This window comes from Neovison vison, chromosome 12 (assembly GCF_020171115.1).
Source record: "Neovison vison isolate M4711 chromosome 12, ASM_NN_V1, whole genome shotgun sequence".
Lineage (NCBI taxonomy): Eukaryota > Metazoa > Chordata > Mammalia > Carnivora > Mustelidae > Neogale > Neogale vison.
In genome coordinates, this window is record NC_058102.1 from 73,717,381 (window position 1) to 73,789,469 (window position 72,089).

The window sequence follows — 72,089 nt, forward strand, 5'->3', positions numbered from 1 at the left end:
GTTGTTAAGAGCGTGATGTCATGCCGGCTGGCAATCAGGGGCTGGGTGTGAAGTAGGGAAGAGAAAGAACTGGATTCAATAAGAAGAAACTAAAAACCACAAGGACAAACCATGATGTTGGGTGACCTGTGGTAGAAGCTGGTGCCCTTCCTCATTGGACTACACCCACACCTGGCCCAGGATTAGGAAAAGCTGAAGGAAGGGACATGGTGTGTGCTTGAGGAACTATGAACTGGCTATTACCATTCACTACTAGTTACGCTAGGACATCAGCAACAACATGCACTTGCTGCCACAATGCCTGACACCCTCTACTGACTTCCAGCATGAAAATAAATGGCAAGTACTTCACTTAAGCCTTCTAAAACACTCCTACTTCTCCTGTGGTCAACTGTAACACAGAATCACACAGGCAAAGAAATTCTGGGAAAGTTAGTTTGAAGTTCGGTAAATTGATGTAGTACAAAGTCATTGCACTCTTTGTATTGTTTGTAATCCTGCTTACTTCAGTCGAAACTGAAAACTTAGAGGAAAAAACAAACCATACCATTCAGATATTTTAAGCCTAGCTCTTTTATTTTGAAACTTGGGGATTTCTAATAATAAAAATTCACTTTCAAGGGACACTGGGGTGGCTCAGTTGGTTAAGTGTCTGCCTTCGGCCTGAAATCAAGTCCTGCATTGGGCTCCTTGCTCCATGGGGAGCCTGCTTCTCCCTATACTTGTTCTGTCTGCTGCTCCACCTGCTTGTGCTCTCTCTCTTTCTCTCTCTCTGACAAAAACATTAAGTCTTTTTTTAAAAAAAATTTAAAAATTCACTTTCTATATTCTATTTGATGAATTTGTAGTTAAGAGAACAAATATCACTCACTTCAGAACATGTAATTTCAAGTGAATCATGTATCGCAGCATATAGAAATTTGTTGGGCAAGGGGCTATCAAACTCTTGTGAAGAACTGGCCTCTGGGAAAGGGTTGGGTCCAAGGAGATCGGAGAGGGTTGTAACAGCATGTCCAGCATGATAGCCTTCTTTGGTCCTCAAATAGTACCCATCTACAGAGGGATTTAATATTTATTTATGTATTTATGTATTTATTTAAAAGATTTTTATTTATTTATTAGAGAGAAAGAGAGTGCGCACTAGTCCAGGGTGGGGGGTGGCAGAGAGAGACAGACTCCCTGCTGAGCATGGAGCCCAATGCGGGACTCAATCCCAGAATCCTGAGTTCATGACCTGCGCTTAATTCAGATACTTAACCAAATGAGTCACCCAGGCGCTTTAGATATGGATCATCTAAAGGAGTTTCACTAAGGAAGGTACCAATTCCCGAATAAACCCATCACAGTTAAGAGGTTTTCCTTCTTTTGAATAAGGAAGAACTGGGATGGGTTCTAGAGTGTCCCTGGAATGGATAAATAGGTACAGGGGAGAGGAGATGATTTTGATGTGGAAGAGCAAGGTTCTCCTCTCATGGAGTTGAAGAATGAATCTCAGACAAAGGAGAGTGAATAAAGCCACAGAAGTTTTTTAAGGATACAGAAAAGCAGCTCTCAGGAGTGAGAGGGGTCCCCACAGGGTTACCACTGAGGACTTTTAGGGATGGTCTTTTATAGAAAGCTAACCAGAGAACTTAAATCCTTTTAACATCTATATCAATAGCACCACTGAGTAAGTACTAGTGATAACACCTTTAGTGGATTACTTCCTTTTTAGGGTCCAGTAATTCTTGTAACAGCTACTTGTGACCAACCAAAACCCCACCTCTGACACCTAGGACAGGATGGTCTGGTTTGTTCTCTTATCTCTGGTTTCCTTTCATCTCCCACATTTTGAATTTTGTGAGCCTGATCCCTGGCCCACCTAGCCCCACCTGTCCCTGACTTAAGCCAATCTAGATGCAGAAAATGCTAGCTATTTTCAGTTAAGAATAAAGTCTGAGCAGCCTCAGGGACCACGAGGTTAAGTACAGTTAATAAGGCTAAGTCACCAGACTGTGGCAGCTGCTGTCATTACACCCAAACAAGGTGGGTGGCCTTTTGCAATGGGGTCAAATAAGGGGACATAATCAATGGGTCTCTGATGTCCATTATGCTATTGTTAAGACCCATAGAGTTTGTCCTGATTTTTTAATATACAAGTAGAAAGAAAGGACTGTGATAATTAGGGAACCCAAGGGTGGCAAGTCTATTCAGGGCAAAGACCCAGGTGCGTAGGAACTAAGGGCCAGCTCTCCCAAAATGGGCCTCTTTGGCATGAAGATTACTTCAAGTTAAAAAGCAAACAAAACCAGTAGATTCAGGAAAAGCTCTTTACCTCCCCCTCAACTGTCTAAAAAGAATTTAGATAGGCAACCTGCTCTGGGAAGAGAGCTAATCAGTACCACATTTGGAGAGGAACCAGGTATGGTAGACAGGGAGGAATCTAGCAAGTCCTCTTTGAGCTGAGTCCTCTATATCTCAGTATTTCTGAGTGATCCAGCAACATTTGTTTACCAAATATTTCCTTTTCTCATCTTCCTGTGAATTGCATGCATCCCTTCCCTCTGAAGTCACAGACCACTAACCCCTTCTCCTTCGTTCAGAACATGTATACCTCATTTTTGCTTGAGCATCTGTGGAATTTCTAGGTCCATGTGGATTCTGTGTACATGCAAAAAAGCAAATTTGATTTTTTTCCTGTTAATCTGTCTCATATCAATTTGATTCTTGGTCTGGCTAAAAAGACATAGGAGGGGACAGGAAATTCCTATTCTCTGACATGTGTCAACTAAAGGTTGTATAAAGGGATAGCCAGTACCAAAAGTTAGGAATGCGATGTCTACAATATCCCAGGAGTCCAAGAACTCCTTGACATTATGCTTTGGTGATTAGCAAGGTAAAGTAATGAAGAGCTTCCACTCTTTGATGGGAAAGAAACTTTCCATTTTGTGCAATAATGTCATGACTAAGATAGCATTTCCTGCCCTTACAGAAACAATGTTTACTGGAGAATGCCAAGTATGAGAAGTCTCCAAATGAGCAGTCTCACTTATGAAAGGGTGGCATCTTAGTGCGGGGGGTGGGGGGGTTCCGTTTGGCTAATTTGGGGAACAGAATGTCAAAGATGGGTGTACACCCAAAGAAAGGGTGTAATAATTCTTGTGGATTGGTAATCATTGTTTGGTCAAAAATGAAGCAGGAGATGAGGTTCTTCTCTTAAGGAGTCAAAGAATGAATCTAGTGAACAAAGGAGGGTGAGCAAAGTGACAAGATTTTCGTAAAGCAAATGTATAGAGGAAGCTCTCAGGAGTGAGAGGGGTCCCAACCAGGGGTGCCAATGGGGACTTTTGCTGGCAGTGTTTTGTTTAAAAACTGACCAGAAAACTTGTAGACTTCCAATTCCCATGACGTCTTTTGTTGAGCAAGGATTTGTGATAACATCTTTGATGGTTAACTTTTCCTTTAAGGCCTGGTCATTTTTTTGGTGTGTGGTCATTTTCTATATTCTGTGGTCACAGTGTAATTATCATCAAACATTTCAACTCTACCCATTGGGGCAGGGTGGTCTGATTTTTCTTTCTGGTTTTTATTTTTATTCTGTCTTGGTGCCTGCATACCTGAATACCCTCAGAGCCTAGTTAGGGCCCTTCTTTCCCTCCCGAAAGTTCCCTCCTTTCCCTATTCATCCTTCCTCTTGGAAGAGGATCCATGATTGCCATTAGGGAGTAAGAATGATGACAGCTCTGACTTCTTCATGCTGGAAAGGGAGGGTATGAGGTTGCGACAGTCAGAGTCTACCCTGGAGTTGGTCAGGAGGTCCACGGTACAACTCTGGGGAGATGTTGAAAGGCATGAGGTGACACAGGCATTGACAAAAACAGAGAGAAAAACACAAACCAATGATTATTTTCACCAGCAAAATAGCATCCCTGAAATAATGATCCCATTCTCCAAGCCAGCTAAATAATCCAGAAGAGAACCTGATTTTGTCCAGTTCAGCTTGAATGTCATATATTGTGAGACTTTATAAGAATTGTCAGTTAAAACAACACATGTGTGGAAACTCTTTACAATCTAAGTGATGCAGAAGTAATAAATAATCAATGGTTGCCTGATTCTCCAGAAGTTTCCCCTAACTTCACTCAGTTCTTGATTCAGGGCATCTAACTCTTGGGACATATCATTCAAGGTTCTAAAGAGTAGGCACACAGTTTGTTTTATCTCATGGTGTAAGATTTTTCCAAGTGCTCGGAGTCCCCCCAGAGAGAGGCAAGCCTGCTGTTTCCCTATCTGATATAAGAGCCACATTATCATCCTAACGGAGGGTGGGGTGGGAGGTGAGATGCAGCAAGTCTTGTTGATAATGTGTCACTGGGTGTGACATGATCAATAATCCTAGTTTGCCTATAGAACACCCCCATAAGAATTGTTCAGAGATGATATAGTCCATACAGGCACAAAACAGATCCCATCCTCTAGGAAGTTATGAGTTACTAGTTGGAGATGGGAAATGTAAGATAAAGTTGTATTGAGTAGAGGCTCATTACTGGCCATGCATCTGCAATTGGTTCTGATTACATGTTTTAGATGTATTGAGGGCCTGAACCACAGGGAAGTATTCCAAACTGAGTGGTAAGACTCTTAGTGAGTTGTAAAACTTTGGCCTGCTTGGCCCCCACACCCACTAGGCTATTGAAAAGCAAGTTTTGTGGGTAGTTACCATCAGCAACACAAAACTGAGATTAATTCATAATATTCAGAGCCATATGTATCCAAAAGTTGGCTAGGGCCAACAGTCTTGTAGGGTCCGGGTTTATCGTAACCATAATGGGAAGATAACTTTTATAGTATCAGGAGATCCTATTTGTATTTTTACATAGGTGTATTCTCCAGCATCTAATAATGTATTGGAGGCCAATTGCATTTGCATAGCTTGTAATGTGCCTACTACTCAATGCAACTTTACTTTACATTTCCCAACCCCAACTGGTAACTTCCACCTACCTACAGGACGGGATCGGTTTTGTCAAGAAGAGTTGAGGGTGATAATAGATAGGGGCTATGGTCATGTGCAAGAAGGTGTGATGAGGGACAACTGTGGGGACAAGAACAGTAACAGGTGTGGAAAATTCTTAGACCGTCTGTGTCTCTAACAACATTCAACGTCACCTGGGATACCACCACTGAGAATGAATTGACCTAACAAAACTGGGCTGAAATTCAGTCTTTAAAAACTAGTTCTCAACAATGGTAGGATTTATTCTCCTTGAGCATGAATCTGAACAGAATAGTAGTTCTTACATTCATCATCTTACATTCAGTCTTCCAAACTCAAGCTCTTAGAATCTGCATTGCTAGGCTATTTTGTTTTTGACTGCTGAACCCTGTGACAACATCTTATCCTCCTTGGTTTTTGTTTTCCAAACTCCCCTTGAATTTTGTTTTCCAGTTGGTAATTCTACTCAGGGGGATCTTTTTGACTGTTCAAATAACACGACACGGAGATCAACTTTACATAAGTTGAGAATTAAATAGTCATTGCTAATGATGGGGAAAGGATAATTTTCTGGGTGTTAATGGAAATTCTTGTAGCCTTAAAAGGAAATAATCTGGCAATACCTGTTATGTTAAAATTACAATTCAGCCCAACAGTCCTCCTCCTGGGAATCCTTCCAATACTTATGGGTTGTTCATAAGTGGCAAAAAATTGGAAACAAAGTGAATTTCATTGGATAAGACACAATTTAACCAATTATTAAAAATGACTTATAACAGGGATGCCTGGGTGGCTCAGTGGGTTAAAGCCTCTGCCTTCGGCTCCGGTCATGATCCCAGGGTCCTGGGATTGAGCCCCACATGGGACTCTCTGCTCAGTGGGGAGCCTGCTTCCCTTCCTCTCTCTCTCCCTGCCTCTCTGCCTACTTGTGATCTCTGTCTCTCAAATACATAAATAAAATCTTTTAAAAAAATGACTTATAACAATTTCTATGACCTGGAAGCCAAATCAGAGAAGTGTGTAACATATACTATTTAATAAAATGGTGACTAATATCTCTCTGTATGGATGTTTATTTATTAATACATGGTTGAGTGAGCATGGAGAAAAGTACTGAAGTACACATGGATGAAGGGGAATTGGTGGTTCATCGCTGTACCCAAACCATGTGTATCATTATTGGGTAAGTCTTGAAATTAGGTTGTGAAAGTCTTTCAAGTGTTTTTCAGGACGGTTTCTGCTGGTCTCATTCCTTTCTATTTACAGGCTCAAGTCTCCAATTATCCTCTTCTTGTCAAATCCAAAGGAAATTTTCCTATTTTCTCTTCCTTGATATTTAACAAATGGCACAATATTTACTCATCTAGCCCATTCTTTTCTTCACCTGTGTAACAACATTCTCTTGGTTTTCCTTCTTTCTTTCTGGCTATTCCTTTGTCTCTTTAAGGTTTATCCTTTTCTCTTACCATTAAACTTTACAGTTTTTTGAGGCTTGGTCCTCATCTCATTTCTCATTTTTCATCTCACATAAGGCAATACCCCTTCATATCCAGAGTTTTAATAAACTCTTAAAAGACTGGAATTTACTTCTCTCTCAGTTAGATAATCTGGCTGTTCCAGGCTGGTGGAGAGTTCTTCTTTACAGATCTTTCAGTATCTATTTTCTTTCCATTTTGTTCCTTAAACCTTGCCTTGGGTAGGGGTTATAACCTGGAGTCCATTATATTATTTCTCTATTACTGCCATAATAAATTACCACAAACTGAGCTACTTAAACAACACCTACTTATTATCTCACAGAGCTTTCAAGCCCATTCAGGTAACTGGCAGAATTTACTTGCTTCGCATGTTTTCCTTGTGGTCCTCCATTCAAGTCAGCAACAGTGAGTTGAGCCTCTCTCATCCTTTCACTCCCAGACTTCCACCTCTGCCACATCTCTCTGGCCTCCTCCTCCATCTTCCTTTTCTGCTTTAAAGGGCTCATATGATTACATTGGGCTGGATCCACCCAGATAATCCAGACTCATTTGCTTATGCTAAGATCAGCTGATTAGTAATCTTAGTTATCTCTGCAAAATCCCCTTTGTATGTAACTAACATAACCATGGAGTAACATCAGGAGGTAAAGATTCCAGGCACCAAAATTCTGCCTACTACACTCATGGATAGAATTTAGTAATACCATGAATTTGGAAGGTGAAGGAGTTTGGGACAGTGGGACAGCTCCCACCCCTCACCCCTACCCACACTTTGGCATTTGGCATATGGGCTATTTTGAGCTGCAGGCAATCGAGACCTTGTGGGCTTAGGAGAAACTTTTGCACCTCACTCTTCTATATAGAAGAATCTAAATTGGAGGGTCTTTCCAAAATAAGGGTTTATTAGCAAAGATAAATTTTATCTGAGTGACCCATCTGAATGGCAGGGCAAACACCTAATTACCAAAAATCTTCTCTTTTCTTACCACCCTGTGAATTACATTCTTTTCCTCTGAAGTTCCAGATCCCTATCTCATTCTCCTTAGTTCAGAATGACACATGTACCTCATTTTGCCTATCTTTGGAATTTCCATGTCTATGTGAATTCCTCATACATATGCTATTAAATTTTATTTTCTCTGTTTCATGTCAATTTGATTCTCAATCCAGCTAGAAGGACCCTTGAAATGGACCTTGCTCCCTTAAAGGAATACTTGTCCCTGATAATGGCAAACCAATTAACTCTATTTTTACTCACGCTTTACTGAAATGTATCATATTCCTTGTCATTCGGTCAAGAAGAGGCTGTGAAGCAATCAAAGTGTTTATTTGGGGTCTTAGGGATTGCAATCTGGAAAACACAGAGTCCACCTAATCCAAAGGATGCTTGAATTGGGAATTTGCAAATTATGAGTGGGAATTCCAGGACTATAAAGGCAAAAAACACAAGTTAACATAATTTGTTTTGGAAGAATTATAATTGGTGGGGCACCTGGGTGACTCTGTGGATTAAAGCCTCTGCCTTCGGCTCAGGTCATGATCCCAGGGTCCTGGGATTGAGCCTCAAATCGGGCTCTCAGCTTGGCGGGGAGCCTGCTTCCCCACCCCCCCACTGCCTGCCTCTTTGCCTACTTGTGATCTCTGTCTCTCAAATAAATAAATAAAATCTTTAAAAAATAAAGAATTATAATTGGTGCTGGCAGACTTTCAACTATCTAATACATGATTGGCTATTTAGCTAACAGGTATTAGGCTATCTTATTTCAGTCCAAAGTAGAAGGATATATCCCAGGAGATGGTCCAGTTGCAACTGACAAAAGTCAAAAATTCATGGTGTTCTGAGAATTGAAAGAGGAGATGTACATAGGCCTTACTTCCTGTAGTGAGTATACATCTTTGATAAATGAATAAATAAAGAAATAAGTAACATGTAGTTTCCAACCAAACGAAAACATTCATAGCAAACAAACAAGCATAGCAAATAAGCCTAGACCAATGTGTGTATAGTGATAAGACTAATGTGTGTGCAGTGATAAAGATTAGCGTAGAGCAATAAGTTGTAAATATTTTGAGTCATGCAGAATATTGCAAAAACGTGTTTACGACGTGCATGTGTGTTTTGATGTATAAGTATGAGAAAAACAAGTGATGTAATGTGTTTACAAAGGAGACCTTAGCACAGTATATAAAGAAGCATCGGGTTGGACTAAGGCGAAGCGAGTTCCCTGTCGGGAGAACATCATTGCCGGTGTTACTGACGGACTCCCCGGCAATTGCCGACCACTCGCTGGTTCTCAGTCGCAACTTCTGCGGTGACCTCTATGTCTAGATTGTGAGGCGACGTCTCCTTCATCGTGACAACATGACCAGCTGCCAAACCGTGACGATTACGTTCCAATAAAGATCAAGTGAGTTACATCTTACAAGTCTCTCTTCATTCTTATAAGCCGCGAACTCCTGGCGGGACGCAGAGGCTTGCTCGCGACATCCTATAAAGGAAGTATAGGTATGCCCTGCTTTTCACTCTTCAAAAGTTCTCCTTATGCCACTTGGCTTTTTAGTGGCATAATGTACTTAGTACATGAGGTACTTATGCCACTAACATTAGTACCTGTTTTCACTAACCCTAAGAAATCTGAAGAGGATTTTTGCTTTCATGGAAAAAAAGGTGGTAAGTGAAAACAGTATTCAACATTTATTTTACTGCGTGGACCCTGAGCAGCCAGAGGGCCACCACCACACTCCATCCTTAGGGAGGACACTGTGTATCTCAGCACTGAGCTGCTGTAGCTTTTAGTTATGTCTGGGAGCATCTGTCCTGTACCCCAATTTATTTTGTGCATCTATTAGCAAGATGTGTCCTAAGGAAAACCTAGAAGGAGTTATTTTTTGGGTCTGGGAATGTTCAAAAATGTTTCCATATCAATTAATGGTCATCGCTTCCTCACTTTACACCATTTTGGCTTAGGAAAGTTTTCATAGGAAATCTCTACTTTTGGATAGCAGGAGAAACCCGCATTCCTGTTACTTCTTCTTTTGGAGGCAGGAAAACTGAGCAGAGACAGGGTAAGTGATTTTCCCAGAGTTGTATGTCTAGTGAATGGCAGAGCTAAGATCCAAACCTTGGGGGCAAAGGAATACTCTGCCCTCCCAAAAGCAAGAACAAACCACCACTACCCTTTGTTATTCTTTACCCTCAGTCGTATTCCCTTATTTACGTCTTCCTATACAAACCCTCATATGAAAAAAAGTCTATTTTCTTTGAGAAGTTTCCTCTGCATTAATGGACACTCTCCCTATTCCAGTGGCCTGGTGGGGGGGGCGGGAATCTCAGCTTCACTTGGTGCGGTTTCTATCACATGTGTTATAAAAAGCTTGCCGACCCCATTCTCTGTATCATTGGTCCGGAGACCAGCAGCAATAGCCTATCCTGGAAACTTACTAGAAATCTACACTTTGAGCCCTACCGAATTGGCAGTTTCCCAGGTAGCGGTCTTTAATCTTTAATCCCTTTGTAACAAGCTCTCTGGACCGTTCTGATGCAAGTGAGAGGCAGAGAACCACTGATGGAGAGGGATTCTCCATCAGACACGTGAACGTGCCTTTGCAAATCTCGCCGCCCAGGCACTGGAAGGCCAGGCTGGCCACTGCCTTGCTCACACGGGTGGCGCTAGGACCCGGGCGGCACCGGCCTCACCGCTGCCCGCCCACGGCCGGGGGCGGGGCCAAGTTGTGCGGGGAGCCGGGACCTAGCTGCTCGACCCGCCCCTGAAGGCGGACCGAGCCGACTTAAACTCAGGGGCCCGGGAGGCCAGAGCGTCCTCCCTGCTTGCCCGCGCTGGGTCGCTCGCCGGTCGGTAAGTGTGGGGCCGGGTAGCCCGCGGCTCCTCCCTCGCCGTGCTCGGCGCTCCGTGGGGCGCTGGGCGCCGGAAGTGTAGGCGCCCGCGGGCTGGGGCCCGGCGTGCGGCGGCGGGAGCTTTTGTTCTGAGGAGGGGACGGGGTAGCGGGATCGCGGACTCTCGGGCGGCTCCGGGCCTTGGCCCGGCGGTTCCCGCGGCCAGCCGTCCGCCCCGCTCGTGACCCTGAGGGCCGCGCGGGACTGGCGGTGGCCAGCCGCGGACGCCGAGCTCGAGCCGGAGGGCGGCGCCTCGTTGGGTGTTTTTAAATTGCCTTACTCCTTGTGGTGGAGGTCGCGGGTGGCGAGAGCGAGTACTCATTTTGTTGAACTACAAAGCGTTAGTTTAGGCAGTGGGTGTGAAAAAAGCTTATGTTTTTCATTATTTCCTGTCCTCGGTGTGGGGAAAAAAATTGTTTTGCATTTACTGTTTTCTCGAGCATTCCTTTCCTCTCCACCTCCATTATGCTGACCCTCCCGAAACAGGATTGCTCGGCTCGTGTATCCAAGTGGCCCGCGAACGCCTCTGTACCGCATATGCTCTCCGTTCTAGCTAGTTCCTGGAGGCATTTTTAAATGCACAAATGCATATCGCTTTTAGGTATTCTCGAGGGATGCGAATGCCCTGAGCGAGTGTCCTTAGGGTCCCGAGTTCAGCAGCACCCTTTAGGGGAATCGTTTCAGTGAAAACATTTAATTTGTAACACTTTAATTTTTTTAAAGATTTTATTTATTTGACAGAGATCACAAGTAGGCAGAGAGAGAGGGGGAAGCAGGCTCCCAACTGAGCAGAGAGCCGGATGTAGGGTTCCATCCCAGGACCCTGAGACCAAAGGCAGAGGCTTAACCCACTGAGCCACCCAGGCGCCCCTATTTGTAACATTTTGAAAAGGCCTATTTTTAAAACAAAGAGCCAGTGATGTGATTCAACTTGAGGTGCATTTGAATAGGTGGGTCACAGGGCTTGTTTGGGGATTTTTCTGTTTAATGTTGGCTGTAAACCGTATGTTTTATTCAGTGTTAACGTGCGCGAATGTTAAGGTTTTACTTTTTTTTTTTTTTCCCCCTCCTGTATAGCGGAGATTCGGATTCTCTTACTGTTCTTACTATTCAGGAAAATTGCAAAGACAAAGTAGTTTTGTTTTAGAATGGTAGCACGGTAGTGAACCTGGAGGACTGCACATCAATTCTGAATTGAACAGTGAATGGTATTTTAGGCCACACCTAGTTTCTATTTCTGTTACTTTGCACACTTAAGAATTTTTGTAAACCTAGTATATTTTTGGTGCAACCTTAAAGGAACCGAGTTTTGCACAGCAGTGTTGTATCAAGTAAACAGATTAACATATACTTTTATTGTAACTTTGAAGTAAATTTCATATACATAAAAATATAAATTTTATATTAAATTATTATTAATTATTAAATGTTTCTTGCTCTTCCTAGGACCAAAGAAGTAAACACTGTGTGAAGGGGGAACACATTTTCAGAGGGAAATGGGAACATACACAATAATACAAGAGTAAGAGTAAGTATGTTCCCTCCAAGTAACCTTTTTTAATTTATCTGTTAGGGAATAAAATTGGTTAAACATTAAATGGTAGGACGCAATGGATTTGATGACAAAACTTGGGGAGAAATGGTATGGTTGACAAAGCACAGAGAATTCAGTTGTTAATCTTTTCAAGATAAGGAAGAATAGATTATGGTGAGGTGATTGGTTCAAGTTACTCAGGTAGAGGTCTACTTAAGATTGCTCTGTTTCTTGATTTTTTAAATTTGGTTTTATTATTTCTGGCAAGGAGTTGGGATAAGGCACCACAGAACGCAACTCTGAGAACCATTCTGTGAGATAGAAAGCTGGAGAGATCATCTCTTAGGCTTCTATACTGTAAACACCCAAGTTGTGTCAGGAAATAATCTGTAGTGATTAAGACTATGGCCTTGTGGGGGCGCCTGGGTGGCTCAGTGGTTTAAGCCCCGCTGCCTTCGGTTCAGGTCATGATCTCAGGGTCCTGGGATCGAGTCCCGCATCGGGCTCTCTGTTTGGCAGGGAGCCTGCTTCCCTCTCAATCTCTCTGCCTGCCTCTCTGCCTACCTGATCTCTGTCAAATAAATAAATAAAATCTTTAAAAAAAAGACTATGGCCTTGTAGTCTATTGCTGAGCTTCAAATCTTGGCTCTAGCATTTATTATCTATACAACCTTGGGAAAATTATTTAACCTTTTGCCTTAGTTTTCTCATCTGTAAAATGGGGATGACAGAGCACCTGCCTCATAGCATTGTTGGGATAGGTTACACGATTTTACTCATACAACACACTTGAAATAGCTGTCAGCTATTAGTGGTAAGTGGTTAATAAATTTTAGCTATTGTTTTGATAAAAGAAAGATATTTTATAGTCCAAGACAACATTATGTCTAATAGGGAATTCAGTCTGCTAATGTAAACTCTTAAGTTTACCAACTCCAAGTCCATTTACCAGCTTTGTGTTGATTAAATCCCTTCATTATAGACCCCGCTGTAGGTCCAGTTTTTGTAGTACCAGACACAGCTCTAGTTTACCTGCAGGCTTAATTTGAAATCAGGAATGCCTCCATTAAATTCTTTATCTAGGCAGATTTGCCCGAAAGCCTTGTTTTTACATGTTAACTCTGTGATATACAGGAATCTCTTCCCGTTTAGATTATCGATGGCTGGCACAAATAGGAGTGCAAATGTTTAGGGAATTGATGTTGCTTTTTATTTATTTATTTTTTTTTAAAAGATTTTATTTATTTATTTGACAGAGAGAGGGATCACAAGTAGGCAGAGAGGCAGGCAGAGGGAGAGAGGAGGAAGCAGGCTCTCTGCTGAGCAGAGAGCCCGATGCGGGACTCGATCCCAGGACCCTGAGATCGTGACCTGAGCCGAAGGCAGTGGCTTAACCCACTGATCCACCCAGGCGCCTGATGTTGCTTTTTAAAAAAGGTGTTTATAGGAGCGCATGGGTGGCTCAATCAGTTAAGCATCCGACTTCTGCTAGGGTCGTAGTCTTGGGGTCCTGGGATTGAGCCCCATGTCCGGCTCTGTCCCGTGTTGGGCTGGGGGAGGGGTCCTCTGTTTTTCCTCCTTCCTCTGCCTGTGCCCTCTCTCAAGTAAATAATAAAATCTTTAAAAAGGTATTTATAAAGGTGAATTTCCAGTTTTTGTGGGTGTATATGGAGGCCTTCTCCACCCTTTTGCACCCCCCCCATGTAAGGCATATTCTGAAACAGACATGGAAAGCATTCAGTTTGAGATAAAGAGACGACAGTTTACCAACTCTGTCTCCAGAAATGCAAGTTAAAATTTACTTTATAATAAGCCTTGTAAAGAAAGAAGTAATCTTGCGGACTTTGAGGAATTCTAAATGCTTTGTTGGGAGGCAGCATTGTAGTGTGTATATTCTTGGGATCTTAAGTGTGCTTGTAAACTGAAGGACAATGTTAGAGGCTGGCCTGTTGAGGTAAATGTCTCAAGTGAGACATTTGCTCATAGTAGTAATGACTGCAAAGATTTAATGACAATCACTAAGATTCTCTTGAGATGTATTAAATTACAAGACTTCTTTGTAAGTAAAATCTTTATAATCTGCTTAAAGTTGCAAAATGTTATATGAAATATTGTGCACCTTAGGTTTTAAGAAACAAAGAAATCATAAGCAAATTATTTTTTTTTAATTCCAAAAGGTAATTTATTGAATTACATCATTAGAAGTTCAAGTAGCTCCATCTTCGACTGGATCTAGCATGTGAATCTAAGGAAAGAAAATTTTTAGGCTTTAGAGACACTCCTGTCTTTGAGCTCTGCTGTCTTCAGCATTGACTTCATTCTCCCTTCATTGAGTGGCTGCAGCATATCCAGGTATATATCCAAATAGCTTCATCTTGGACATGCCTTGTGTATGATTGCTTTACCAGAAGTCTATAATTAATTTCATTGGCTTTCATTGGGTCATGTGCCTGTGTGTGCTGATAACCGGGAAATGCTGTGTTTAGTCTTTACAGTCAGGGATAGAACTCATACATATTCATTAATTCAGTTTGTCCGTTTACAGAGTACAGTGATTTTGGGTGTATTCACATGGTTTGCAACCATTACTGCAGTCAATTTTAGAACAGTTTCTACACACACACCCCCCACCGCAAACAGTTTCCATGCTCATTAATGGTGTCGACTCAGATGATGATGAGGCTGTAAAGCAACCGAAAGAGTTTCTTAGGCATCTTTTGGACTGCAATCTGGGATACACAGATTTGACTGAAATCCAAAGTGTCCTCCCAACAAGTGAGGAGTGCAGGGTTATAGAGGCAGATACCAGGAGGGTATTTTGGAAGAATAATAATGCTTGGTGGTACCAGAGTTTAAACTAACTAGAATACACGATTGACTGGCTAATAGGCATTAACATTCTCTCTGTTTCAGTCCAGAGTGAGAGGATGTGTTACAGGAGGTGGTCTAGTTCCAGTTGACAAAAGTCAAAAATTCATGGTGTGCCAAAAATTGAAATAAGATAAGCACTGGCCCTATTTCCTCAATATCCTTCTGACTCTATTTGGAGTGGCTGTTAGTAATGCTTCTCTGTTTCGGAATGTCGTTTCACAAATCCCTCCCTCCTCACCCCCAACCCTCCCCAACCCAAGTATTCCCAGGCAACTGATAATCTAGTTTCTATGTCTAGGTTTGTGTGTTCTGCACATTTCTTATAGATGAATTAATAATACATGATCTTGGGCGCCTGGGTGGCTCAGTGGGTTAAGCGGCTGCCTTCGGCTCAGGTCATGATCTCAGGGTCCTGGGATTGAGTCCCTCATCGGGCTCTCTGCTCAGCAGGGAGCCTGCTTCCTCCTCTCTTTCTCTTCCTGCCTCTCTGCCTACTTGTGATCTCTCTCTGTCAAATAAATAAATAAAATCTTTTAAAAAAATAATAATAATACGTGATCTTTTGTGACTTTCTCTCACCTCACGTGTTGTTTTCAAGGTTTATCCATGTTGAATCATGTATGTACTTCACTGCTTTTTACTGACAAGTAATAGTCCATTGTATGGGTATGCCACATTTTGTTTATCCTTTCATCAGGTAACAGACACTTGGCTACTGTAAATAGTGCTGCTGTGAGCATTCACGTGCAAGCGTTTGTGTAGACATTTTTAATTCTCTTGGATATACACATAGGAGCAGAATTGCTCCATCATATGATAACTATTTGATCTTTTGAGAAACAGAGTGGGGAGCCTGGGTGGCTCCGTCTTTAAACATCTGCCTTTGGCTCAGGTCGTGGGAACGAGTCAGTCCCACATCGGCTCTCTGCTCAGCAGGAAGCCTGCTTCTCCCTCTCCCACTCCCCCTGCTTGTGTCTCTGTCAAATAAATGAATAAAATCTTAAAAAAAAAAAAAAAGAAAAACTGCCAGAGTGTTCTTCATAGTAGTGGAAGTATTTATATTCTTAACAGCAACGCATAAGAGTTCCAGTGTGTCCACATGGCAAGCACTTTTGTGGTATGGCACTGTTTTTTATTGATTGTTTATGATGTTGAACATCTTTTTATGATCTACTTAGATCTTTGGAAAAATTGTTCAGTATCTTTGTTGACTTAGAATTTGAGTTGTCTTTGTATTGTTGAGTTGTAAGAGTTCTTTATTGAATTCTGTTCCACTGATCATTGTCTATCCTGTTTGGTAGATAGCACATGGTTTTGTTATTGTAGTTTTTTGTTTTTGTTTTGTTTTTTTTTAAGATTTTATTTATTTATCAGAGAGAGAGAGGGAGAGAGAGCGAGCACAGGCAGACAGAATGGCAGGCAGAGGCAGAGGGAGAAGCAGGCTCCCTGCCGAGCAAGGAGCCTGATGTGGGACTCGATCCCAGGACGCTGGGATCATGACCTGAGCCGAAGGCAGCTGCTTAACCAACTGAGCCACCCAGGCGTCCCTTGTTATTGTAGTTTTGAAGTTGGGAAGTGCGAGGGGCACCTGGGTGGCTCAGTACTTTAAGCCTCTGCCTTCAGCTTAGGTCATGATCCTAGGGTTCTGCAGTCGAGCACCACATCAGGCTCTGCTCAGCCAGGAGCCTGCTTCGCACTCTCTCTCTTTCTGCCTGCCATTCTGCCTACTTAACGAGCTCTGTCTGTCAAATAAATAAATAAAATCTTCAAAAAAATTTTTTTTTAAAAAAAGAATATGAGGGCGCCTGGGTGGCTCAGTGGGTTAAGCCGCTGCCTTCGGCTCAGGTCACGATCTCAGGGTCCTGGGATCGAGTCCCGCATCGGGCTCTCTGCTCAACAGAGAGCCTGCTTCCTCCTCTCTCCCTCTGCCTGCCTCTCTGCCTGCTTGTGATCTCTCTCTGTCAAATAAATAAAATTAAAAAAAAATAAAAATAAAAAAAGAATATGAAATTGGGTAGTGTAAATCCTCCAAATTTACTCTTTTCAAAATAAATTTTAGGATCATGTTCTCAACATCTGAAAAGACATCTGGGATTTTGGTAAGGTTTGCACTGAATCTGTAGATGAGTTTGGGGAGTATTACCACCTTAACATTATTAAATCCTTTAATTGATTGAATGTGGGATGGTTTCCTTTTTTTTTTTTTTTAGGTCTTTAATTTCTTTTTTCTTTTTTTTAATAAAACTTTTTTTTAGTAATTTCTACACCAAACATGGGGCTTGAACTCAAAACCCTGTGATTGAGGTGCATGCTCTTCCTGCTGTGCCAGCCAAGTGCCCCAAGTATTTTGTTTGTCTTATCTAGGGTTTTATTTTATTTTTTTCCTCAGAATTATGACACCTTGGGGTACCTGGGTGGCTCAGTTGTTGGGCATCTGCCTTTGGCCTGGGTCGTGATCCCCCCAGGGTCCTGGGATTGAGCCCCACATAAGGCTCCCTGCTCGGTGGGAAGCCTGCGTCTCCCTCTCCCACTCCCCCTGTGTATTCCCTCTCTTACTGTGTCTCCCTCTGTCAAATAAGTAAAATCTTTAAAAAAAAAAAATTATGACACTTTTTTTTTCTTTTCTTTTTAAATAAACTCCACACCCAACATCAGGCTCAAACTTAACCTCTCCAAGATGAAGAGTTTCATGCTCTACTGACCCAGCTAGCCAGGTGCCCATGGTCTTTAATTTCTTGCAGCAATGTTTTGTAGAGTATAAATGTTTCATATTTGTTAAATTTATTCCAAAGTGTATTTTGTTCTTTTTAATGATGTAATGGATTGTTTACAAGAGTAAGTGTTGTTTCCTTTAGAAATGCATTTGGGGGCTGCCTGGGTGGCTCAGTGGGTTAAAGCATCCCCTTCGGCTCAGGTCATGATCCAGCGTCCTGAGATCGAGCCCCGCATCGGGCTCTTGGCTCTGCAGAGAGCCTGCTTCCTCCTCTCTCTGCCTGCCTCCCTGCCTGCTTGTGATCTCTCTCTCTCTCTCTCTGTCAAATAAATAAATAAACAAATCTTTAAAAAAAAAAAAAGAAAGAAAGAAAAGAAATACATTTGGATTTTGTACATTGAGCTTGTACCAGGCATCCTAGTCTTTATTTTTTTAAAGATTTTATTTATTTATTTGACAGGGATCACAAGTAGGCAGAGAGGCAGGCAGAGAGAGAGGAGGAAGCAGGCTCCCTGCCAAGCAGAGAGCCCAGAGCGGGACTCGATCCCAGGACTTCCGAGACCATGACCAGAGCCAAAGGCAGAGACTTAACCCACTGAGCCACCCAGGTGCCCTGCAATTTTACTTCTTCATTTCCAATCAGGTATCCCTTTCTTTCTTTTTATATAACTGCCTTGGTTTTTTGCTTATCCCTCTAGTACAATACTGAACAGAAATAGCAAGAATAGACGTCTCTGTTTTGTTCCTGATCTCTTAGGGGGTAAGCATTCAGTCTTTGTTCATTATGAAGTAAGCTATGGGTTTTTTGTAGATACCTTTCATCAAATCAGAGAAATTCCCTTCTGTTTCTAGTTTGAGTATTTTTATCATGGACATGTGTTAGATTTGAACGTGCATTTAATTTCTGCCCTATTAGATCCTTCTGCATCTGCTGAGATGATCATGTGGTTTTTGTTCTTCATTTTATTGGTTATATAATGTTGATTTTTTTTTTTTTTTTTTTTTTTTTTTTTTTTTTTTAAGTGTCGAACCAATTTTGCATTTTAGGGACAAGTCCCACTTGGTTATGGCATATAATTATTTTTATATGCTACTGTATTTGGTTGCTAGTACTTTGTGGGGATGTTTTTGCATCTGTATTCATAAGAAACTGGTCTGCAATTTCATTGTGATCTCTTTTCTGGTTTTGCCGTTAGGGAATATTAGCCTCATAGCATTAACTTGGAAAGTATTCCCTCCTCTTTTGCATTTTAGGAAAGTTTATAGAGGGCCACCTGGGTGGCTCAGTGGTTTAGCCTCTGCCTGCCTCTCTGCCTACTTGTGATCTCTATCTGTCAAATAAATAAAATCTTTTAAAAAAAAAGTTTATAGAATTGGTTTCTAATATTTAAATTTTTTATATGATTCACTAGAAAGCTGTCTGGAACTAAGCATTTCTTTTTAGGTTATTTTCTGGTTACTAATTCATTCTCTTGATAGGTCTGTTTAGATTTCTTATATCTTCTGGAGTCAGTTTTGCTCAGTGTATCTTTTGGGGTCTTTTTTGGGATTGTGCACTCAGTTCCGCTCTGCGGGGGAAGGTTCCTCTCACATCAACAACAAGCAGTTCTCTGGAGATACAACGTGGGTATTCCGCAAGTCAACCCATTTCTGATACTATATACCTGGAAGTAGCATCAGTTTCTATAGGTTGAGGGTTCTGTCCCACAAGACTGTCCTCACCCCTATGTAAGATACCAGTGCCCAGATTGTCCCTTGTGCTTCTGACCAACCAACAGGCTGCATATTGTAGGTTTTTCTCTGACCCTCCTTGGATTTCCCATACTGGTCACAAGTCCAGATTATTTGTTACCTGTACTTCCAGCTAGCTGGCTCTGTAGATCACAGGTTTCCACAAACTTTTCCCTGGAGTCTATTAATTTGCTAGAGAGGCTCACAGAACTCAATCATTTTACTTACTAGGTTACTGGTTTATTGCAAAGGATTTTAAAGGATACAAATCAGTGGTCATAGAAGAAATGCATAGGGTGAGGTATGTGGGAAGGAGAATAGAACTTCTGTCTCCTCTGAGCATGCCACTCTCCCCAAATCTTCATGTGTTCACAAATGTAGAAGCCCTCAGAATCCTGTCTTTTGGGTTTTTATAGAGGCTTCATTACACAATCATGATTGATTAAAAACACTGGCCATTGATTGCAGCCTCACATCTCTTTCCTGTCTGGAGTGGGGAGGGGTGGGACCAAAGTTCCAACCCCTTAAGCAGGGGGCTGGTTCTCTTGGCCAACAGCCCACCTCTTTTGGTACATTCTGAAAACTTGCCGTATTAACATAACAAGAGGCACCTTCCTTCATCACATCACTTTGGAAAACCTGAGGATTTTAGGAACTCGGGCAGAAATGGAGATAAAAATCAAATACATATTTCTTACTATAAATCACAATATATGATTTTTATCCAAACTATCAAATACATTGGCATACAGTTGCTCGTAGTATTCTCTTTATGTTCTGTGAAGTGTTGATAGTAATGTCTCTATTTCCTGATTTTAGAAATTAGAGACTTTTTGGTCAGTTCAGATAAAAGTTTATCCATTTTGGTGATCTTCTCAAAGACCCAAGTTTTGATTCTGTTTGTTTTCTCTATTTTTGTATTCTCATGGCTGAAGTTTATGACAGCAAAATACAATATATGACCAACAGAGAGAAGAGAGAGAAGGCTCAGGCAAAGTTCATGGAGGTGAGATGCATGTTTCCAGGTTCTCCTTCCACGAAGATTGCATACGTATGCCATCTCTGCAGCTGCAAATGGCAGGGACAGATGGTCTCCAGAAGCATTTATGTACATTAGAAATTCTTTAGAACCCCAAAGAGTATTTGTTTATGTAGGTTATATCAAATCTGCTTTTACTTCAGTTTTTTGCCATGTACTGTTTTAGATGAAGTAGTTGAGGGTGTTTATTGGATGTATGAACTAGATCAGTGCTTCATTACAGTGCTGAAGGATCACTGCCACAGCTTCTATTGGCTTTTACATTTTCCTTCCAGGTGACCATGTTACTGGACAAAGTGTTGTGGCTAGGGCGGCTTAGAGCATAGTATAGATCAGTTCACAATTGAGTGATTGTCATGCCATCTCCCCTGAAAAACTTGCATAGGTCCCCTATGCTAGTTGGAGAAGGAAGACAGTAGACCCAGGGGATCAGGGTTGGGGAAATAGGCAGAAATTTGTAATCTAATTTACCCCAGGCTATTGCTACCTACCACCCTCAGTCAACATACTGCTGGCCAGTGGAAGATTGTAATCTGAGGACTCTTACCAACTCAGCCCCTGCTGATTTGGGGAGTGAATGTCCTTGGGAGTGGTGTCCTTTGGGTTAAGGCTTCTATACCTTATCCTTCTAGTCATGATTTCCATTGATTTCCTGATCAGTGAAAGCGGAGTTCTCCTGTATGTATTTTCTGGACTAGAGTTACAGGCTTTAAGTGGATATGTTATCCCCTGCCTGACCCGGCTAACAAAGTAGATTGTGTCCCACAGGTCTCTTCTGGTACTTCAGGTCCCCTTGCATCAATCTCAACCTTCAGTTCTCTAAAATCTAGATCTTAACTCCATGCCAGTAAAATGCCTCTGTTATAACAAAGTTCTTGTGACCCTCTAAACTAAACCTGGGACAACCAAAGTGGACGGTAGAATGTGGCTTATAATGACAGAGATAACTGTAAAAGTTTTCAGATTTTTCTTCGGAGTAATTCAGCCTGCTTTTATGGCTCCTATTTAGTTTTGTTCAAAGAGTTTGTCCACCTCAAGAGCCACAGAATTGGGTCACTTCTATTACAATAGCAATATTTAAACTCTTAATAAATACACTTTGTACTCCAGCAGCATGTTGCAGCTTAGGTAGCTTATACTTGCCTGGCAAACTACTTGAGTACTTGAGACCCTTGTCAGGGATTTCTAGATACTTGAAACCACTACCCTCTAATGAATCCTTTTTCCTCCCTTACCTGGAACAGTCTGCTAGGCAGAACTCCAAGGAAGGGTAACTGACTTTCTCATGTATGCTCTGGGATCTTTAATTCCCACTCCAGGGTATAGTACAACTATAAAAGGTAGTCTGAAATTTGTCTCTGACCTCTGCTTTAGAGACACAGTAAAGTAGCATAAACTTTCTAGCCGGAATGACAAATGCATTGCTTTGAACTTCCTGGCCAGTTACGATGCGATATATGTGATTCCCAACACCCTGTGCTGTCCCATTAATCAGTCAGCAAAAGTAGAGCAGTTTATTTCTTCTTCCCTTGTTCTTCCAGGGAGAAAGCCATGTGGCTGTCATTGGTGAACCTTGATGATGATACCTGGGACGTACTTTGCTGACTTGGCTCTGTGTGGAGCCCTGACCTCCACAAAACACCTGAACATCCTGCCAGGATCAGGGTCAAGTCAGTTTTTTCCATTGTTGCCTAAGAGAAAAGTACAGTTAATTAAGGTATTTGACCAACTGTCCTGTGCTTCTGAGTAAAATTTGTAGCTGGACACTTGAAAGGTAGAGAAGGTAGAGATGTAGGGGGGAGGGCAGCTTCACCATGGTACTGTGATTACCTTTGTCTTCTCATGGGCCGAATAGGCAAAGCCAAATCGCTGTCTGAATACCTTGGCAGGACACCCAGCGTGTTCTCCTAGAACAAAGGTTGATAAGAACCCTTGGGAAAAATGACCATGAGGATGTTTTTTTGTCTTTCTTTCTTTCTTTCTACTGCCCTGGTGTTCATTGAGCACAGTTTACCACCTCCCTTACCCTGGAGATATAGCTTCAGGCTATAAAATGATTATGCTTGAGTTGGCTTCTCGGCACCCTGTGTTTTTAGCCATGTTGGTATCACCCTCCAGGAATAGGGACACTGATACTGGTTTTTCTGTTTGTGTAAGTAATAAATTGCATATGAAATTGTAGTCTTGTCTCCGTTCTGTCTCCGGCAGCATGGAGACCTCACAGCTGTGATAGTGGGACTTGTGCTAGCTGTGACACTACTGTGTGGCATCATATCTTTAAAGCATTCAGTGCAGTTCTTAACATATGGTAAATTCTCACGTTAACCGTTACTTACAGAGTTGTATAAATAACACAAAACTTAACAATATTCTTGAAAGCTTAATTCAAGGATTGATAGCCTAATTTGTCCCATGACTAACAAACAGCCAAAGGTAGAATAGGTTGAGTAAATATGATACTTTGGCATTCCTGAAAAGTGTTGGTATTTGTGGCGTTGTTGGTAATATAGAAGTATCGGTAGCTTTTTCTAATGCAGATTGGCTTTTTCAATGATAAATACTGGCCTTCCTCAATTTAACCACATCAGTGGACACTCCAAATAAACTTTGGTGTGGAACACATTAGAAGTGGAACTTAAAAAGCGATAAGGGAGAGTTCCAGTTTAAAATACCAGGATAGTTGTTTATTTTTGCTTTTTTGTTTGTTTAGATAGGAGAAAAGTATTCATTTCTTAAGAAGTTTCTATATTTTTGAAGTACTAAAAGGCTTGCAAATGAAATCATGTGATAATTATGGTTGACATAGATCTGAAGGGAGGGGTGGGAACTTATTCCCCATTCAGAAGTTTAAATAGGGACTTCTTTTTAACTTGGTGTTCAGCACTTACAGATAATGTTTATTAGTTTGACATTTATTGAAGCCCACCAGACATTGTCTAGATTTGCATCTTTTGTGTTGCTCTAAGACAGTCTTTTTTTATGCCTATTATCTTGGTTATTAATAGCATTGTCTTTCACTTCAGTAATGTTCCAGTTTGATAAATTAACAGTCACCCTGTATATAAAACAGTGTTTGATGTGGCTTAGTTTGTCCTAGTCTTTCTTACTATTTCATCTGACCCTATAGTAGGCCTGGCCATGGCAAACCATAATATGACAGTTCCTTTTCATAAGAGTTTTGTTCGTGGGTATGTGTGCTTATGTGTTTCTGTATAAGATAGATATTATGATGATTCCTCCAAGCTGTGATTTTTAGATTATTTTTTGCTTTGTAAATTTCTGTAATAAGGCTAAATTACCAATAAAGGAAGCTGCTGGGTTGACAATTTTTCATTTAAACTACAATCTTTGCATTAAAAGGATATAGAATACTTTAAAATGAAAAGACAATTCACAAAAAGTAATGAATACTGTTTTTCTGAAAATAAATAAATTGGGGGAAAAAAAGAAAAGAAAAGACAATTCACAAATCTTTTCTTCCGTTGGTGAGGGCTTTATGAATTTTTATATGAAAATCACATACATTGTTAACATACAGTCTCTTACAGCTGTTTGATTTTTTTTTTCCCTGCTTCACAGATTAATTTTGCATTTCATAGCTTACTATTAACAGCTTCTTATACTTTGAATTTTTAGTGACTTGCTTTCTTCCAGTTTTTCTGGAATAATAGTGATAGTATCGGAAAATTTAAAGCCCTAGACTGGGATAACCTGGGTGGCTCAGTCAGTTACATGGCTGACTCTTGATTTGGGGGTTCTGGTCATGATCTCAGGGTCCTGGAATGGAGCTTGTGTTGCTCAGTAGGGAGTCTGCCTAAGGACTCTCCCTCTGCTCCTCCCTCCCCATGTGTGCTCACTCTTTCTCTCTAATAAATAAATCTTTTAAAAAAGAGGGGGGGAACTTTGTCTATTTCTAGGATATAGCTAAAACTTTTAAGATTGTTTTTATGATGACACATAAACCTCACAGATCTTCTCTTCAGGGTAGGAGTGTGTGTATTGACTCTGACTTCCCTCAGTTTGGGTCACGGCACTTTTATCATTGTCAACATACAACGACTTCTGGCCTCCCAGTGGAGGCCAAACATCCTATCAGCATCAACATATTGGTATTACCTATTCTTCAGGCTACAAAACCTAGCAGATGTGGGGGGAGGGGATTAGTAGAGCCAGACTTTGTGCTCACTGTATCAAGTGTCATTCAGGGTTTGCTAATTTACTTACAGCTAGTAATAGCAAGGATGTTCCTATAATTTCCCACAGTTAAATATAAAATTCCAGTGTTTTGGTGGCTTGCTGACATCTCCCATTACTGAGCGGCCTGCTTTCACCACTTGACAAAAGTACTTGAACTGTTGTTGCCAAAGGGGGGAGAGCCTTAAACTTAGAAGGCAACCAATGGACAATTATTTACTAACCCACAACTTAAGATACTCAATTTGTTTTAATCCCTACTAGAAACAAATAGAGGTGTGTATAATGTGTTCTGTACTTCTCTTTCTTCGTTGATTTTTCTGCCAGTTCTATTCATTATTGAAAATACGGAATTGAAATTTTCAACTCTTGGTGAATTGCCTTTTTCTCCCTTATTCGTGTTTTTGCCTTTTTTTTTTTTTTAATTTTAATGCTCTTTTAGGTGTGTTTAATTTTTTTATCTTTTTGTTAGATTGACCCTTTATGGTTGCAGAATACTTCTTATGTCTAGTAAGATTTGTTTATTTTGTCTGATAATTAGCATAGACCTTCCATAGTTCTCTTAGCTGCTGTATTTGCATGATATGATGCCTTCTTTATTCTTTTACTTTCTTTTTTTTTTAAAGATTTTATTTATTATTTATTTGACAGAGAGCGATCACAAGTAGGCAGAGAGGCAGGCAGAGAGAGAGAGGAGGAAGCAGGCTCCCTGCTAGGCAGAGAGCCTGATGCGGGACTCGATCCCAGGACCCTGAGATCATGACCTGAGCCGAAGGCAGCGGCTTAACCCACTGAGCCACCCAGGCGCCCTCTGGGATCTGTTTTTAATCCAGAAGCATATATGCCTTCTTCGGTTTTGTTTTTCTTCTTAATGAGAACACTACGATGCATAAATTAATAGATCTCAAAGATCTGTAGATTGTTTTGGGTCTTCTACATAACCTCTGCATCGTAGTTTTTATGTTTTCCTTCCTGATTGTTAAAATTTTCGAGGATCTCCAGTACAGCAATGAATAGAAAGGGAAATAGTGATGTGTTGGTTTTGTTGTCAGTCTGAATTTTGAAAGCTACCATGTATCAAATTTAAGGAAATTTCTGTTGTTGGTTTGATAGTTTTCTTCAAATGAATGAATGTGGAATTTTATCAAGTTCTTGCATGTGTTGAAATGAACTTGGAATTTTAAAAATTATTGTCATTATTACTTTAATTTTCAAATGACATTTGTATTTCTGAAATAATCCCAATTTGATCATGATAGGTTATTGTTTTCATATGTCACCATTTTTGGTTTGCTAACATTTAGGATTTTCGCATTTCTGTTTCTGCAAGAGATTGGCTTAATTTTCCTTTTCATCTTTTGGATGACAGCCTCAGTGAATGAGCTCTGAAGTGCTCTCCTTTATCCTTTGTTATTTTGGATTATTTCTTTCATAAATGATTGTTAGAATACTCCAGCAAAGCCATATGGGTCTGGCATTTTCTTTGTGAAAAGATACTTAATTATGTGGTATTTTTCCTGGCTAGGTGTATTTTTTTGAAGAATTTCTCTATTCCATCTAAATTTGAAATATATTGGAATAGAATTTTTCAGAATAATAGTGTTATTTTAAATCTGTAGGGTCTAAAGGTAGTCTCTGTTCCCAATATTGTACTTTTTAAAATAGAGATTGATTGATTGTAAAGATAGAGTAAGTGGGTGCATGCATTTGGGCTAGAGGCAGAGAAAGAGCGAGAGAAGGAGAATCCACAAGCAGACTCTTCAGCTGAGCAGGGAGCCAGATGTGGGGCTTACAACGCTGAGATCATGACCTGAACTGGAACCAAGAGTTGGCCACTTAACCAACTGAGGTGCCCACCCCACTCCAACCCCCCACCGCTGCCAGTATTGCACTTTATGATCAGTATTGTCAGAGGCTTACTGATATTTATTCTTTTTAAAGAATTACCTTATGACTTGCTGAATCTCTGCATTTGCATTCATTATTTTGTTTATTTCACTCATCATTTCTTTCCCTGAATTAACTTATTACTCTGCTTGTGATAAATGTGGGAATTATTTCCCAGTCATTTCATTTTATTTTATTTTAATTAATTTTTTAAAGATCTGAAGTAATTTCTGCAGCCATCGTGGGGCTCAGACTCAGAACTGTGATATCGAGTCACAAGCCCTGCTAACTAAGCCAACCAAGCCCCCCTTCCAGTCTTCTTTTTAAAAGTACATTTATTTATGCTTTGAATTATCCTCAAGTGTTATATGAACATGAATGTAAGAGCAAGTTATGGCCTGAATTGTGTGTCCCTCTTTCCTGTTCATAGGTTGAAGCCTTAACCCCTATTGTAACTATTTGAAGAGAAGGCCTTTAGGGAGGTAATTAAGGTTAAACGACATTACAAGGGTGGGGCTCTGACTCCGTAGGACTGGTATCCTAAGTAGAGGAAGAGGCACCAGAGCACTTTTTCTATGTAAGTATAAAGTACATTCCTTATTTCTTAGTTATTTGGCAATTTCCTGGTTACTTCCTCCCCTATAATTTCTAGATTGATTCTACTGTAAATTAATCTGAATTATTATAATTCTTTGAAAATTGAGGTTTTTCACTCAGTTAGATGGTCATATTGATAAAAGTTCCATGTTCGCTTGGAAGGAATGTAGGCATTGGGTAATCTATTAATGGCCTGCATTTGGGATGTACTATTAGTATGTTAAGTTTATTTAATTAGTATGATAAGTTGGTTAATTTGTCTTCATTTATTATGGTTATAGATTTGACTTTTTAAAATTATCAATATACTGTTGGTGAGTGTAAGTTATTTTGAACCATTTTGGAAGGCAATTTGTCACTGTTTATTTTTAATGTCCTTTTACACACTGATCTCATTTCTAGGAATTTTCAGAAATAATTAACCACAAATATAAAAGCATAAATGCAAGAATGGTTAGGGTAGTATAGTTAATAAGTGCAAAAACTTAAGAAAAACAAATAGAGGACTGTTTAAACTTAAGTCAGTAGAGAACTGGTTAAATGGGGATATACCCAGAAACTTTAATGTTAAACAGTGAAGTTAATATATTTATAGTGAAATGATAGAGGTATTCCAGGTATTGTAATGAAAATCAGACAAAAAGATTAGGTTTTCTTTATGTGTTTTGTTTTTGGTGTATAAAATTTCATGAAAGGAAATTTAACAATGGACACCCCTAGGGAGTTACAGACAATGGACTTTTTACCATGGGTTTGAACTTTGTGTTTGCTTCAGTAAGCGTGGGTTACTTAGAATAAAGAACCTATTAAAATAAATAATAGCCGAAAGTAATTGCCACATCAGCATAACAAACAAAATACATAACTGTATAATGTAGAATGAATTCCTGTAAAAACACCCCAGAAATCTTCTTCATCTTTGACATAATTTTTATTGTATCCTCCTTTGCTCTTTTCTTTGTTTCTCTTCTCCAAGTTAAATATGAATTTTGGTCTGAGGTGTCTGGAATTATGATAGACATAGCATTGGTGTTAAGGTTACATAGCCACAATTCTAATAAAAGATCTTTATTTCCTACAGATTCCTGACATTAAAAGCAACTGTTAACACACTGCTGCTACATCAAATCAGCAATGAATTGGAATGCAAAACCAGAGAATGTCACCTTACCACCACAGTATCCTAAAAAGCAGTCATGTTTTTTGGAGCAGGCATTAATAAATACACTTAACACAACATCTCAAAGTTCTTTAAACTATCCTGGAAGTAACCAAGAAGCATGTATTCTTGGTATTTCAAATCCAATTTCACAGCCACTGCTAAATATCAGGAATTACACAACTCCTCAGCAAATCCCTTTTCCTGATATGCATAATGGGACACTTGTGGCCTCACAGACTTCAGTAGAACGAATCACATATGCAAATGTTAATGGATCCAAACAGCTAAATCACAATTTGCAAACGTCTTCAGGAGTTACCCAAAATGTATGGTTGAACTCACCAATGAGAAATCCTATGATTTCTCATGCAGGTGCAACTATGTCCCATCAGACTGGTTTTGGAACTAATACACCTAGTATACATGCACTACAGAACCAGTTTGTAACATCAGACTCCTATTCTGTGCAACTACAAATGATCCCTTCTAATTCTGCAAGAGTTCCTGTAACTTACCAGGGAGCCCCAGGACTTAACCCATCTTTATCAGAACGACAGGTTGATTGGACACCACAATATACATCCAGTGGACTGACTTATCCAGATTACAGACCACTTTCAAAGCAATACAGTTACTCATCACGAAGCTTTTTGCCAGATCCTGCTCCTCAAAAACAAACCTCTGTGCCATCAACATCATTGCATATTAAAAATGTTAACCCTCCAGTTTCTCCACAGACTTTGCAGTCAAAGCAGACTGCAGCCATACAGTCCTATCAATATGCAGTTACTCAAACTGACAAAAGACCTCCACCTCCTCCTTATGATTGTAGATATGCAGGCCAGCCTTTGCAGAGTACTCAGCATGTTATTAAACAGGCTTCTGTGGACATTCCTCAGAGTCAAGAACTGCACTTACCTGAAATGAGGAAAGACTACTCCCGAAGCTTTCAACAGCATTGGCAAAACCTTAATGAAAATGTCAGCACAGTTGGAAATTCCTGTAACTTGAAAGTAAATACCAATGTCACTCAGCCTTTTAGTGAACCTGTTAGATCTTCTGTGGATGGTGCTCAGGCCCTTGCTCAAAATAATCAAGAGAGAAGAAGAGACTGTGATGTAACTTCAAATCAGGTACTGGACACAAGTGCCACAAAAGAAAAGTTAGTGAGGGATATTAAAACATTAGTAGAAATAAAAAAGAAGTTCTCGGAACTTGCAAGGAAAATTAAAATTAATAAAAATCTTCTGATGGCAGCAGGTTGTATTAAAACAACTGATACCTCTTATAATGAAGTAGCTCCAAATTCTGAATTATCTCTGAAACAAACTGCCCAAATCCAGTCTGGACCACAAGTGACCCTAGGGACTAAAGAGGATAAACCACGAACCATAACAGAATCTACAAAAGAAACAAATAGAACACACAATAGAATGAATTCCAACATTCAGGACCCAAACTGGGGAAATTGTAACCAAGTGAATTCTGTTTTACTAAATTCTGTCTGTTCAGAAAAGTTGCCTATGCCAGACAAGTTACATGATTTAAAAGTTAGGACTTCTTCAAAGACATCAACTGTTGAGATTACCCAGGCAACATTAAGTAACACTCAGATTTCATCAGGAAATGTCAATGTTGAACTAAATGTGCCAACAAATTCTGAAACTACTAGTGTCCCTCAGTCTACATCCTTTGAGGAATATGTTTCAAAATACCCAAATAAAAATACACTAATTCTCAGTCTGCTTACATGTAGAGATCAGCCTCAGGAGAGATTACTTAAAAATGCTAGTGAAACTATTCAGGGTTCTAAACCACATGGTTTTGAAATTAACCCAAATACTCAAATCACTGGTAACCAACTGTCTTCGAAAACTATGGAAACTCCAAGTACTTGTAATCTAAATGCCAGGGTTTTAGACAACTCCTTTTTCCTCGAGCATAAATCCTCAAGTGGAATGCCTTCTGACAGTGACAAACGCTTTTCTATGGAATTGCTAGCAACCTGTCTTTCTCTGTGGAAAAAGCCTTCAGAATCTACAGAGGAAAAACAGTATAATGAGTCAAAAAACAGAACAGCAGTTGGAGTTTCAAAGCCTGTGGAAACCTGTGATAAGAGTCCGTTTTCAATTATAGGAAATTCTCATAATAAGAAGGTAAACACCTCACAAGAAACAACTTTGTCAACAGTAGTACAGAATTACGAGTCTTCCAGTGCAGCTGTTACAAAGGGAACAGAACTTCAGGTTGCTGTGGTGTCTCCCTTAATTCTTTCAGATGTCAAAACATTGTCTGCCAAAGGAATAACACCTGAAGCTGTACCTGAAACACTGTATCCAGTTATTAAGGAAGGCAGTGTTTGTAGCTTACAAAATCAGCTGGCAGAAAATACAAGTGTTACTGCTGCTTTGAAAGCTAATCTTAATGAACCAGTTGCTGGTACCTCAACAGACACAAAGATGTTCTCACCAATTCAGAAGGAAGAGCAAAGTGAGTCAACTAATTCAGATGACACACCTAAAAGCAATCAAGAGAAGCCTATCAAGTTAGAACCAGATACCCACTGTTCTGTGAGTGAACAGCAAGCCTCATACAAGTCAAGGAACACTGATACTGTTAGTGGTGATATGTTACATATTGACAATATTTGTTCTCTTGTTGAAGGTGATACATCTTACAATTCCCAAATAGCAAAGATATTTAACATGCCTCCTTTGAAAAGGGTTGAGCCACAGAAATCTCTACCTACTCAAGTGATTACTAAAGAACAACAAAAAGAACAAATAGACAGCCTCACTGAAAACAAAGACTTTCGTTTTCAAAATGATAATTTTTCACAGTGCACAGATGTTTCGTGTAAAATAACTGATCAGGCAGAATCTCTGCAACCTCCAGAGTCATCTTCAGAGTATGTTAAAGTGGATAGTGGAATTCTAGAGGAGAGTAACATGGACCATATCACTAAAAAAGAAAGCACAGCTAATGATATGTGTTCATTGTCAGCTATTCAGCAGGATAGTTGTCCTCAGGAAGTTGACATGTCTGGCAGTTACACTGCCCAAGATCCTCCGGGAAGTGAGATTCTCAGTGATAAAGCATCTGTCTTATACCTACATGATCAGCTGTCAGAACTCTTAAAAGAATTTCCCTATGGTATTGAAGCTGTGAACACACATGAAGGTTCTGTGACCCAGCAAATAACAAACCAAATCTTGAAAGATCAAACTTGTGATAAAACTGGTTGCGACTCTAAGGACTCAGCAGACCAAATACAAATTACAATATTAAACTCAGAGCAAATGAGAGAATTATTTCCTGAACATGATGATCAGCTCTGTGAGGTAGACAAGTTGATGGAATATCAGAAAGAACAACCTATAAAAAAAGGGAGCAGCCAGTGTGACCCACAAGCAGATACAGATGGAAAGACTGAGGATACCTCAGTAGATTCAGAGAAAGATGATGTCGGTTGCTGTGCATTGGGGTGGCTATCTATGGTTTATGAAGGAGTACCCCAGTGTCAGTGTAGTTCCATGAACAATTCAATTTCAAAAGAAGAAGGGGAAAATCAGTGTTCTCCTTCAAAGATTAACAGTTGTGAACAAGAAGAAAGAACTTCTGATAGAAATGTACCTGTTGGGTGTAATAGTTCTCTAAATAACAGTCCGAAAATTCCTTCGACTTCTCCAGATACAAAAAAACATTTTTCTGAAATAGAGCAAGGCAAAAATAGAAATGATATGCCTAAAACAAAACATAAGTCAGTGAGGACAGAACAAGAAGTATCAGGTCAGTTTTTATCTAAAGGTGATAAAAAACTAGATTCCATGCAAAGTCACAAAAGAAAAAGAAAATTGCAGTTTCATGAGGTAACTTTTAATACCAGTAATAAAATGACAAAATTTTCTCAAGAGAGCCTGCAACAGAAGCTCATGGCACAAAACTTACGTCCACTAAAACCAAAGGCAGGGTTTTTGACAAGTAAAAATAAAGATCTACGTATGAAGAGTGGTTCTTTGGTACAGTCACTATCCCCAGAGAAAATAAAATTGAAAGTAGGTGGCTTAAGACAAAAAGTTTTGGAAAAAAGGAAGTTAGATGATGGGAGCAAACTTGATTCAAAGATGAAGAAGAAATATGAACGGGAGCAGAACAAAAGTATGGGAGATAGTACCCTTAAATTACTTAATTTTTTGTCAGTTACAAATGAAAGACCTAGGGTTAAAGAAAAGGCAGTATCACATGTTAAGTCCTCAGTTTCTAAGGATAGTTCATCTAAAATTAGTAGAGTTCTAACATCAAAGGAGTATTTGCAAAGGCAGAAGCACAAAGAAGCAATGGGTAGCAATGCATCAAAGAAAAGCTATGTGAGAATTGTACCATGTGATTCTCAATACATGAAGTCCAGTAAACTTCCCATGCAGGTTGGGAATTGTGGGAAATCAAATGAGAGACCTAACAGCAGTGTACAGACTTCTAAAGAATCCTTAAATACTCACTCAAGCCATGGTAAAAGCCTCAAGATTCACCATTCTGAGGAATCTAAAACATACGTTTCAAGAAGTGTTAAGGGTATCGTTGGTGGAAAGCAACCTGATAAAATGTGGATTGATAAAACCAGGTTAGACAAAACTTCAGGCAACATAAACAGTGAAGTGGAATTCAGTCAAATGTCTCCCCAGTCGAAGGATCAAAGGAAACTGTATCTGAACAGAGTTGCATTTAAATGTACTGAGCGTGAGAGCATTTGTCTCACAAAATTAGAGAGTTCACCCAGGAAGCTTCATAAAGAGAAGAGACTGGAAAATAAACCTCAGAGCCTCTTACCAGTGAAAGATGCCACAGAAAAACGAAGCATGCTGGAATTTAAATTATGTCCAGATGGACTGATGAAGAATACAAATTCTGTTCATGACTGGAAGGATCTGCAGCCTTGTCCTAGGAAGGAGCAAGCACCTGTGCAAGGTCTAGTATGATTTTCTTCATGGTGTCTGGAACATTGTCAGGCATTATAGGTGAAAAAGTAGGTTAACACTACTTAAGCCACATGGGTAGCTTGCAAAGACTTAAATGAATTTGCTGTTGCTTGGTATTTGTCTTTGTAAATTAATGTATCATTTGGGCAGTATTTATCTCCCCCTTACTGTAAATTGTCCTCAATTTGTACTTCAGAGGTATATAAAATTGGAAGTTTGCCAAATACGAAGATTTCCTTTTGCACCAAGAAGCCTGTATTATGAAAAATGGTTTTTGCGCTAAGTTTGAAAAATGTTACATACTATTTCAAGTATTTTGTTGATTGTCATTTGGGCTTGGAATTTCAAAGCCCTGTGAACTTGAAGATTTTGTCTGTCTAAATATGAGGAGATAATTGTTACATATTAGTGAAAACTTCTCATACATAGGGAAATGGCTCAACTTACAAGTAGTTGGTGACTGTGTTACCACAAAAAAGTGCAACTATGTAGTCTGCTCTTAAAATCTTGAAATGGGAGGACCGTTGAAGTAGTATTGTCCAGTATTAAGTTACCAAAGCCAGAACGTTAAGCATGACTGTCAGCTAGCTGCTGAGTAAAGAACTTTCAGTGTCAGGAAGGAGAAAACAGGGGACTAATTTTTTATGATAGTAAGGAAACATTTAGGGGTTGTGGATATTACATATAAAACATTGTGTTTAGAAATTCAGATTGGAGAACTAAATGATTTGAATGTCAATCTTAATTTCTCCTGTGATGTTTAGATGGTATCTGTTGGGGCACATAAAATTACGATATAAATACAAGGTATCTTTTCTTGAAAGGAGATAGGGATGTATGATAAAAATCAGTATAAAATTCAGTTTGTAAAGTATTGGTGATTTCACTTGGCTATGTAAGTAGTTTTTTGGAAACTGAGGCACATGTGTAACAAGAACATTAAAAGTGGGTGGGGGCAATAGGAGTGAGTTTTCTGTCTCATGAACCCTTAAGTCCCTTGAGATTGGTTGATGTTCAGCCTAAGTGGGAGAAATACAATTCCATAGTGAAGATAAACTTTTAAAGCAATTTCTTCTCCATTTACGTGCTATTCAGGCACTTGAAATGGAAGAGAGCATTTTTTTCAGGCTTCTTTTAGACTTGGATTATATGTGAATACATTATATGATACCTTTTAATCTATGTTTTATGCTTACATGATTTTCCTTCATTATAGTATTAAAAGATGAATAGCAATTTCTAGAGATCTAAAAATGAATATTTAGTTTCAGGAATAAAAAGTACTAAAGAAGACTGGTTAAGAGGTGTAACTGAGGAGAAAAGGATGCCAGAAGCCAGCCAAGAAATAGGTAAAATTATCATCTATTTAAATTTTTATTTTGTTTATTGGGCACTTGGTTATGTAGAAGCTGGATTATAGTTATGAAACTTGTGAAATTTGTTTTTTTATCCATATTTCTAGTGATTAAATATTTGTGTGAGTTTTTTGGTTTTCTTTTTTTTTTTAGATTTTATTTGTTTGACAGAGACACAGCAAGAGAGGGAACACAAGCAGGAGGATTGGAAGAGAGAGAATCAGGCTTCCTGCTGAGCAGGGAACCCTATATGTGGCTTGATCCCAGGAGCCTGAGATCATAACCTGAGCGGAAGGCAGATGCTTAACAACTAAGCCACCCAGGCGCCCCTTCGATAGTTTCTGTCTTACTATAGAGAAGGAAGAGGTTACTCTTTAATAAAAAGATGTTTCTTATCATGAGTTAAGAGGTTGGCATACTTTTTTCCCTGTAGGACTAGATAGTAAATACTAGGTTTTGCAGATCATTAGGTCTCCTAAATACTCGTCTCTGACACTAGTGAGGAAATGGCAGTAAAATAATAAGTGAATGAGTATGGGCTGTGTTTCAACCATACTGGGCTAGAGGCTGGACTTGGCCTACAGGCCATGTCCTTGTTTGCCAGCCCCTGGGTTGGGTGATTTATAAGTTAATCCATTTAATTCTCAAATCCAGATAGGGTGTCCCCATTTTATCAATGGAAGGTTAGATCATTTGACTGAAATTCCATGACTAGTAACTGAGTAGGCACTTGAAATTGGTCCCTTTTCCAAGTTAATTAAGTGTGGAATCTGAATTATTTTGATGATAAGACTGAGCCTACTAGTTAAAATTTATTTTTGCAGGGAAGGGATTTGGGCTGAGGATCAACCAGAAAAACCAGAACTTTCAGTATCTGGTTTAAGTAGTGGAATGAATGTGCTTGGTTTTTAGGGTTTTACACTGAGAATTAGAAGCTAGGGTTCAGGAGTTTTAGCTTTGTTTTGGTTAATTGAATATGCAAAGACAGGGGTTTAGAATTCCTTGAAGATGGAGGGAAGCAGAATTTCCCCATAAGCAACAATTAGAAGCACTTTTTTTTTTTCTCTCATCTTAATTATTTTTTTATAATTTTTTTTATTTTTTTATAAACATTAGCCCCAGGGGTACAGGTCTGTGAATCGCCAGGTTTACAGACTTCACAGCACTCACCATAACACATACCCTCCCCAATGTCTATAACCCCACCACCCTCTCCCTACCTCCCTCCCCCTGGAAGAAGCACATTTCTTAAAGGAGAGGAAGAGTGACAAAATTGAGAAGAGAGCTTAAATACAATTTTTAGAAATTGCATCTATACATTAAAGGTGCATATAGGTAAACACTGAGTAGAATTGAAGACTCAGAGAAGGAAAAAATGCACACTTAATCAGAACAGGAAAACAGCTGAAAAAAGGGAAAATGAATTTTAAGAGTCCTGAGAGTAGAAAACACTTCCAGAGTTGGAACACAGGAATTTAAAAACGAGAAGATGAAAATGGGCATGGAGATTGGGCAAGAAAGATCCTTGGAAATAGAGATACTACCTCGTAGATTAAGTGAGAGGTATGATTGGAATCTGAATCTGAAAACACAAATGCCTGCACAGATTGACTAGAAAAGATATCCACAGATAGGATGAGCAATAAACTGAAGTAGAATAAACAATACCCAGAGTCATGATGGAAAAAAAAATACAGACTGGCGGACAAGCTCAAGGAGATCTGAAACATGGTAGAGAAAAGCCAAGGTACAAGTCACAGCTCTATCAAAAGTTTAAGATCAGATCACCAGGTTGTACCTGAAACTAATATAATACTGTATGTCAATTTAATTTCAGTTTAAAAGTAAGGCAAATAAAATGCACCTGTAATTCAAAAAAGCTGGATCAGATTCAGGGAAAGTGAAAGAACAAATACCAAGATGAAGATGTGGACACTGCGAACCAATGTGAAGAAAGATAAAAAAACAACTGTCATGAACTCCCAAATAGATGCAAAGAAACTTTTTAGATAATTGTACATCTAAATTTGGTAGCAAAGATTGCAGTGTAGATGGCGCAAGTTGTGAAACTCAAGTCAGGATAAGGTTCAGAGAAGAGGAGCTGACAGAATCCAGTGGAAATGATTTAGGGATCCATCTTGGGTATCAGTATTACTGACATCATAAAAGAAAGCTATTGAGAACATAAAAGAATTTTGAATCATGTAAAGAACCAAAAGAACTAGAGCATCAGAAAAAGGTAAAATTGTACTATATTCTAGAAAAGATTGGGCTTTCCAGAGTAGGAATGGACTTTTTAGAGCAGGAATGAAAACCATGGGAATTCTGTATAGAGGGAATGGATACTGAGAAATAGAGGCACATCTAGAAATTCAAGAATTGGGAAAAACTGAACCCATCAAAAAGATAATGAGCTAATGCAAAGCTGAGATGGTCTAACAAAATAGAAAACTGACAGACATGACAGACTTGTAAAGTGTAGCAAGGCCAGAATATTAAAACTGTCTTTCCCATTCACTGGTTGAAACTGGCTCGTGTTCATGCTTTCTATGTTGTTAGTTGAGATAGTTGTTAAAAAGGTCACACTTAAACATTGTGCAAATGATAGTAGAACAGAATAGCCCTGGGCTTGTGAAGATGGGATGATAGTAGAAAATAGTCCCCACAAGAGAGGCAAGATCCCCTTTATGCATAATTTATCATTCTGTAGGTAAAAAGCCATAGTTTTTGTTTGTTTGGGGTTTGTTTGGGCAGCAAAGCAAAGTATATTGAATGATAGTACAGAGCTCCTGCAGAGAGAGAGAGGACTGGAGAAGGCCGCCCAAAAAGCCAGTTTATCAAACTCTTCTTTGTTAGTGATATTTTATCCCAAAGAAGAATGCAGGTTTTCCCTCTTCATTTTAATTATATATTGGTCACTAATACTGAGTAATAAATAAAATTTCTGTTTCCTTAGATAATGTTTTGGCTAATTCGAGACTCTCCAAGAGAAGCTTCAGTGCAGATGGATTTGAGACACTACAAAATCCAGTAAAAGATTCAAAAGCAATGTTTCAAACCTACAAAAAGATGTATATGGAGAAGAGAAGCAGAAGCCTTGGTAGCAGTCCTTTAAAATAATTTTGAGGGTAATTTTTTTGATGGTTCTGTAATTGGCACCAGAAAATTCCTGCCATTTTTTGTTCAGGGTATTTTGCTGGAAATGCTCAGAATTACCATAATAAAATCTCTCTCAAGAGTTTGGTTACCACTTAAGTTATGTATATCATTGAAATTACTTAATTAAAATGGCTTGAGGACCTTACCTGTGGGTACCAGGCATAAGAAATAGATGGTATTTTTCAGGGAAACTGCAAGGTATTGAATTTTGACATTATTGAACAAAGTTTACCATTGTTTATTTTGAAATGCTAATTATCCATCCTGAGCTAGGGCTGTTCTCAGTTAAGTACTTGTTTATTTTAGCTGGGACTGTAAATATGTTTTTATTTCTAAAGCTTATTAGCAATACTTATTTTTTTAAAATGCTCACTGTGAATGTCAGAGTATATTCTTAAGTATTTTATACCTAATTGTAAACATTGTCAGAAGTCTTGTTTTGTACTTGTTAAGCTGGACATAATTTTTGGATAATGTTTAAACATTACTTTTCATACTTGAAATAAACATTTATTTTTAAAATATATATGTATGAAATTATAATGGTTTGTGTTTGATTTTCTCCCCTCACAACAGTGCACATCTTAGAAGGGTGTTTTTAAAAAGGAGAAATTTTAGTTAAGTTGTCAGGAGTAAATATTTTCAGGTTACATTCAAAAGAAGAGCAAACATTTTTCTAGGGTCAGGAAATGGCAAGAAAGCATGGAAAGCAAAATGTTTTTGGCTTTCATTTTATGGCTACTAGGAAAGTGTAGATTATTTTCATAAAATCTCAGTGCTACATGTACAGTTCCTATTAATTTAAAAAATACATTTCTGAGACTAGGGAGAAATGGGGAGTTCAGTGAGAGTATAGTTACAGTTTTGCTATTGTGTGGCTATTCTTAATTGACCTGTACATTTAAAAATCCTTAAGGTAGTAACTTCATGTGCATTTTATTACAAGTCTAAGAACTGTATTCTGAAGACTTCAGAAGACTGGGCTTCTCATAACATAATAAGCATCTGTGCTTATCTTGCCTCTTTGATGGTTTCCTGTCAATAAAAGATTCAGTTAAAAAAGCAATGGTTGGGAAAACTGCCGGCACCATAGCACCAGTCAAGGCAATGGCTTCAAACTGTGGTAGTCATTATATTCATCATTGTATTCTTTACTGCTGGAAATTCTCAGGAAATTTTTTTTTTGAAGTTTTAATGATTTTGATAAAATTTAAGTTGTTAATATTAAGTCTCAACCCTTGGGTATACATCTTTTAAATATCCTAAGTGATGAAAATGCATTTCAGAAGAATTTGAAGCAGAGATGTACAAACTATGATGGTATACTAGCCATTGAGGAAAAATGTAATTTAGGCTTGTAAATTGAACTGGTCTGGTGGGACATTATTTTTACTTGAAGAAATCATTGACATTTTTCTCAACTATGTCATCCTGACATTTCAAGGAAAATAAAAATATTTGCTGTCAATGATAAAACTTGAGCTTCCTCAAAAAGAAAAATGTGTCTGAGACCAGGTTTGATAGCATCCTACTACTAGATCTCTGATGAGTTCCACGGAAATATTAATGAATGTAATTAAAATTACTTTAAGCTCCACACGAAACATGGGGCCTAAACTCAATCCTTGAAATCGAGAGTCATAAGCTATGCTCTACCAACAGCCAGCCAGGTGCCCCTGAATGTAATTTTTTTTTTAAGATTTTATTTATTTATTTGACAGAGAGAAATCAAGTAGCCAGAGAGGCAGGCAGGCAGAGAGGAGGGAGCAGGCTCCCTGCTGAGCAGAGAGCCCCATGCGGGGCTTGATCCCAGGACCCTGGGATCATGACCTGAGCCGAAGGCAGAGGCTCTAACCCACTGAGCCACCCAGGCGCCCCTGAATGTAATTATTTTTGATGTATGCTAACGTGTGTCAATATTTGGATGATCTGCATAACTTGGTGAACCAGCATTTTCTAACGACCAACGCAAGTTGATGAGCGATCTACTGGGGATGCCAGGTAAACCAATGGATTTTAATAGAATGCAAAAAGATTATCAAGCTTCCATGTTGCAACTAACCTTTTAGGAATCAACTGTCAGCTTTTGGAGCAGTATTGAAGAATATATGTGATCTGGAAAAGATAAGGAGCACTCTTCTCCACATAAAAAGCCATTTATATGTGTGAGGTGGGATTTTCTTGATACACTCGAACCAAGGCATAGGTCAACAACAGGCTGAATGCAAAAGTAGATAAGAGATTCAACTGAGTTCTATGAAGTCGGACCTTAAAGAGATTTGCAAGAATGAAAAAAATGGTAGACTTTTCATGGATTTTTTGTTTTTGATACATATTTTTCATTAAAATGCTATTTATGTAACTGCAATGGGTTTACTTTTAAATGAAAACACTTAAGATGTTTGAATTTAATGGAACAAATACCGATTAAATATCTCAATTCCACAATTTTAAGAGTGTTTACAGTGGTGATTGAGGAACAAGCACAATTAGATGAATATATTCAGTCTTGCATCATTGCTGAAAAGTCAACATTAACTTTCAAGAGCTTTTCTTAAATAGTATAAAGCATTTAGAGTTACATATAAGTAGTTAACTGTTGAATTGGCTGCTGTCATTCTTTAATGTTTTCGTGTTAGGTGTGGCTTTTACAATTTCAGGCTGGAACCTTACAGGTACCAATGAATATTATTTTCTAATAATGAATCTCAGTACAAGATTGAGAGAAGCCTGCATTGACTACGAAAATTTTTTAAAAATTTAAAAATAGGGAAAACTGGCTCAGTCTATAAAGTACCCAACTCTGATCTTGGCTCAGGTCTTGTCAGTGTTGTGATTTCAAGCCCCACTTTGGGCTTCATGCTGAGCATGGAGTCTTTTTAAAAAATAGTAATAACAAATTAGTAAAAAAAAAAAATCAATCTCGGGGCGCCTGGGTGGCTTAGTGGGTTAAAAAAAGCCTCTTCAGCTCAGTTCATGATCCCAGAGTCTGGGCTTTCTGCTCAGCAGGGAGGCTGCTTCCTCCTCTCTTGCCCGCCTGCCTCTCTGCCTACTTGTGATCTCTGCCAAATAAATAAAATCTGTTAAAAAAAAAAATCAGTCTTTCAGATGTTTGAGGTTCAGGGAAGTATTATGTAAAATATTCCCTTATGCATGATACAACAAAAGACAACCTCAATGAAATAAAGACCAATGAATTTCCTTCAGGAAGAAGGGAATTGAAAATAGAAGTGAGATGCAAGAGTGAAAATCAAATCAGTGGAGATTCATCTAAAGAATGACCAGGGAAAGAACACATCAATTAAACCAATTTTAAAGGAAAAAATGCAGTGGAAAATTCAACTAAATGGTAATGCTGACTAGCATATTAGACGTATTTTATTTCCTGGAGATGGAGATAAATTTGCAAATAGTACCTATATTGTATGAAGCTTTGTGGCAACTATGGTACTAGTATAGAAGCTGCAAACACAAGTAAAACAAGTTATTTCATTAGGAATCTCCAATCTAGAAAAGAAGATGCAAGTGTGCAAATACCAGTCAGTACTCATATGAGGCATAAATGTTTGGGGAGATGAGAGAGAAAAAACAATTACTATAGAAGTTTTCTTACTGACTCTGGGATGCCTTTTATTACCTTAACTTAATCCAGGTTAATGCCTTCTCTTGCCCATCTATTATCTAGATGAAAGTGGCCAAAACCAACTACTGGTCTTACCAACTAATTTTCTTTTTTCTTTTTTTTTTTTTTTTTTTAAAGATTTTTATTTATTTATTTGACACACAGAGATCACAAGTAGGCAGAGAGGCAGGCAGAGAGAGAGAGAGAGAGGAGGAAGCAGGCTCCCTGCTGAGCAGAGAGCCCGATACGGGACTCGATCCCAGGACCCCGAGATCATGACCTGAGCCGAAGGCAGCGGCTTAACCCACTGAGCCACCCAGGCGCCCTTACCAACTAATTTTCATTTGAGTTTCTATTCAAGAGAAGGGTCCAGAGAAAGAAGCATACGTAATGTGTTATTATAATAGAACCATAAATAATATTGATTTGCTGTTACTATTTCCGGAACACAGTCAAGGTTCATTTTCTTCCAATTCTAGATATTTAAAAATAGAACTTGGAAAAGTTTTTGAAACTCTTACTATGTTAAGTTTAGACTGCAGAGCAGAGATTATGGAATATGAATCAGGACTGCAGTGATACTATATACTTAAATGAAGACTGTCACATCAAAACGACCATCAGGCCATCAGAACTGAAGCCTCTTAAATATTGAAGAAAGCTTGAGACTGATGATCAGATTATTATGCTTCGAGATCAGGAAAGTGCCTTGAGACAGGTGTGAATACACCTTTAAGAAAGCATTGCAAGGGAAGGTTAAGAATGATGCAATTTGATAGCATTTTGATAGTTCTAGAATCCTAGTAAACATGCCATAAATACAGGTAACCAGAAAGTAAACAAGACTTGCTGTCCAATATGGTAGCTGTTAGCCTTATGTATATGTATTGGGCACTAGAATATAAAATGTACTAAACAGTTTGGATCTATATTCTAGAGGAAGAGCCAATGGAACTTGTTGCTGGATTGTATAAGGGAAAACAAGAGAGGGGAATCTTGTTTCTGGATTGTGCCACGGAGTGTGTAGAGAGGACTGCCTTGCCTGTGTGAGTAGGGAGTTGGAAGTCTTTAGGCTGAGCAGGAATTGATTACTTTAAGCACATGGCCAGTTTCCATGGAGCTTTTACCTGAAGGCCAGCCTTCAAGGAAACAGTCTTAAAAAATTAATACACACCATTTAGCAGCTGAGTCAACTCAGCATAGCTTCTAGAGAGGAATGGAGTCATTCTCAGGGCACCATTTTCCCAAACATTACTTTCATATTTCTGATATGGAGATTTTTTATTACTGATTCAATTTATTTGCTGGTTATGGGTCTATTCAGACTTTCTAGTTCTTCCTGTTTCAGTTTTGATAGTTTATATGTTTCTAGGAATGATCCATTTCTTCCAGTTTGCCTAATTTGTTGGCATACAATTGCTCATAATATTCTCTTATAATTGTTTGTATTTCTGTGGAGTTGGTTGTGATCTTTCCTCTTTCATTCATGATTTTACTTATTTGGATCTTTTTTTCTTTTTGATAAGTCTGGCTAGGGTTTTATAGATTTTGTTAATTCTTCCAAAGAACCAGCTCCTAGTTTCGTTGATGTGTTCTGTTTTATTTAATTTCTATATCATTTCTGTATCATCTAATCTCCTGCTGGATTTAGGCTTTATTTGCTGTTCTTTTTCCAGCTCGGATGTAAGATTAGGTTGTTTGAGACTTTCCTTCCTTCTCAAGGAAAGCCTGTATTGCTATATACTTTTCTTTTAGGACCTCCTTTGCTGCATCCCAGAGTTTTGGACTATTGTGTTTTCATTTTCATTTGCTTCCATGTATATTTTATCTCTTCTTTAATTCCTGGTTAGCCTTTTCATTCTTTAACCTCCATGTACTGGTAGTCTCCCCAAATTCTTTCTTGTGGTTCAAGTTACATAGCACTGTGGTCTGAAACTATGTATAGTATGATTTCAATCTTTTTGTACTGTTGAGGCCTCTTTTGTGACCCAGTATATGATCTGTTCTGGAGAATGTCCCATGTGTACTTGAAAAGAATGTGTATTCTGCTGCTTTAGGATAAAGTGTTCCAAATATACCTGGTAGGTCCGTCTGGTGCAGTGTGTCATTCAAAGCCCTTGTTTCCTTGTTGATCTGCTGAGATGATCTGTCCATTTCTGTGAGTGGGGTGTTAGAGTCCCCTACTATTACTGTATTATTACTGTATTTTTATCAATAATAATAATTATTATTGTTTGTTATTAATTGGTTTATAGGGGCGCCTGGGTGGCTCAGTGGGTTAAGCCGCTGCCTTCGGCTCAGGTCATGATCTCAGGGTCCTGGGATCGAGTCCCGCATCGGGCTCTCTGCTCGGCAGGGAGCCTGCTTCCTCCTCTCTCTCTCTCTGCCTGCCTCTCTGCCTATTTGTGATCTCTCTCTGTCAAATAAATAAATAAAATTTAAAAATAAAAATAAAAATAATTGGTTTATATATTTGGCTGCTCCCAAGTTAGGGGTATAAACATATGTATAGTTGTAAGATCTTCTTCTTGGATAGACTCCTTTATTATAATATAGTGTCTGTCTTCATCTCTTATTACAGTTTTTGTTGATAATCTGGTTTGATATAAGGATGGCTACTCCAGCTTTCTTTTAATGTCCATTAGCATGATAAATTGTTCTCCATCCCCTACTTTTAATCTGGAGATGTTTGGGGCTCTAAAATGAGTCTCTTGTAAGCAGCATATAGATAGGTCTTGTTTTTTATCCAAACATATCCTGTGTCTTTTGATTGGAGCATTTAGTCTATTTAATTTCAGAGTAAATATTGAAAGATGAATTTAGTGTTATAGTATGATCTGTAAAGTCCCTGTTCCTGTAAATTGTCTCTTTCTTTCTAGTCTTTGTTAATTTTGGTCTCTCTTTCCTGCTCAATACATCCCCTTTAATATTCCTTGCAGAGCTAGTTTAGAGTTCATGAATTCCTTTAGTTTTTGTTTGTGTTGGAAGCTCTTTAACTCTCTTTCTATTCTGAATGACAGCCTTGCTGGATGAAGTATTCTTGGCTGCATGTTTTTCCCATTTAGCACATTGTATATTTCTTTCCACTCCTTTCTGGCCTGCCAAGTTTCAGTGGACAGGTCTGATGCTAGCGTCATGTGTCTACCCTTGTAGATTAAGGACCTTTTGTCTGTATTTGCTTTTAGAATTCTCTATCTTTGTATTTTGCATGTTTCTCTATGATATGTCATGGTATAGACCTATTTTTGTTGATTTCAACGGGAGTGCTCTGTGCCTCTTGGACTTGAATGTTTGTTTCCTTCCCCAGATTAGGGAAATTTTAAGCTATAATTTGTTCAAATAAACCATCTTTGCCTTTTTCCTGCTCTTCTTCTTCTGGGACTCCTGATACGGAGATTATTTGATTATTTTGCTTTATGGAATCACTGAGTTCCCTAAGTCTACCTTTGTGATCTAATAGTTTTCTTTCTCTCTTCTTTTCAGTTTCATTATTTTCCATAATTTTACCTATTCTCTCCTCTGCTTCTTCAGTCTTTGTGATTATATCCAGTTGGTTTTGCATCCCAGTTACGGCAGCTTTTGTTTTGTTATGTTTTGTTTTGTTTTGTTTTGTTTCCACCCTGACTAGTTTTTAGGTCCTTTATCTCTGCAAGGGTTTTTTTTGGTGTCTTCTATACTTTCCTCAAGTCCAGCTCGTGGTCTTTTTTTTTTTTTTTTAAGATTTTATTTATTTATTTATTTGACAGAGATCATAAGTAGGCAGAGAGACAGGCAGAGAGAGAGGAGGAAGCAGGCTCCCCATTGAGCAGAGAGGCCGATGCGGGGCTTGATCCCAGGACCCTTAGATCATGACCCGAGCCGAAGGCAGAGGCTTAGCCCCCTGAGCCACCCAGGCGCCCCCCAGCTCATGGTCTTATGATTACTAAATTATTGTTCTAAATTCTTGTTCAGATATATTGCTTATATTTATTTCAAGCTTGTGCATGGCTGTGATTTCTTCCTGACCTTTCTATTCGGGAGAATTCCTCCATCTTGTCATTTTGGTTCAGTTCCTGTCTTTTGCTTGTTATGTTTCCTGCACCTGAGGGTAATGCTGTATTAAAATAGGGGTCATACACTGTTCAGGGCCTGGCACTTTAGGAAGTGTTTCTGGTGTATGCTGTGTGCACTCTGCTATTGTGTTTTGGCTTATCTTTCCCACACTGGTCAGGCCTCAGCAGAGTTCCTCCTTGCTTGCAGTGGGAAGTATTTGGACCTTTAACTTTGTGTGCCTTGATTTATTTATTAAAATCATCCCGGGGGGAGGGGTGCCTAGGTGGCTCAGGGGGTTAAGCTGCCTGCTTGTGATCTCTCTCTCTCTCTCAAATAAATAAATAAACACTCTTTTAAAAAATTAATAAATAATCTTTAAAAAAAAATTTTTTTAAAAATAAAAATAAAAATAATCCTGGGGGAGAAAAAAGAAAAGGAAAAAATAATACTGATCAAAAAAAAAAAAAAAGAGAGAGAGAGAGAGGGAAAAGGAACCAAAAAACCAAATAGACAATCAAAAAACTATAAGCCTGATTCCAAAGAAAAATAGAAGAAAAAAAGAATCTTGATCCAAAAAAAATAGACAAGGAAATGAAAAAAAAAACGAACAAAACAAAAACTATAAGCCAGATTCCAAGGGGAAAAAAGAAAAAGAAAAATACAGCCTGGTCGTATTTCCACCAGAACTGAAGGTAACACTTTGAAGCACTCTTTAGTCAGTAGACTTGGTGCATGCAGGGTGCTGCCAGTGCTGGTCTCCTGGGGGCTAGGCCCACTGTGCTGGGTCAAAGTCAATCCTGCCCTAGTAAACATGCACCTACCAGGCACAGGGGGATGGTGTTTGGTATGAGTGACTCCCGCCTTCCCTGGGGGATGCTCTTTTGTTCTCTGAAGTCTGATCATGTTGGTGGTGAGGGTAAAATGGTGCCACCCCACTCCATAACAACCCCAGCTGTTTAGGAAGCCCTCACAGAAAATTGAGGGCCCTCAGTGCTCCTGGCGCTGCAGCTCTCCTGCATTTTATCTTTAGCACACAGCTGGGGTTCAAAACGTCTTAAAGGACCTGGCACCACACAGATCTACTCCCTCCTCTGGAATAGAGCCTTCCCATCATGCTATGTCTGGTGTCCTTTGTCCCAGAAAAACTGTCCACACCTGTGCAGTGCATGGAATCTACATTGTAGCACTGTAAAAAGCAGTGACCAGGTTATCCATTGTATGCATATACCTCTGTCCCCTGCCAGTTGAAGACTTTTGCTGGTGCCTGCAGAGTTTTGCCCTTGAAGAGGCAATATGCCTTCTTCCAAATGTAGTCCAGGAAGGGCGACATTCTTTCCCAGTCCAATCCAGGACATCCCAACATCACTTTGTTCATTCTCTGGCCTGTGCCCTCCTTCTCCCCCAGAGTGCATGCCACAGGCTCCATTCAGGCAAAAGTTGTGCATTTCCAAAACCTCAGAGTTTGAGCACCACACACTTTTTGCAAAACACTGTGACCCTCACTTCCTATTCCACCAGTCCATGGTCCAGGGAGGTTTTCTTCTTGTGTGAACCCAACACTGTACTCTCTCAATCCCTCTTTCTTCCTCTCCCCACAGAAAGGGCTCCCTCCCCTCTATGGCATGACAGTTTTTCTCTTGGCCCAATTCACTTCCACATTCCTTACTCCTGTCATGCTCTCTCCCTCCAACTGTTGAAATTCTTCTTACAATCCCCCAGTGAATTTCCTGGTGTTCCAAGTACTCTGAAGTCAATATAGCCATGTTTTAGGGGTGAGAAAGCCCAGATGATTAAGTTTTTTATATATTTTATATTTATATATTTTAGATATTAATCCTTTATCAGACGTATCATTTGCAAGTATTATCTCCCATTCAATAGGTTGCCTTTTAGTTTTGTTGATGGCTTGCTTTGCTGTGCAAAAGTATTATATTTTGGTGTAGTTTCAGTCGTTTATTTTTGCTTTTGTTTAAGTTGCCTGAAGAAACATATTGAGAAAAGTATTGCTAAGGCTGATGTCAAAGAAATTACTGCCTGTGTTTTCTTCTAGAAGTTTTATGGTTTCAGATCTCTGTTCCGATCTTTAATCCATTTTGAGTTTATTTTTGTGTATGGTATAAGAAAAGTGGTCCTGTTTCGTTCTTCTGTAAGCAGCTGTCCAGTCTCCCTAGCAGCATTTATTGAAGGGACCATCTTTTCCCTGAGAATAACTTTTTTTTTTTTTTCTTTAAGTAGGCTCCATGCCCACCATGGAACCCTATGTGAGGCTTGAAGTCATGATGCTGAGATTAAGACCTGAGCTGAGACCAAGAGTTGGATGCCTAACCAACTGAGCTCCCCAGTTACCCGCCCCCCAAGAATAACTCTTACATATAGCCTTTGGGTTAGTATACTCCAACATCCTATAGACCATTCTTTTATGAAAAAATTATTGGATATGATTAAATGTAAAGCAGAGAGAGAACACTGGTTCATTCACCTGTGTAGATGTTGGCTAGTTAAGAAGAGCACCGGCTACTCCTACTTTGGAATAGAAGCACTTCGTGTAGCAGCATTGTCCCATAGTTCTGTATCTTTGTGATCTAACCATAGAGCTGCTAGCTACCTATGTCTATTAAGAAACTGACGTTTTGGGGCACCTGGGTGGCTCAGTGGGTTAAAACTTCTGCCTTCAGCTCAGGTCATGATCCCAGGGTCCTGGGATCGAGTCCTGCATTGGGCTCTCTGCTGAGCGGGGAGCCTGCTTCCCCTTCTCGCTCTCTCTGCCTGCCTCTCTGCCTACTTGTGATCTCTGTCTGTCAAATAAATAAATAAAATCTTAAAAAAAAAAATAAACTGACGTTTTAATTTTATATTTTAATTAATTTAAAGTTAAATAGCTACATGTGGTTATTTGACCACATGTCCCTTCTTGGATAGTACAGTGTTAACAAGTGTATTTGTCTGTCACTAGGATCCCCATAGGTTTGTGCGAGTTATCAGTAGGACCCTGGTAGTGCCTGCCTAAGGCCTTATCTGAGATTCCCTGCGGGCTGACTCAGCACCTGGCTGTTCTCTGGCCTCCTGACCCTAATTCTTTCAACCTCTATGACGTGAACATATAACAATGAATATACCTGCTTGTAGCTTAGACATCTGCCTTTGAGCATTTCCCTTTCTTTTATGGAGTGAAATTTGTCATCTTGGTATCCTGTAGAACACGGGTCCAATTCTTTGATGATGTTGTGCTGATTGGACGTGACAGAAAAGAATAAGCATTCCAGGAGATTTAATAAAACGTGCATTGCAAAGAAAGAGGCACAGTGTTTGGAGAACCTCTGCGGGGTTTGTGGGCAACATACACCATATATGGATATGATGCCCTAAGTAATTTATAAAGTAATTCACATAACTCCGGCTGTATAGTGGCCTCACGCAAGAGAAGGCTCTATAGCACACACAGGCTGTGGTGCAAGCTGCCTTGCCCCTCAGGCCAGAAGGCCCCAGGGGGCCCAATGATACAGGGAATTTCTATGCTGTATGAAGCCTCTCAAAATGTTTTTTAAGAAGAATCCTAGCATCATGCCCTGTTTTCCTGACAGGTATTCTCCATTTGAAAAAAATCCGCAATCACTACTGGGCCTTATTCTTAGGACATAATTTAACTATGCAGCTGAACTGTCCATCATGATGGGGTACTCTCTGATTCACAAAACTATATAATTGGGGGTGGGGGTTGCCCTGGGTAGCTCAGTTTGTTAAGCATCTGCCCTCAGCTCAGGTAGTGATCCCAGAGTCCTGGGATAGAACCCCACATCAGGTTCCTCACTCAGTGGGAAGTCTACTAGAGATTCTCTCTCTGCCCCCCACCCCTGTGCATGTGTGCACACACACTCTCTCTCAAATAAATATATCTTTAAAAACTATATATACATACTGGGACACCTGGGTGGCTCAGTTGGTTAAGCGGCTGCCTTCAGCTCAGGTCATGATCCCAGCGTCCTGGGATCGAGTCCACCTCGGGTTCCTTGCTCGGCGGGGAGCCTGCTTCTCTCTCTGCCTCTGCCTGCCACTCTGCCTGCCTGTGCTCGCTCTCTCTCTCTCTGCCAAATAAATAAATAAAATCTTTTTTAAAATAAAAATAAAAACTATATACACATATATGTGTGTGTGTGTCTAATTGGATTGGTGCAGCAGCATTCCATTGTTAAGTGAAAACAGTATATTCATTTTAATCCAAGCAGATCTTAAGGCATAATTAAAACATACAGTCAAGTTGCCCCAGTGTTCTGTCATACCTGGGGCTTTCTACTTCTCTGCTTTCCTCTGTGCACACACATATGGCTGCATGAGGAGTGAACGAAAGGAAAGTAAGGTCCTGGTTTATGAACTGGTTTGTGAGGTATGCTGAGTCCACCCAGAACTATCTGATAGCCTACTTAGAGATGATACTAAAAGATAGTGATAACGCCAATTTCACTATGGCCACCAGGAACAGAGATTAATTCCTTTAGGTAGCTCTTGAGTTACTTATACTGAGACAGCCCACAGCCTTTATAAGAGCCAATTCTTGGATGTGATTAAATGTGGAGTTGAAACAAAGCACTAGTTCACTCACCTTTATAGCATCTACAAACTGACTAAATATGCATTAAATAATTATCAGAACACATGTACACAATGCCCTATCTGGTTTGATAAACCTATTAAGCCAGAACCAAAGTGACTAAGGAGCCTGTGCATCTAGTTATCAACTTTGGACTTAGGTGTATAGATACTCTGATGTATGAGTCAATATTGATTCATGGACAGTGGCTAGTGGATTGACCTGCTGGCAGAAACTTACAACAAGATTGACACATTGGTGTTAAGGAAGTCTGGGAGAAAAATCATGTGGAAGACCTCTCAGAATGTGCATAGTGTGACAAATCTGCAGCCCATATCACCCGAGGGCCTCCACTGTAGAGTAGGCTCTCATTATGAGATGGACAATATATCCAGTCCTGTGGGTCAGTCAACCTCTTTCACCAGCCACCCTGCTGTTTGGTTAATTGGCCCATTTATAAAGTGAGATGGCAGCAGGGATGGAGGCTCTCTGCATGGATTTCTCCTCACTTCTGCCCTTGCTAGGTACCCATTGCTGTGAGTCAAAGCCATGCTGAGTCCCTGACAGTGCACACCATTCTCCAAGAAACTGATGAGCTACTTGGAGGTAAATCAATACATTGGACACTTTCCATCATGGAGAGAGGAACGACTTGTTCTCTTGGGCACAGAAACATATTTCAGATATGGCTTTTCCTTTCCTACCCCAAATGCTTCTACCAGCACTAAACAGAAGGCCTTATTCATTCATGTTCCATACAAATCACCTCAGACCAAGGAACATATTTACAGTGGACGATGAAATGCAGTGGAATTACACTCACAGAATTTACCAACGTTACCATAAGCCCCAACAACATCTGGCTTAACAAAATGGTAGAAGGGCCTGCTAAAAACTCAATTACTATATGAGCTATGAGCTAAAAGAAAATTACCTTACAGGATTAGGGTGCGGTTGTACGGGATGAATAACTAACTTAAATCAGCAGACAGTATATGGTGACATCTCCCTCATTGCCAAATACGTGAGCCCACAAACCAAGGAGTGGAGGTCCAGAGTGGTTCCTTGTTAAACCACTCAAGTGGTTCCTTGTTAAAGTTTTTTCCTTATTTTTAAAATAAGGAAACTTTTTAAAAAGTTGAGATATACATCATATATACATCTAAAGTGTACAATGCAGTGAATTTTTAAAGTATATTCATAAAGTGCTGTAACCATCACCACTCTTCTGATTCCAGAACATTGTCATTATCTCTTAAAAAAAAAAGCAAAAAAAAAAAAAGCTGGTAGTCTTACTGGTGTACCTCAGATTCCTCTCACTCATGCACTTTCCGCGTCTGTGGATTTATCTGTTCTGGGTATTTCTTATGAATGAAATGATATAATATGTGGCCTTTATATTTGGCTCCTTTCACTTAGTAAGATGTTTTCATAGTTCATTCATGTTGTAGAATGTATCAATACTTCATTCCTTTTTACTGCTGGATAATATTCATTCCATCGTATGGTCCTTTACTTTTATTTTATTATCATAATTATTATTTTTAAGTAATCTTTATACCTAAGATGGGGCTTTAACTCACAATCCTGATATCAAGAGTTTCATTTTCTGCCAAGTGAGCCAGCCGAGCACCCCCATGGCCTTTTACCTTTATTTATTTTTAATTTTAATTTTTTCAAATTTTTATTTAAATTCTAGCAAATTAACACATAGTGTAATATTATTTTCAGGAGTAGAATTTAGTGATGAATCACTTACACATAATACCTAGTACTCATTGTAACAAGTGCCCTCCTTAATAACCATCACTCACTTAGCCCATCCTCCACCTACCTCTCCTCAGCAACCCTCAGTTTGTTCTCTGTTGTACAGAGTCTCCTATGGTTTGTTTCCTTCTCTCTCTTTTTCCCCCCTTCCCATACATTCATGGGTTTTCTTAAAGTCCACATATGAGTGAAATCATATGGTATTTGTCCTTCTCTGACTTATTTTGCTCAGCATAATACCCTCTAGCTCCATCTACATCACTGCAAATGGAAAGATTTCATTCCTTTTGATGACTGATTAATATTACATTTTATATATATATATATATATCTATATATATATATATATATATCCCCCACACCTTTATCCATTCATTAGTGGACATTTGGGCTCTTTCCATAGTTTGGCTTTTGTTGATAGGCCTTAGGCCTTTTATTTTTAAACATAATAATCTAATTAAGGAAGATTTTCTTCCCAATCCATAATCACTGGACTCAGTGAGTTTGGAGGTTCCAATGTTCAGTGAAAGAATGGTCCACTAGTGAACACTGACATAGTTCTGCTATACTGGTAGCTGTAGGGTTTTGCAGGCGAGGTAAACACAACACCAGGCAAGGCAGGCGCAAGGCAAGCTTTATTAAAGTCTGTCTCTGGCAAAGTTTCAGGGCTTAGGAGAAGGGAAGCCAGGGAAGTCGCAAAGGGAGGAGGTGGGCACCCTCGGTGAGGTTCCTTGACTCTGGAAAGGGGAGTGGGGTAAGTTGCACTGGGAGGGAGTTGGCAGGGCTCTTTTATCAGGCCAAGGTAGGGCATGGGCTCACATCCATATTTGGTGATCAGAAGGTGTGGGGTGAGGGCGGTCTGTGATGGGCAGTTCCCAATTTGGAAGCTCCTGGGTGGAGAGTTTCAGTCTCCTGAGGGTGACATGGAGGGCCCAATGAGGGTGGCGGGAAAGTCCGCCATCTTGGAGAGGGTTGGTGGGAAGATCCGCCATTTTGGAGCCCCAGTTTCCCAGACGGCCCATCAGTAGCTGGTACTTCCTCCTACCATTTTGGGTTCCTCATGCCACTTAAATACCAAGCAGTGAAAAAGGGGTCACTGGCTGGGTGATTGATCTCGGTTATTAAGGGGAAATTGGATTGTTGCTGACTAATGAAGGAAGGAAGTCTGCAAGAAGTCAAGAAAAGTGCCTCAGAGAACTTAGAGCCCAGTGGGAGAGAGAACGTGGAACAAGTATGCAGATAATTATGTATTATGTATTTACAATTGAGGTTTGCGCCAGGAAGGAAAAGGCAAAATGCAAAGAAAACTATGAAAGGAAGACTTAATCTGGACTGGAATGCCTGGGGATGAGTCCTAGGAAGGGTTATCTAAGATGAAAACTAAAGAATTAGGCTTAGAGTTTGCAACCCATGGAAATGGGGAAGAGGGAGCAGATTTAAGAAATGCAGAGGAAGTTATGTTGTCAAGTCTTTGTGATTGATGAGGTAGAGTGATGGAGGACCAGGAAGGACTGCTGACTTAGTGGCTCTAAATTTCTGTATCTTTTTTTTAAATTTTCTACCTATTTTTCTATTAGTTACTAGGAGAAAAGTGACAAAATAACCAACAATAATTACAAAACACTCAAATTCTCCCAGTTTTGTCACTTTTGTTTTCATATAACAGTCTATTTTGAGACTCTGTTATTAGGGCATATATGTTTGTATTGTTATATCTTCTTAATGAATTGGTTTTCTTTTTGTTGTGAAATATCTCTATCTCCACTAATATTCCTCATCCTTAAGTCTACATATCTGATATACACAGCCACTCCAACTTTCTTATGACTAGCGTTTGCCTGGTATAACTTCTTATACTTTTTTAACTTATTTGAGTCTTCATTATTTAAAGAATTTCTAGCATATAAACAACATACAACAGCATATAAATTTAGTATTACTTTTGTTCTTCATATGTTCAGATGGTAACTTTCGCCATACTTGCTGCAACTATTTTTTGAACTATATTTCATTGATCTCTTGTATTAGTTAATTTTTTTAAAAGTTTTATTTAAGTAATCTCTACATACCCTATGTGGGGTTCAAATTCATGACCCCAAGATCAAGAGTCTCATGCTCTTCCTACTGAGCCAATGAAGTACCCCTTAGTGGATTTTAAAAGGAGAATTCTTTAAAGGGAAGGTGGAAATTGAGATTACCTGCCTGATTCTTTCTACCAGTATAATCTTGCCCAGAAATATAAAACTGTGAAGAATATATAACTTCACTGTTTACCTTAGGATATGCTTGCCAGTCAGTGTATCTGGGAAGATGATCTATAGGAACAACTCTCCTTTTAAGATAATAGTATGCTTACCTGGAAAAGAGCTTGCTTCTCTGACAACAGTTCGATTATCAAAAATTACTTTAAAATCCTCACTTTCCAAAAAAAAAAAAAAAATCCTCACTTTCCTGTCATAGAATCTTCCCAGTTCCAACCAGGTCTCCACCTAGGACCTTCTTTAAACCACTGGGAGTCTAGACCTTCAAAGCCTTAATCCATAAGTCTTCCTTAATCCACACAACTCCCCTCCCTCTGACTCACAATTGAGTCGAAATGGCACTGCCCTCTGCTGCAGTAAATTTGATAAAACCAAGTTTAGTAATTTGTCTGGTGGGGTGTTGACAAAATTTTGCAAACAAAATGGGCATTTTTGTACAATTTGTAGAAAAATAAAATTCTCTGTCAAATACTGAATTTATGATCTAATCCTACTTCATTTTTTTCTACTGCTCCTTATCTAAACTCTATAAAAATGACAATACTTGTTTTGAGCCAACCAAAATAATAAAAATCTGTGAACATTGTTAAGATCGGATTTTATTACTAGGCTGGCAATATAAAGGGAAAATATTTGTAACCAAAAAGAAGCTGCACAGAGGTAAAAACCTCTGCTTTTGTATCTACAGTATTTCTAGTTCCTTTAGCTGAATGTGATCATTTATGGGAAACAGACTATGGTTAGGTGTGTTACACTTTGACTTTCAGAGCACCATCTTTGGAGTACAAAGCTTGTCAGCCCTCTGCATAAGATCTTCACTGACCTGGCACTGCTCCGAAGGTAATTTCAACATCCATACAGATAAAAGATACTGGGTCCTCTGGCTCTTGCCTGCCTGTCAATTTTCAGGTCTCAACATTTCCATCTCTCTCACTGTTTTCCAACACCCAAGTTTCCCTCCTTTCTTTGAATGCCCCAGACTCCTCTGACACTGAAGACCTTCCCATTTATAGTTCTGTTTCCTGGAACATTCTCCTTCTCTTCACTATTTCTTTCTCCTCCTCTAAGCCTAATTCTTTAGTTTTCAGCTTAGATAACCCTTCCTAGGACTCATCCCCAGGCACTCCAGTCCAGATTAAGTCTTCCTTTCATAGTTTTCTTTGCATTCTGCCTTTTCCTTCCTGGCGCAAACCTCAATTGTAAATACATAATTATCTGCATACTTGTTCCACGTTCTCTCTCCCACTGGGCTCTAAGTTCTCTGAGGCACTTTTCTTGATTGCACAGCACATTGCTTTCTCCTAGGAGGCTCTCCATAGGTATTTGTGGAACACATGAATCAATTTTTATTTTTTTTTTAATATTTATTTATTTGACAGAGAGAGATCACAAGTAGGCAGAGAGGCAGGCAGAGAGAGAGGAAGGGAAGCAGGCTCCCTGCTAAGCAGAGAGCCCGATGTGGGACTCAATCCCAGGACCCTGAGATCATGACCTGAGCTGAAGGCAGCGGCTTAACACACTGAGCCACCCAGGCGCCCACATGAATCAATTTTTAAAACTCACTTTTCTTCATAATTGCCCTCTCAATATAGGAATGTATGCCAAGTAAAATAACATTTTTCTTTTTTTACTAACTTTTAGACAAATTAGTTACAGTTACATCTTAGTTATGATGATATCTATGTAGATATAGTTATATCTGTAGATATCTATAGAGATACAGATATCTATATAGTTCCACTTTTCTGGACCTTTCATATAAAATCAAATTCCAGAAGCCCCTTTGAATGAGGAGATTCTTGGGTGGCTTCTTGCTTTCTTAGCTTATCACTTGGAACTTCTTCCTTAACCAATATCCTCTAGTCCCTGCAAGCATGATAAGAGAATCCTCATACTTCATCAGTTAGCAACTTCATGAAATAAGGGAGGCTTTTCAGTCTCAGCATGCTGGTGCCAGGACTCCAAGAGGTAGGAAAAAACCAACCAAGATTTAAGTTTCTGCAACATCTGGAAATATAAGTTCTCTTCCTTCAATTCTTCAACTATTAAAAAAAAAAAGTAAAGTTTTTTTTAATCCCCTAATTCTAAAGAGATTAAGTCTGTAGGAAAAGATTGGGAAAATTCAAAAGAAATTTAAAATGACCCCAAATTCCACCATCTATAGAGGATAATGATTAATTCTTAGGTTATTTCAAATAGCTGTGTTTAGGGCCATTTTCAGGTCCCTAAGGTGCTGTTCTAGGTTCAGGGAACATCTACATAAGTTTACTTCACTCCAGTCTCAGTGGGGTTTTTTTATAGCTCTTTGAATGAATGAAATACTGTACCCCAGGACCTTTGTACTTAACTATTCTTCTGCCTGGAACAATATCTGCTCAGATAGCTATAGTGCCCTTCCCCCAACCCCCTTTATACAGGCATTCAAATGTCACTCTGATAGTTAAAATTTATGTGTCGGTTTCACTCGATCAGGAATGCCTGGATATCTGGTTAAACATTGGTTTTGGTCATGTCTGTGAGGGTGTTTCCAGGAGAGATTAGCATTCGAATTGGTAAAATGGTTTCCCTCCTCATTGTCTAGTTATTATCTAATCTGTTGAGGGCCTTATTAGAACAAAAAGTAGAAGAAAGATTGAATGAGCTTTCTGCCTAGCTTCATGAGCTGGGATATTGATGTGCCTTTGGTGCTCTTGGTTCTCAGGCCGGCAGAGTTGGACTGGACTTTACCATTGGCTGTTGGCTCTCAGGCTTTTGAACTACACCTCCCAAGTTTTGTGCATCTGCAGATTAAAGACGTCAGATCTTGGGATTTCTCAACCTCCATAATCACAAGAGCTGATATCTTATAATAAATCTCCCTCATTCTCTCTTTTCCTATCTCCCTATTTAGCCGGCTAGCTGTATTGCTTCTGTTTCTCTGGAGAACCCTAATACTGTCACTTTTCAGAGACACCTTCCCAGGCCACACTATCCAAACTACACCCTCATCCTTGGGGCTGATTTATTTTTCCTTATAGTATCTATCACAATATTTTATTATATAATATGTGTATTAGTTTATTATTTCTTTCCCTGCTAGAATTTAAATCTCTGAGAACTCAGATAGTCACAACCTGACCATGAGCTATTTGGAAGGTCAGCATGAAATCACTGTTCTCTGATCCAAAATCCAGTGTATTCTTTGACTCCTGCTAAAGTCTGGAATCACAGATTCATTGGTGGCAACTTTCTAATGTATAAATCAGATCAAAAGATTTGGAAAAAAAAAAGTTTAAATTTTTTTTCCTGAAGGTAAATAAGTGTAAAATGAAAACAAGCAGGAGTGAATGTTGGCACAAAATGTAAATCGACACACACAAAAATTTAAGATAAAACTGGAGCATCTAGAACAACATTTTGCCTGGGATACACCCCCTTAGCAATACTCCCACCAGTTAAGAGAAGCCCATTCACTCTCCTAGAATTAAGACCCTAAGGAGAATCCACTTCACTGGGAATGCTGGAGGGTGGAGGACCCACAGAGGATTGGCAGGAAGAAAGTAAGAAAGAGTAAATGACCTTAGCCACAAAAACCATGAGTCTGGGCTGTTACAGGTTACAGTGTGAGTCTTGGCTTGTTCCTGTTTCCATAATCATGGCAATGGAGAGGAAAATGTAAACACTCGACCAAATGGTTGCCGCATTGTGGATGATTTCACACTTCTAGAAAATGAAAAATACATGACTTTTTACATTCCCTGTCTTTCCCTATTTCCTTCTTTAATTTTCTGCCAGATCAGTGGGAATCTTTTGCTAGAGAGCTGTGCTTACTTTATAGCTTGATTTTGTTTACCCTGGGGCCAAGGATAATTCCATCTATGTTTAAAGAGGCAGAAGATAGAAAAGAAATTGTGATTCTTTGTCCTTGAGCCTGGCATGAAGTCTAGGCAGTAGAGCAAAATTCAGGGTTAAGGGCCTTCAGGAGGGTGGAATTAATAATTAGTTTATTCAAATTACTAAATGCTAAAGCCAACAACATTTTGAAATTTTAGTTAGATAACTACCTGTTCTTGCAAAATGTCTTAGAGCGGTGTTAAAGAAGAACGCCACTGGTACAACCAAGACTCTTCTTGATTTAATTGCGTGAAGTTGAAGAAATTTGGAAGGTGTTTCTTACAATGTGATTTCTTGCTTTTCCCCCCATATGTATACCCCTATTGTGTGAACCATTCCATTGTACAATAAGATTCTCATAGCAAGCTAGTATTATAATCCTAACTTGCAGATGAGGACTCTTGAGATGAAGAGGGTTTGTCCAAAAAACACATGGATGGCAAATGCCCGAAGCCGAACATAAACACGGGCATCAGGGTGAATACTGCTACTTTATGTATTTCTGAGTTGTGAGTAAAAATGGGTGCCTCCTCCCTTGATTAACTTTTTACTCATTCTTAACAATCTTATACTGAAGCAGGAATCAAAAAAGAGAGGCAAAAAGGTTCTAATATCATAGGCTCCATCATTATGTCTCCTGGGGAAAAAAGTTCCTTCTCATTTGACTATGGATTTTGATTGTTCCCCCCCCATTGTGAGTCAGTTTGCTCTTGGTGTTAAAAATATTTTATTCATATAATTCTACAGAAGAAAATAAAAGAAAATGTGTATTGTTCGAAATATTTCTGCAAAGTCCTATCAACTAATCTTAGAAACGAAACAAAAATCCTTTAATTTTGTTATGGGTATTTAAAATATGAGTGGTGAGTCCTTCCCCCTCCTTTTTTAACCCAGTTTGGGCATCCAGTGTCCAGCACCCAGTGTCCCCCAACAGGGACTGCTATTGCTATTTGTCATGACTTTCTCAGTGGGACACCCCATTAGAGTCAGCCACCCTGAATACAGTCCAGTCCTTTTTCAGGTCAGTGGAATGCCCTGAATGAAATCACAACCATGAGTCAGAGCTCCATTTTTTGGTGGGATGCCCCTTTGGAAATTAGCAGCCAGTCTTTCCCACTATGGGACAAACTCCCTGTATTCCTTGGGACTTGCCCTTGGGCTGTTTTCTTAAAAACTGGAACAAATTTGATCCCCAGGGCCTGAGATGTCTCATCTTTTATGTAATGTTTCCTGGCCTCAGTACAAACTCTCAGATCCAGAGGTATTGCCCCTTCACGGAACTTTTCTTATAATATTACCTTCTAGCTTGACCTCTGTTGTTCGAACTCTACCAAATGGTCAGAGTTCCCATATATGCAGGCCTTTATGGCATTGTCCCCCAATTCCCAACCTCCACAAAAACTGTAGAATGTGTCTTTGTCGGTTTCATGGCCCATCTGACTCTGCGGCCATTCCAGATGACCTCTCTCTTATACCACCCCATCATCTTTCTCCTCCCCCTGAAGCCCCAGAGGCTCCCCTGGACTTAAACTGCCCACATTAGATTCCCCCACTGGTGCCCCAGGTAAAAACTTTTTTGTAGCAACATGGACAGGACTGGAAGAGATTATGCTGAGTGAAATAAGTCAAGCAGAGAAAGTCAATTATCATATGGTTTCACTTATTTGTGGAGCATAACAAATAGCATGGAGGACAAGGGGAGATGGAGAAGAGAAGGGAGTTGAGGGGAATTGGAAGGGGAGGTGAACCATGAGAGACTATGGACTCTGAAAAACAACCTGAGGGATTGAAGGGGCAGGGATTGGGAGGTTGGGGGAACCAGGTAGTCGGTGTTGGAGAGGTCACAGATTGCATGGAGCACTGGGTATGGTGCAAAAATAATGAATACTGTTACGCTGAAAAAATTAAAATTTTTTTTTAAAAATTGGGAATAGGGAACAAACTGATTAACTTTTAGTGGACATAGATGCAACAGTTGGTATTAAAGCTAACTTAAGTTTGTTGGTTTAACTAAATATGTCTTTAGAGTTACCAATATTAAATTCTACCAAGGTTTACTAAAGGTCAAATAAGCTCATGTAGGGGTGTCTGGGTGGCTCAGTGGGTTAAAGCCTCTGCCTTCAGCTCAGGTCATGATCTCAGTGTCCTGGGATTGAGCCCTGAATCAGGCTCTCTACTCAGTGGTGAGCCAGCTTCCTCCTCTCTCCCTCTGCCTGCTTCTCTGCCTACTTGTGATCTCTGTCTGTCAAATAAATAAATAAAAACCTAAAAAAAAAAAAAAAAAAAAAAAAAGATGGTTAATTTTGTCTGTCTCCCATGAAGTTCTCAGAAGTGATTGTTAAAATAGCTTTCAAAATCTTTGGTGACCTGAAAGTTTGAAGAAGGTTAAATGATAAATTGGGTTGAATTCATTGGATATCTTAAGTCTTTTCCAAATAAGATAAAATACCAAAACATTAATTACTAAACATAAGTTTTATCTGCTTTTGAGTTTGTCTTTTAGAGAAACTAAAGATACTTGGGTCTTTTGGGAAACATATTTTGTGCCTTATTGAAAGACTGTACTCTGAAAAATGCATGTTCCTAAAAATTATGAAATGTATTTAAAAATTTGCCAGTCTGTAGAATCCTGTTGTAATACACAGGTCACAATTGGTTACTACATAGTTTTTCACTGGAAACTAAGGTTTCTATGAGTTAAAATTCTGCTAAATGTGATTAAGACTGATAGAAATGATAAGGAAAGCAGCTCTGTATGTAGGAAAGCAGAAGATATGTAAGAAATATGTCTCTTAAATATAAGGAATATATCTCTTAAGTATAAGGAATGAGAGTACCTTTTTGTTGAGGGAAAAGAAGGTAATTTTGTCCTAAAATGAGACTAGCTATCTAGAGAAAAAAAGGCTTAGGACAAAATCTGAATGTTAAAGAAAGTTGTAGAAGTCTTGTGAAGGGAAATCTTTAGAAAATAATTTTATATGAGGTCAGGATGGAGTAAGATTAAAATTAATGGATTTTAAAAGTACTTTGGTATAAGGTTGAAACTCTGTTTTACTTTGTTAAAAAGACAAAGTTTTCTTGGATTGTTGGTCTGCTCTTGATAAGAAAATGTAAACGAATGGGTTTTTCTCTTTATCTGCCCAGAAAACCAAATCTTCTATGTTTTGTCTTTATCAAGTCTTTGATTACTTCAGAAAGGTAAAACTTCTTAATATTAAAGGAGCTAAGTTTTGGTAACAACTGTATAGCTTCCCACAGAACCCCTTATTGCCACTTTGGTTAAGTGTAAATAATCTTATTTAGGCATGTGCTTTAAGATTTCCTAAGGTTTTTAATAACTTCCCTGAGATCTGAATTGTAAATGAAGTCTTTTGGGGGGGGAAGGGAGGAGACCAGTTGGGCTTGTTTATTTGTTATGTTATGATCTGGTATAAGGTTATCACTTGTTATTCTGGTGTGAGTCACAGAAAAAAAAAAAAACAACAACAGATTTCCTTGTCAGCTACATTATAATGAACTCTCATATTACATCCTTAACCAAGTTCATTTCTGAGGGTGTTTTTTTGGTCATTTATAGTTATTCAAATGAGTTTGGTCTTCAAGGAGATGCATGAAAATGATTTTTTTTATTTTTATTTTTATTTTACAAATACAGGTATTTCGTATCTTTAAGATCATATAATTGAACTAGATAAGAATTTCTAGAACTAACAAACAAGCTGCATCCAAACTAGAGTTGGTAATGTGGGACTGAATGAGTTGAAAAAGAGATTAAGAGTTAACAGTTAAGAAAGAGTCACAGTTTTTATGACTCTTGTTTGAAACATTGCTGGTTCTCTACTGTTGGCTCCTCCAGATTGAGAGTTTTCTCTTAAAATTTTTATGACTTACAGAAATGTGATAAAGTGGGGCACCTGGCTGGCTCAGGGGGTTAAAGCCTCTGCCTTGGGCTCAGGTCATGATCCCAGGGTCCTGGGATCCAGCCCCGCATCGGGCTCTCTCCTCAGCAGGGAGCCTGCTTCCTCCTCTCTCTCTCTCTGCCTGCCTCTCCACCTACTTGTGATCTCTGTCTGTCAAATAAATAAATAAAATCTTAAAAAAAAAAAAAAAAAAGAAATGTGATAAAGTATTTCTTTGTGAACAAATTGAAACATTTAACCTTTCTCCCTACCTGAACCCTCTGAAATTCAGAAGCTCTCATTGAGTATTCTTTCTTCCATGACAAGTGTAGTTATTTGGAAAAGTTCAGTGAGAATCTATTCTCCTTAAAACAGGATACCATTGGAAACATTGGTTGTAGTAACAAGGCCTTGGCTGAAATATCATATTTGAGGGAGACAGGCATAGATTCAGATATGACCAGACAGCTCTAAGGAATTAAGGTTGACTTTATGGAGCTTCTTGGAAATGTTGGCCAGATACCTTGCTTACAGAGTTCCCAGCAGCCTTACCAGCTGAGTAAAATAATGTCACTTCTGGGCAGTGCAGGAACCTTGGGATATTTTGTGAACCTCAAGAAGAGGAATTCACCCAAGTCTCCAAATATTGCAGGCATATCTGATGGCAAATACTTGGCTTGCTTCTGGCCTTGAGAGTCATGAAGTTCAATCTAGAATTCCTTTTGAAAAGTTCCTGCAAAGCAAGTTTTAAAGAATCTATATATATGATCAATCACTATTCTTGCTGAGCCTATGTAAATAATTAGGCTAAGTTTGTTCCTGCTCAGCAGGAAGTCTGCTTCTCCCTTACTTATTCCCTGTGCTTCTCTCTCTCTCGCTATGTCTGTCAACTAAATAAAATCTTAAAAAAAACAAAAAAAAAAAGAGCAGAGTGTTCTGGTGTATTTCAAACTGATTTCTTTTCATATCTCTCTACCAGAAGCACAGAATGATTTTTCTCTGATATTTACTGTGGAAAACCTGTTAGAACTCCTGGAGGTTCTTTGTATGTCTGAATTCTCCTGGAGTTTTTAACTCTCATATTTGTCCACACTGAGCCTCCAGCAATTTGTCTATTACATCTCAGATTTCTTTTTTTTTTTTTTTTAAGATTTTATTTATTTATTTGACAGGCAGAGATCACAAGTAGGCAGCAAGGCAGGCAGGTAGAGAGAGGTGGACACAGGCTTCCTGCTGAGCAGAGAGCCCAATGCGGGGCTCCATCCCAGGACCCTGGGATCATGACCTGTACAGCTCAGATTTCTTATCCTGGCAGTTTCCCATGATGGTTTCCATTTGTGAATCTCTGCTCTGGTAAGCCCACTCCTGGTATTCACCAGTATTCACAAGATTCTCCAATCTTGGGAACAGTGGTTTGCTGTCCAGAAGAGTTGGATCCAAGAAGAGTTATTGATTTTTCAGTCTGTTAAGCTTTTTACTTGTAAGGACAGAATGGAGATTATTAGGCTTCTTAAATGTAGAACCAGAAACTGGAAATCTTCCTTATTTTTTAACTTAAAGGGTTATCAAGTATTTGATTAAATTTAATCAAGGAGGACAAAGGTCTTTTTATCAGTGATCATTGACATAAGGAGTTAAGGGCGCTGGGTGTCTCAGTGGGTTAAGCATCTGCTTTTGGCTCAGGTCATGATCCCAGGGTCCTAGGATCGAGCCCAGCATCAGGCTCCCTGCTCAAAGGAGAGTCTGCTTCTTCTTGTCTCAACTGCCCCTCACCCCGACCCAATTCCTGCTGTCTATCCCTCTCTCCCTTGCTTGCTCTGTCTCTTTCAAATAAATAAAACCTTTAAAAAATGGTTACACAAATTATTACACAACTTAATTTAATGTACTTTTCTTTTTAAGATTTTGTTTTTAAGCAATCTCCATACCCAATGTGGGGCTCAGAACTATAGCCCTGAGATCAAGAGTCACATGGTCTACCAACTGAGCCAGCCTGGTGCCCCTTAATATACTATTTAACTTTCTTGCTTTTCTAAGCTGGAAATAAGCAGTCTGTAATTCTACTCAGAAAATAAGTCAAAGAAAAGTATACTCCAAAGGAAAAGCAGTAAGAGTGGAAGAAGAGAAGCATTGAAGAAGGACAATGACAGACCAAAGAAGAATGAGAAATGAAGAACCAAATAGAAAAGAACCAGATAGAGGCAAAGGTAAATCCCACATACATATACCTAAACACAGACTGTGGAGACAAAAAGCCCAAATACAAGGAAATCTATAAGTGTAGATTGTAGCGTCATATACCTAAGTCCTGTTTATCTTTCATGGTTTTTTTTTTTAAGATTTTATTTATTTATTTATTTATTTATTTATTTATTTGACAGACAGAGATCACAAGTAGGCAGAGAGGCAGGCAGAGAGAGAGAGGAGGAAGCAGGCCCCACACTGAGCAGGGAGCCCAATGCCAGGACCTGGGGATCATGACCTGAGGTGAAGGCAGAGTCTTTAACCCACTGAGCCACCCAGATGACCCATGTTTACCTTTCAATAGCTGATACTCTGATATTTAACTTTTCCTTTATTCAAATAAGTAATTATTAGACATCTTCTACGTACCTATCACTGTATTGAGAGCACTGTATTAGGGTATAGTAGCAAACAAAACTACAATCCCAATCTTTTTTTTAAAGACTTTGTTTATTTGACAGCAAGAGATCACAAGTAGGCAGAGATGCAGGCAGAGAGAGAGGGAAGCAGGCTCCCTGCTGAGCAGAAAGCCTGACATGGGACTCAATCCCAGGACCCTGAGATCATGACCTGAGGCAAAGGCAGAGGCTTAACTCACTGAGCCACCCAAGCACCCAATGATCCCAATCTTAAAGAAGTTGAAATTTGGCAAAAGACACAGACAGCGTTTTGTTTTGTTTTGTTTTGTTTTGTTTTAATTTAAATCACATCATTCTCACTACCCCCCCAACCCACCACACACACACAAGATGGCCATGTGAGGTGATGGGTATGTTAATTAGCTTGATCATTATAATTATTTAATAATGCATATATATCAAAGCATGATATTATACACTTTATACAATTTGTATTTGTCAGGTATACCTCAATAAAGCTAGAAAAAATAAATCACATTGTAGTTTATGGGAAAATAAAAAATCCTCTGTGAATTCCATTTTCGATTTTAGACTCTTCTGGGAGCACCTGGCTAGCTCAGTTGGAAGAGCATGCAACTTTTGATTTTGGGGTTGTGAGTTTGAGCTCCATGTTGGGTATATAGATTTTAGTTAAAAAAATAAACTCTTGGGGCGCCTGGGTGGCTCAGTGGGTTCAAGCCTCTGCCTTCAGCTCAGGTCATGATCCCGAAGTCCTGGGATCGAGCCCCGCATCGGGCTCTCTGCTCAGCAGGGAGCCTGCTTCCTCCTCTCTCTCTGCCTTCCTCTCTGCCTACTTGTGATCTCTGTCAAATAAATAAATAAATAAAATCTTTAAAAAAAAAAAAAAAACTCTTCTTCTAAAGTCTCTTTTTTTTTTTTAACATATTTAATACAAAGGTCTCAATACAGTTTTCTAGACATTTAAATACAAAAACCCTTTTCATGGGGAAAAAATAGCTTCTTTGCTAAACATAATGAAGTTTGCTTATAGGTAAAAGCAGTAGAGGAAAGCAGACAACATTTTTGAGAAATTGTCCATGAATAGTATCTCTTTCTTCCTAATTAAAAAAAAAAATAGAGAAAGCACAAAGAATAGTATAACAAATACCTGTTGGGGAAATATAATTAAAAACAAAATCTCCCAACCCAATAAACCTCTCCACCGAGGTAGAAGAGAAAGAGAATCATTTTATTATTTGCTAAGCATTAAACTAGAATGTGATATTCATCACAGGCAATCTGCTAACAGATTACAGAGCAATAAATCTCACTGTTTTATATAGCCAGGTAGATACAACCTATTACATACATATCGTCAAAGTAAACAATAAAACTAGTCCTCAAGAAGGAGGACTTGAGAACATTTGTCACTTACAGTTCATCCTAAATTCACCTGGAAATTGGTGTAGCCATGAGTGCTAGTTGACTGTATAATGAAAGAAAAACCGATTTCTCGTATCTTTACAAGAGCATGTAGTTTTGCAATTTGGAGCAAAGTACCCACCAAAATTAGGCACTTCCTCTTCTGCAGGACCTGGGAAATAGGGGTGCTATCTCTCTTCACATTTACATTTCAAGGAGATGTGCTCCAGCTCCTTGAGCTAAACATTCCTGGGCTATAAAACTGGCAAAAAGCCTTTAAAAATTATTTGCATACATCTCAAACATACGAGTTTTCTAAAGATAATACCATAAGGGAGGAGAGATTCTCTTCCTTCATTTTTTTAAAAGGATTTTATTTATTTGAGAGAGAGAGCCACAGGAGTGAGGGGGAGGAATAGAGGGAGAGGGAGAAGCAGGCTCCCCACTGAGCTTGGGAGCCCGACATGGGGTTTGATCCTAGGACCCTGGGATCATGACCTGGCCAAATGTAGATGCTTAACTGACTGAGCCACCCAGGTGCCCTCTTCCTTCTTTTTTTTTTTTTTAAGATTTTATTTATTTATTGACAGAGCAAGACACAGCGAGAGAGGGAATAAAAGCAGGGGGAGTGGGAGAGGGAGAAGCAGGCTTCCCACGGAGCAGGGAGCCCCATATGGGGCTCGATCCCAGGATGCCAGGATCATGACCTAAGCCAAAGGCAGACAGTTTACAACTGAGCCACCCAGGTCCCCTCTTCCTTCATTTTTAACAGGGAGAATTAAGCCTCTTGTTTTTTATTTTTATTTGCCCTTACACACCCAAATACTGCCACATACAATTAAGAAGTATTAACATTTAGTTATGTTTGCTTCAAAAAAAAATTTTTTTGCATCTTTAATATTTATTCAATTCCAAGGAGTTCTCAAACCATTTAGCAAAAGGAGAGACTATCTAGTCTATGTGTCCCTTTTCTCCCAAATCCTTTCTTTCAGTGTTCATTCAACAGCAGAGCATTAAAAAACAAGTTAATGGTAACTGATACTTGTGTGAGGGCCCAGGGCATCCTGCCCCAAAATATGACACTTTGGCATATTGATTATGCTACGTTAAAGTTACTTAAGGAAGAATCAGTGGAAGAACAACACTCTGACCCCTCTTTCTCTCTAGAAAGCAAGAAAGAAATTCTTTCTAGAATTTCTATAAGTGTAGATTGTAGCATCATATACCTAAGTCCTGTTTATCTTTCATGGTTTTTTTTTTAAGATTTTATTTATTTATTTATTTATAAATATTTATTTATTTATTTATTTATTTATAAATAAATAAATGTAAAAGATATCCTTCCTGCACCAGGAAATAAAGAGACATTCTTAGCACCAGAGTTAGGGAATGGAGGGCTGAGAATATTTTATAAATAAGCATTGTTACTTTTACTAAATACTCCAGCCCAAATCCTATTTCAAATTCTTATTAATTGGAGCTCCCAAATATGTTTTTTTTCATCGTGTCAAGTGTACCGTATTTATATTTCTTTGTCTAAAAAGCATAAAACTGCCTACTTTGGTCATTTCTTTTCAGTTTTAATTCAAATTCTAGTTAGTTAACATACAGTGTAATGTAGTTTCAGTTGTACAATATAGTGATTCAACACTTCCATATAACCTTCAGTGCCCATCACAAGTGCACTTCTTAATCCCCATACCTATTTTTAAAATTATTTTTATTAATGTATAATGTATTATTTGCCCCAGGGGTACAGGTGCTTCAAAATTTTTTAACAGAAAGAAAAATATGGAAGTTAAAATTCATTTGTACATTTCCCACCCTCGGTCTCTCTTGAAGTTATCCCTATTCTATATTTGGTGTGCTTCCTTCCATTTGTGGTAGCAATGTGATTTGTTTACAATTTACTCTCTGCTCTGTTCCAGTTTTTTTTTTAGCTTCTCCATATATGTGAGATCATGAAGTGTTTTTCCTTCTGTGTCTAGCGTCTTTCACTTAGCACACTCCTTCCAGGTTCATCACACTGTTACAAATGGCAGTATTCCTCATTATTAAGGCTGAATAATATTCCACTGTACATACACACCACACATTCTTTACCCATTGACAGATACTTGGGTTTTTTACATATCTTGGCTATTGTGACTAATGCTGCAATGAACATGGGTGTATTGGTATCTCTTTAAGGTACTGATTTTATTTCCTTTGGATATCTATCCAGAAGTTGGACTGCTGGATAATATGGTAGTTCTATTTCAGTTTTATGAGGGGCAAGGGTGGGGGGAAATGGGGAGATGTTAATCAAAGGGTACAAAGTTGCTATGTAGAATGATTAAGTCTAGAGATCTAGTACAATGACTATATTTAATATTTATTGAATACTAGAAAGCTGCTAAGAGGAGATTTCAGGTGCTCTCATGACATGCAAAAATGATAACTGTAGGATATGGTATTTTAATTAGCTTGACTGTAATGGTGCTTTTATTACATATATGAATGTCCAGTCATCTTGTATACCTTAAATATATACAATGTTTATTTTTAAAAGAAAAAAGTGTCTGTCTTTTATAACAAAAAATATGGACTATAAACAGTATCACTTCCCTATTGCCCAGCCTGGATTCAAAAGAACAATAGATGAAGTGCCTGACAAAGAGGAGCTCTCCCTGGATTTAGTATGACTGTGCTTTGCATATATGCTCTGCCCAAATTTTTGCTCTGAGCTGGTAAAGAAGGATGACTCTCCTTCAGTGACCTAAACAAAGAAATGTGGTCAACTGTCTGATTAAGGTGCAACTAAGTGCTAAGTCATGTGAGAATTGATTATGCTCTGAAAACTGGGCCTATGTCAGGTCCGTGCTGATTGCTAGCCTATCTCCCCTGCTCCCTTCCCCCAAGCCTCTGGGCTTCAGAATCTGGAAAGTCCCTATCCTTGGGCACAGGGTGAGTGAACAGCAGCAATAAATAGCAATAGGAAGAATATGAGCAACAGGTGCTGGAGACTTGTCAATTAGCAACAGGGTGTTACTTCCATATAAGGATATCATGACATGGCTCCCCAGGTTAGAAGAATGACAAAGAAAAAAGCCAAAATGACCAGGTGCCTCAACTTCTACCTATGGTGTAATCATGTTCGGTGGAATGCATACTCTCCGCTTCTTGATTTGCATATCTTTTAATGCAACAATTTTTCCAGTGTAGTCCAGACACCCTGGAGATGCCCAAAATCCTTTCAGGGATTCTACAAGGTCAAAACTTCTCAAAATAATACTAAGCCATCATTTGGGTTGTTTTCACTTTCATCCTCTCATAAATGTAAAATGGAGTTTTCCAGAGACTACATGGCATGTGGTGTCCTAACAGATTGAATCTATAGCAGATATGAGAATCCAGCTGTCTTCTAATTGGCTAGATATCAAAGGGATTTGCAAAAATGTAAAACAATGCCTCTCTTCTTGGAGAAAATTGTTTTGAGGGTTTCTTTTTAACATATTATTCATGATTATTACTGCTATTTTAAAAATGGATTAATAATTTTTAAGTGCTTAGTTTTATTTTGCAATGCAGTAAATATTGATAAATTAAACTATAGATGATCCTTGAACAACATAGGTTTGAACTGCATGGGTACACTTATATTCTGACTTTTCCTAGTATAGTACTGTAAATTGATTTTTTTCTTTTGACTTGCTTTTCTCTAGCTTACTTTATTATGAGAATACAGTGTGTAATACATATAACATACAACATGTATGTTAATCAACTGCACATGCCAACAGTAGGCTTTTAAGCAGATGAATGGTTAAAGATGTGGTATATATATATATAGTGCTGCCATCAAAAAAAAATGAAATCTTGCCATTTGTGACGACATGGATGGAACTAGAGGGTATCATGCTTAGCGAAGTAAGTCATCCAGAGAAAGACAACTATCATATGATCTCCCTGATATGAGGAAGTGGAGATGCAACATGGGGGCTTGGGGGTAGGAAAAGAATAAACGAAACAAGATGGGATTGGGAGGGAGACAAACCATAAGAGACTCTTAATCTCACAAAACAAACTAAGGGTTGCTGCGAGGAGTGGGGGAGGGAGAGGGTGGTGGGGTTATGGACATTGGGGAGGGTATATGCTATGGTGAGTGCTGTGAAATGTGTAAACCTGGCGATTCACAGGGGGATAAAAATACATTATATGTTTATAAAAAAAATTTAAAAATTAATTTTAAAAATGTAACAAGAAAAAAAAACAGTAGGCTTTTAGAAGTTGAGTTTTTGGGGAGTCAAAAGTTATAAGCGTGCCTTTTGCAATGATGTGGATGGAGCCAGAGTGTATTATGCTAAGCAAAATAAGTCAGAGAAAGACAAATACCATATAATTTCACTCATATGTGGAATTTAAGAAACAAAACAGATGAACATGTGGGAAGGGGGAAAAAAAGAGAGAGAGGGAAGCAAACCATAAGAGACTCATAATGACAAAGAACAAACTGTGAGTTGATGGAGGGAGGTGGGTGGGGGATGGGTGAAATGGGTGATGGGTATTAAGGAGGGCACTTGCTATGATGAGCACTGGGTGTTCTATGGAAGTGATGAATCACTAAATTCTACTCTGAAACCAGTATTACACTATATGTTAACTAACTGGAATTTAAATAAAATTTTGAAAAAGAAAAGTTAGATGCAAATTTTTGACTGGGGCAAGGGTTGGCATCCCTAACCCCACTGCTGTGAGCAATTGTAGCTTAATCCTGCTAGGAAACTCTGTGGGTCAGTGTGGAAAACATGCCTGCCATCATTCTACCGGAGAGGTGAAGGCACTGGGGTATTTATACCAGCTGCCTTCAGTCATTGGTTATGGCCTGATTGGGGGAGTGTTTAAATTCAAGCCACTGGAGAAAACCCTCAGAGTTGGAAGTCAGCCAAGCATACTGCAGCGTCAGGAGCCTGGGTGGGGGCACTAACAGCAGCAGCTACAAACCCAGTGCAAAGCTTTTCACCATAAACACTTTATTATTTCGTGTATTTTGAAAGATTTTGGTAATCAGTGTTGAGTCTTATTATTGGAGAAGGTCTGGGTAGAAGAAGAAAACTTGAGGTGATCCAGATGGCAGCTTAGACCTACCTGATTGAGTGATATTAAACAAGGACCACCTGAATGAGAACAAGCGAAGGCTATTTATTCAGAGCTTGCTATAGCAAGGGAGTCAGCCACTATAACTTACATTTTAACAGAGACTTAGAGCAGGCAGAAGAGTGGGAAGACTTGATAGTAGAAATCAAGAAAATCAGAAATCAAAAAATCAGAAAAATGGAAGTCTTCAGGTATGTTCAACTGAAGGTTGTTGGCAGGGGAAGCTGATAGGCTAACTGGAAATGGAACATCCTATGTGTTGGTTAGGGGAGCATATTTGGCTGACTCTGGTTGGTCCCTCGTTGGTGTAATGCCCAAGTTTTCGTGTCCAAGAGACCACCAAGGAGCCAACACCGATGCAATCACATGAGGGTTTATTCGACAAGCTTAAACTTGGGCCCAAGTATACTAGACACAGTGGAATAGGGACTTGGACCCCGAGCCTAGTTAAGGCAGGGGTATTTATGTGTCATTACAAGAGGCTTGGGATGGGGGGAAGAGGGGAAATTTCAGACTTTCCTGTAGTACGCTGATTAGCTATTGCCAGGGTGGTGCAGGGTTGGGTATAGCGGTTTTTCCTGGAACTGAAGTAGGGTAAAGTTCAGCCCCTGGTCATAGGGGCCTGAGATGGCTGCTGAAGCTAAGATAGCTGTACTTGTGCTAGCACTAAACTTGAGATGGGATGGACTTAATTTTCTCGGCCTCCACAGTTGGAAGCCAGGGCAAACATTAGGGAAGCTGGCAGTTTTAACCAAAGCCTGGACATCGGGGCATATGGTTGGTCTTTTGATTTATCTTTATTTCCACAGACCAAATTATTTTTACTTGTACCCCATGCTCCCATCTTATCTTTTCTCTGTGCCAGCCACAGTAAACTTCTCACTTTCCCCAAATAAACACACCAGCCTTTGGCATGAGGGAGCTGCCTGCCTTTGCTCATATTATTTGTCTCCTTGTTAGAAGGTGGAAGAGGGATAGTAAAGTATCCTCCAGACTGAGAAAGCATTTTAAGATGGAAAAATGGAGCAAGGCAGTCCATTCTGTCTACAGAGTTTTATTCAAGGTATCTTACTGACAGGAGTTGGGGAGTGTGGGGTGGGGTGAAGGGTTTGGGATTGGGTGGGCAACAATCCAGGTGCTACACAGCTATTCTCTGCCAAGTCTGGACCTTATTTCACAGCTTTTATAGAGCAAGAAGATCACTGTGGTGCGGTCAAAAGGTAGTTATCTAAAGTGGTGCCATCTGTGTACCAGTCATCTCTACTAGTTATCTAAAGTGGTGTCTTCTGTGCACCACTTTAGGAAGAATCAGAACAAGTCTTC

General features: G+C 39.2%; 1 protein-coding gene across 11 annotated transcripts; it reads left to right on the forward strand.

The window, feature by feature from the left end:
- The first annotated feature begins 10,227 nt into the window (after positions 1–10,227).
- RESF1 (retroelement silencing factor 1) lies at positions 10,228–38,090 on the forward strand. 11 transcript variants are annotated; one of them, XM_044227767.1, is made up of 9 exons: positions 10,228–10,310; positions 11,795–11,876; positions 14,060–14,234; positions 20,133–20,203; positions 21,778–21,953; positions 26,748–26,894; positions 27,996–33,041; positions 34,318–34,401; positions 37,364–38,090. In XM_044227767.1, the coding sequence occupies exons 7-9, from the start codon at positions 28,049–28,051 to the stop codon at positions 37,525–37,527; spliced, it is 5,241 nt and encodes a 1,746-aa protein (XP_044083702.1). In that variant the 5' UTR covers positions 10,228–10,310; positions 11,795–11,876; positions 14,060–14,234; positions 20,133–20,203; positions 21,778–21,953; positions 26,748–26,894; positions 27,996–28,048; the 3' UTR covers positions 37,528–38,090. The 11 variants fall into 11 exon arrangements, with proteins under 11 accessions (XP_044083702.1, XP_044083705.1, XP_044083704.1 ...); XM_044227771.1 differs by lacking the exon at positions 10,228–10,310 and adding an exon at positions 11,233–11,298; XM_044227770.1 differs by lacking the exon at positions 21,778–21,953.
- The last annotated feature ends 33,999 nt before the right edge of the window (positions 38,091–72,089 follow it).

What these genes read in the sequence shown, in the direction of transcription:
- RESF1 (XM_044227767.1), top strand. Translation starts at nt 28,049, where the DNA reads ATGAATTGGAATGCAAAACCAGAGAATGTCACCTTACCACCACAGTAT. An exon ending in GGAGCAAGCACCTGTGCAAG is followed by an intron (nt 33,042 to 34,317) that starts GTCTAGTATGAT and finishes ATGAATATTTAG; the next exon opens with TTTCAGGAATAAAAAGTACT. An exon ending in AGAAGCCAGCCAAGAAATAG is followed by an intron (nt 34,402 to 37,363) that starts GTAAAATTATCA and finishes CTGTTTCCTTAG; the next exon opens with ATAATGTTTTGGCTAATTCG.